This window comes from Piliocolobus tephrosceles, chromosome 16 (genome assembly GCF_002776525.5).
Source record: "Piliocolobus tephrosceles isolate RC106 chromosome 16, ASM277652v3, whole genome shotgun sequence".
Taxonomy (NCBI): domain Eukaryota; kingdom Metazoa; phylum Chordata; class Mammalia; order Primates; family Cercopithecidae; genus Piliocolobus; species Piliocolobus tephrosceles.
The window spans coordinates 53,783,085-53,845,025 of record NC_045449.1 but is presented as its reverse complement, the minus strand read 5'-3'; the positions used below and the strand labels follow the sequence as shown (position 1 = coordinate 53,845,025).

The 61,941-nt window shown below is 53.4% G+C and overlaps 2 protein-coding genes across 7 annotated transcripts; one reads left to right on the top strand and one right to left on the bottom strand.

The window, feature by feature from the left end:
* The first annotated feature begins 2,558 nt into the window (after positions 1-2,558).
* Positions 2,559-5,235, top strand: SPATA32 (spermatogenesis associated 32). The gene is made up of 4 exons (XM_023191380.1): positions 2,559-2,563; positions 3,317-3,356; positions 3,656-4,608; positions 5,208-5,235. The coding sequence occupies exons 1-4, from the start codon at positions 2,559-2,561 to the stop codon at positions 5,233-5,235; spliced, it is 1,026 nt and encodes a 341-aa protein (XP_023047148.1).
* Positions 5,236-12,329: 7,094 nt separating this feature from the next.
* Positions 12,330-39,513, bottom strand: FMNL1 (formin like 1). 6 transcript variants are annotated; one of them, XM_026447626.2, is made up of 27 exons: positions 37,368-39,513; positions 28,921-29,004; positions 27,279-27,392; positions 26,488-26,561; positions 26,066-26,149; positions 25,598-25,726; positions 24,948-24,965; positions 23,499-23,607; positions 22,349-22,425; positions 22,071-22,164; positions 20,983-21,057; positions 20,542-20,652; positions 18,971-19,120; positions 18,385-18,486; positions 17,981-18,233; positions 17,469-17,756; positions 17,153-17,277; positions 16,288-16,490; positions 15,607-15,841; positions 15,388-15,456; positions 14,735-14,815; positions 14,526-14,655; positions 14,218-14,381; positions 13,901-14,002; positions 13,661-13,756; positions 13,304-13,424; positions 12,330-12,761 (listed from the first exon to the last, which is right to left on the bottom strand). In XM_026447626.2, exons 1-27 carry the CDS (start codon positions 37,494-37,496, stop codon positions 12,658-12,660), a joined length of 3,321 nt encoding a protein of 1,106 aa, XP_026303411.1. In that variant the 5' UTR covers positions 37,497-39,513; the 3' UTR covers positions 12,330-12,657. The 6 variants fall into 6 exon arrangements, 5 of the variants coding, with proteins under 5 accessions (XP_026303411.1, XP_026303407.1, XP_026303409.1 ...); XM_026447622.2 differs by lacking the exon at positions 12,330-12,761 and having other exon boundaries at positions 12,813-13,424; XM_026447624.2 differs by lacking the exon at positions 12,330-12,761 and having other exon boundaries at positions 12,813-13,424; positions 27,309-27,392.
* Positions 39,514-61,941: the final 22,428 nt, after the last annotated feature.

Sequence of the window (61,941 nt, the reverse complement as noted above, 5' to 3'; positions counted from 1 at the left end):
AAAAAAAAAAAAAAAAAAAAAAAAAATCAATGTATTTTACCATAAGCAGAATATAAAAATATAAAAGAATTATCACCCAAATAATATAACATTACTCATGTTAATGTATTATAATGTATGTTATGTATACATATATAATATTAAAGAAAAACCATATGATCATCTCAATAAATGCAGAAAAAGCATTAGGCAAAATTCTCAAAAAATGCAGAAAAAGCATTAGGCAAAATCCAGCATCCATTCCTAATTAAAACTAAGCAAACTAGGAGAGGAAACTTCATGAAGATGCCCAAGCTAATAAAAGGCATCATGAAGAAACCTACAGCTAGCATCATCCTCAATGGTGAAAGGCTAAACACTTTCCCCTAAGCTCAGAACGAAGTGAGGACGTACACACACACTCCTACTCAACATTGTATGGAGATTGTCTCCTGTGCAATTAGGCAAGAAAAGGAAATAAGAGGAACCAGACTGGGAAGGAAGAAGTAAAAAAGTCTTGACTCACACACATTATTGTCTATGTAGAAAATCCAACAGAATCTAAAAGGAAAAAAAAAAAAGCTATGAGAACGCATGAGATTTTAGTATGGTTGCAGGATACAAAAGATGGATCTATTTCTGTCTGCTAGCAACAAACCACTGGAAATAGAAATTCTTTCGGCCAGGCACGGTGGCTCACGCCTATAATCCCAGCACTTTAGGAGGCCGAGGCGGGCAGATCATTTGAGGCCAGGAGTTTGAGACTGCCTGGCCAAAATGGTGAAACCCCATCTCTACTAAAAATACAAAAAGTGAGCCGGGGCCAGGCGCGGTGGCTCAGGGAAATTTTGTAAAGGTAGCAAAAATCCCAGCAATTTGGGAGGCCGAGGCAGGCGGATCACAAGGTCAGGAGATCGAGACCCTCCTGGCTAACATGGTGAAACCCCATCTCTACTAAAAATACAAAAAAAATTAGCCAGGCGTGGTGGCGGGTGCCTGCAGTCCCAGCTACTCTGGAGGCTGAGGCGGGAGAATGGCGTGAACCCAGGAGGCGGAGCTTGCAGTGAGCCGAGATCGCACCACTGCACTCCAGCCTGGGGGTCAGAGCGAGACTCCCATCTCAAAAAAAAAAAAAAAAAAATTATTTCAATTATTTCATATACTGTAGAATATCATTTGAATCCCTAATAGAACATTCTCAAGTTAGGCACAGAAGTCCCAAGCTGAGTCAACATCTGACTTTTTCTCCCAGCCCTCAGTGCTATTAAGAGGCTCACACAACAGTAATTTCTTCTCCTGTCCATACCCAGCTGCCATTTATGGAGGGGTTGAGGCTGTAGGTGTTGATTAAACTGCCCAGGGAAATTTTGTAAAGGTAGCAAAAGTCCTGAGGTCAGAAGCCTGGGGAACAGCAGGACCTGGGGTAGGGGGAGTTGGAGAGGGAGAAGAGAGACACGTGAGGAAGCCAGGGAAGCACAGTGATCAAGGAGGTGGAGGGATGGGGGATACATCCCCCAAGACCAGGCTAAAGCAGATGGTCCCAATCCCAGGACCAGCCATGCAAGTACCCCTCCCTCCAGCCGCTACATCTCTAGGAAGAGACGGCAGTACATTCTCATCCTTCCAATCGCTTCCTGGGAGCGATTCTTCCCAGCCAGAGTCAGGGCTGTCACTTCCTGCCACACCCCAGGCTGATGGGGACCCACCTTGCATAATGGCAGGGTCGTCATGATGGCCCCACCATCAACCCCTCTGCATGGCCCTGCGTAGCAGAGAACAGGGCAGCCTGGTGCTTCCCACCCCCACAGGGTGAAGAAACAGCTTCTGCAGTAAAAGATACAAGCTTCCAGGGAGGGGTGTGGGGTTGGGGACATTCCCAAGGAGTCAAGAGATCTGAGCTCATAAATCATCGCCTAGGTGCTAGCACCACCTCAGATCACACACCCCGGGTGCAGGCCTTGGCCTGGAGTCAGTGATGGATGATCCAGAGAGAGTAAAGGAAGCCGGCAGAGGAGCAGGAATGGGGAGATGGGGAAGGTTCGCGTGGGGCGTGATGGAGACTCCATGCAGTTACAGGCTCCTGGGAGTAGCCGGGGGCCAGGGAGTTAAGAATTTCCTGAGTCAAAACTGCATTCAAGTCACCACTTCCGCTATGATCAGCTGGGGGGCCTTGGGCAAATGGACCTGTCCTCATTTTTTGTGTTGAATCAAAGAGATAAAGCAGGTAAAGTGCCCAGGCTATGGAAGCGCCCCGTCATGGTCGGGGTACTGTTAGCAGTCACGGTTTTGGGGGAAGGAGATGGAACAGGGAGCCTCCGAGGAGGCAAGGCACAGACAGAGTGGAGGGAGCAGAACTGGAGGATAGGAATGGCTACCGGCTAGGGAACAAGGAGGGCAGGGCAGGTCGGTGAGGGAATGCAGCCGGGAACAGAGAAAAAGAAGGGCAGGAGGAGGTGGCTGGCTCCGGAATCCCTCCGGGACTGTCCTCTACCCTGCAGCTCCCTGCCCTCACCTCCTTTCCCCTGCCAGGTACCCATGGATTTCCATGCTGCAGCAAAGGGTCAGTGGAGGTTGCAGAGATGCGGTGAGAACCATCCCCGATCATCACAGGCCTCCTCCGAGCCCTCCAGGACCTCCAGCCTCGCCCCCGACACCACCAATCCCCCAGCCTAGGATCTCCCTCCCTTCTGCCATTTTCAAAACCTCCCCGGCACCAGTGTCCAGGCCAAAAGACTGGGGAGGGCATGGGGTATCTACCCTCCCACTTCTGTGTGTGCCCTCAGCCCCTGGCAGAGGAAGACTGAGGGGTGGTGAGGCACACCCAGGGACAGGATAGGACCTGACCCCTCAGAGCTACCTGGCTTGCTGAGGACAGAGCTGCTCAAGGCGGGGGTGGGCAGGCACTTGAAGAAGGAGTGGGCAGGTGGGTGGGAGGACATTGCTCCGGGGCTCCCCTGCTGGGGACTAGTGTTCTGGGCACTAAGTCGCGAAGTGAGTTGCCCCAGCTCACCTGCAATGATTGATAAAAATGAGATTCCTGGGCCTTACCTCCAACCAACTGGATTCCTCTTTTGCGGGGGCAGGGGGGGCATGAGTTGACAAGGAGTTTCCTAAACTCACTAAAGTTTCAGAATACAACTCCAGACTTCCTGGTGGCAGTGGAGTGGGACAGCCAGGGGAGTGGATGAGCTGGTGGCGGGGTGGTCGGGGGGAGGTGCATCTTGCCAGCCTCTGTTACAAGGCAGAGGGCTTTGAGGGCCCCGGAAACCCCCTACCCGCTGAAGCCACCACCCACCCCACAGATCCCTATCACCCACTCTGTCTCCTTCTGTCTTAGAGATGACTTAAGTCAACACCAGATACAAGAGGAACAGGAGGTAAAAATGGGGGTGTCCTCTTATGGGGAGGTGGTAGGCAAGTGGCAGGGCTCTTCCCTAAGTCCCCACCAGCCCCTACCCTTGACAATCCTGGGACCCTAGTACCAGCCAGTGTGGGTACACTCACACACACACCCTCACCAGGCAGGTCTCTGAGAGGAGGCAGGCATGGGGTTGGGGGGCGGGGGGAAGAGAGCAGGACCCGGGGCAGGGGTGGGGCAGGGACTCGGGGCCAGGGAGGGCCTCAGGGGCAGGACCTCCCGCTCCTGCCTCCTCAGCCTTGAGTTGAAACATTTCAGCTGGAGGCAGACATACTAGAGCAGAAGCCCCAACTCAAAGTGGACCTGGCCCCAGACCCAGACCCAGACCCAGAACTGGAGATCGGACAGGTGCCAGCTTTACTGGAGTCAGAGCTGTACCCAGCCCTCAAGGTTGAAACTGAGCTGGACACAAAAGCCAACTGGAATGAGGAGTCTGACCTCGAAGAGCCCCTGCAGCTGGTGTGCCAGATAGAGTCCGTCCACTCCAACATGGCGCCGCCCACGCCGCAGACCTTCAGACCATGGAATCTGAACTCAAACTACGGGAGTTTCACGGAGGAGAACCACGTGTCCGCCTGCCATCACTCCATCAGTGTACAGACCTCCAAGCACCTCTTCTGGGCAAACAAGCTCATCCAGGCCTCAGAGCACAGCCTGCAGCGGGCCATCAATATGCAGCTCAACAATGGCAGCGCAGGCCAGCCCATCAGTTCCCGGCTCCGGGAGGCCATCCCCACTGATGCCCTGTGCTCCAAGGAGCAGCTCCAGAGCCCCGATGCCCGCTCAGCTCCTCTGGCCACAAGCTCCCAGGAGCCAAGCCCCCTCCTGTCCTCAGATCTCCCGCCACCCACTGGCCTGGCAGAGCTAATCACCTTTGCATCTTCCCTGACCATGGCCTCCTCCAGCAGGATGGATATGCCCAGTTTGGAACACATGATGAAAGCTCCACCCCAGGAGGCTCTGGAGCCTTCCACAGAGCCCCTCCTGATCACTGCGGAGGAGCAAGAGCCAGAAAAGCACGCAGAGACCCTGCCAGAGAAACCACGTGAAGCCAGAGCACCACTGAAATCTTGGAGTCAGCAAGACAAGAACTTCACTCAATTTTACTTTGACTTCAGCAAGCCAGGGATCAAGAGGGCCATCATCGAAAGGCAAATGCAGCTTCTCCAGCCACCAGCCACGTCCCCTGTGCTGCCGGGAGGCAAGGAAGAGTGAGTGAGGCCAGCCCCACAGCTCCCATAGAGGGGCTGTGCTAGAACATGGGGGGTCCTCACACAGCTGGGTAGGGGTGGGGAACACTGGAATGAGGACCTGGGAGCAGGATGCAGTGGGCTGTGACGCCTCCACCTCAGTGACCTCGTAAAGGCTGTTAGAACAAGGTTCCAGTGGACCGAGGTGCAGAGCCAAGGCGAGGGCTGGAGGAGGCCTGGGGACCAAGGAGGGTGGGCACAGGGGCCTGGGTTCAAACTGGGAAGGACCACGCTGGCATTAGGCGGCTTCCCACCCTGGGGTTCGGGCCTCACCAAGGTCGGAAATGCTCAGGCTGGGGTCTGCCCTGTTGAGAGTCGTTTGGCCCCAACCCTGGGGTCCAGGACACTTTTCTTGAGGGGAGAATGAGGATGCAGGGCACTCCAGTACACCTTGCTTTCTCGTGGTGAATGGACATAGAACATAACCTCAGCTGCCCAGACACAGGCAGCAGCAGAAGACCCCTTACCCCCAGTGACCTCTTCAGAGGGGCCTCTGGGCTCAACCCTCTCCTTCGACCAACCTCTGGGGCCCAAGTGACACTCTCTCTTTTGTGTTGCAGCTCAGTGCCGCCAGGAAAAGAGAAATAGAATCCATTATTGGTGAAAATCCATTTTAAGCTGTCAGCCCCCACAACCCCAGAGAAATGACTAGACAGAACCAATAAAGCCTCCAGTGCTGGCCGTCGGCTCAGACTTTTGTGCAAATGCCCCTGGGCCAGGGAGCTCACCTGGCTGCTGTGTCCTGGTCTGCCACCCCATTTTTTAGCTGCCCCAGCTCCACCTGCCCCCAGAGGGCAACGCCACCCTTGTCCTGGCCACCCATCTCTCACCTGTCCACTCCCCAGGGTCAGTTCCTTTCACTCCCTCCTGGCCAGCCCTCTAGGCCAGCAGAAAAATTTGTGGCTGGTCTTGGGGCGACCTCGGTGTCCTCTGAGGCTTCCATTTCTTAAACTGTGAAATGAGGCTTCCTCTTGGCCTGAGGCCAGGGAAGTGTTGGGATCATCTGAGGAGATGGCCTCCTGGGCATGGACTGGTGAGAAAGTGGGTCTGAGGGGGATCTTCCTGCACTCTTCATGGGGAAGGCCTGGCATGGGGAAGGGATTGTGTCCAGGAGTTTGAAGGGGAGGAAAATGAGGCTGAAAGACTGGTCCTCCACGGGTAACAGGCCGGAGCTAGAAGTACCTTCAAATGTAGGAGAGAGCCATACATCACCCAGACGCGTGCACACAGACATCACCAGCTGCCCAGCACATCACACATACAGCACCCACACACAGAGGAAGCAGCATACGACACCCATCCCCATGTACACATGTGCCTGTGACAGTCACATGTACCAAATATGCACACAAGGCCGGGTGTGGTGTCTCACGCCTATAATTCCAGCACTTTGGGAGGCAGAAGCCAGCAGATCACTTGAGGTCAGGAGTGCAAGACCAGTCTGGCTAACACGGTGAAACTCCATCTCTACTAAAAATACAAAAATTAGCTGGGCGTGGTGACATGCGCCTGTAGTCCCAGCTACTGGGGAGGCTGAGGCCGGAGGATCTCTCGAGTCCAGGAGGCAGAGGTTGCAGTGAGCTGAGATTGCACCACTGCACTCCAGCCTGGGCAACAGAGCGAGACTCCAACTCAAAGAAGAAGAAGAAAAAAACGCACACAAATGCACACACCTCCCACCCAGGGTTTGGCCTTGGTGGCCGAGAGGGCAGGCAGTATAGACTGACTCCTGGCAGAGTAGAGATGGCAGCAAAGGAAGGAAGGGGATTCGGAGTGCATGGACGGACAGGGATGTGGACAGGGAAGCCTGGGGGAGGGAGAAGGGGAGGCTGCGCCATGGCCTGGCCTCAGGTTCCCTGCTAAGTGAAAGCCCAGCCTTGTGGATCTTCAAGAGCCTGCCCAGCTTTCGGAGGGTCCTAGGAGACAGATGCCTAGGGCCTGGAGGGTGTGAGTAGGAAGGGATGAGCAGTTCAGAATGGGTCAGGGCCAGGAGGAGAAGCGGGCGGGAGACTGGAAGGACAAGGAGGAGCTGCAGAGGTGGGTGTCTTGGGGGCGGTGGGGGACTGAGCCAGAATCACTGGGCTCTCAGGACTAATCTTTCCATAGGTTTTTTTAAATTAATAGACTTTATTTTTTAGAGCAGTTTTAGGTTTGCAGCAAAACTGAGTGGAAAGTACAGAGAGTTCCCATGTACCCCTGTCCCCACCCACATACAACCTCCCTGCTTCTGGACATCCTGCAGTGGTACATTTGTTACAACTGATAAACCTACACTGACTCATCATCATCACCAAAAGTCCACAGTTCGCATTGGGGTTCACTATTGGTGTTCTACATTCTATGGGGGTTTGTTGTTTTTGAGACAGAGTTGTGCCCTGTCACCCAGGCTGGAGTGCAATGGGGTGATCTCAGCTCACTGCAACCTCTGTTCACCTCCTGGGTTTAAGCGATTCTCCTGCCTCAGCCTCCCAAGTAGCTGGGACTACAGGCACCCGCCACCATGCCCATCTAATTTTTGTATTTTTGTAGAGACTGGGTTTCACCACGTTGGCCAGGCTGGTCTTGAACTCCTGACTCTAGGTGATCCACCCACCTCGGCCTCCCAAAGTGCTGGGATTACAGACGTGAGCCACCGCGCCCGGCCCGTTCTATGGGTTTTGATTGTAGTGTGATACAGAGTCGTTTCATTGCCCTAAAAGTTCTGTGCTCTACCTGGCCCCTCCAACTCCTGTCAACAACTGGTCCTTTTACTATCGCCAAAGTTTTGCCTTTTCCAGAATGATTTGGAATCAAACGGTATGCAGTTTGTTTCAGTTGGCTTCTTTCACCTGGTAATACACGTTTAAGGTTCCTCCTCCACGTCTTTTCCTGGCTTGATAGCTCATTTATTTTTAGTGGTGAATACTATTCCATTGTCTGGGTGTATCACTGTTTATTTATCCATTCACCTACTGAAAGACATCTGAGTTGTTGCCAAGTTTTGGCAATTATGAATAAAGCTGCCATAAACATCAATGTGCAGGTTTTTGTGTGGATATGAGTTTTCAAAACATTTGGATAAATATCAAGGAGCACAATTGCTGGATCATGTGATAAGGGTGTGTTTCGTTTTGTAAGAAACTGCCAAATTTGTCTTCCAGATTGGCTGCACCATTTTGCATTCCCACCAGCATTCATCAGTTCCTATTATTCCACATCCTCACCAGCATTTGGTGGTGGTAGTGTTTTGGATTTTGGTATCTGAATAGGTGCATAATAGTATCTCATTGTTTTAATTTGCAATTTGCTGATAACATATGATTTTGAACATTTTTTCATATGCTTACTTTCATTTGTATGTATTCTTTGGCGAGGTGCCTGTTTAGATTTTTTTTTTTTTTTTTTTTTTTTTTTTTTTTTTGAGACAAGGCCTCTTTCTGTCACCCAGGCAAAGTGCAGTGGCTCAATCATGGCTAATTGCAGCCTTGAACTCCTGGGCTCAAGTGATCCTCCCGTCTCAGGTTCCCAAAAAGCTGGGATTAAAGGTGTGCACCACCATGCCTGGCTAAGCTTTTTATTTTTTGTAGAGATGGGATCTTGCTGTGTTGCCCAGGCTGATCTCAAACTCCTGGCCTCAAGTGATCCTCCCACCTCAGCTTCCCAAAGTGCTGGGATTAAAGATGTAAGCCACCACACTTGGCTTTTGCCCTTCTTTATTTTTTTTTAAATCAGGCTGTTCATTTTCTTACTGTTGAGGGGTTTTGTTTTTTGGTTTTTGAGACAAGTTCTCTCTCCATCACCCAGGCTGGAGTACAATGGTTTGCCATCACGGCTCACTGCAGCCTTGAACTTCTAGGCTCAAGCAATCCTCCCTCCTCGGCCATCCAAAGTGCCGGGATTACAGTCCTGAGCACCATGCCTGGCCTTACTGTTGAGTTTTAGGAGTAATTTGCAGAGGGCAGAAGACCAAGAGATCGAGTCATCACTGAGAACAAACAGGTGACCAGGTCTGGAGGAGGGTCCTTTTCCCTCACCTGGGGTGGGGGGAATCACTGCCCTAGCCCTTTCCCCAGAATCCCCTGCATAGAGGACTGCGGTACGGTCTCATGTGGAGAATCCTGGGAGGAGGTGGAACTGTATACCCACAGGCCTGGTCCCAGGTCTGAGTACCTGAGTGGGCTGGACCCCTCTGCCTCTCTCCTTCCTGCCTCTAAGGCCTCCACAGCAGCCTCAAAGGCTGCTCATATGAGATCCAGCAGAGGAGCAGGCAGGCAGGATGCAGAAAGGGAGGCTGCAGCTGCACACTGCCCAGCTGACCCAGATGGAGCTAGCAGTAGCCACGGCCACAAAGGCTGAACACACCATGAGGAGGGCAACAGAAATCCAGGGCCTTGTGGCTGCCCATCCAGCAGAGTCAGGTCCAGATGCTGGGTCTGAGAGGTAAAGGCAGGGACCAGGGGCCAGGCCTTGGGGGCTGGGTTTGGGGTAAGGCCTGGCTGGCCCTGGCATTTCTATGCAACAGGTGCAAAGACCTTTCCAACCTCTTTCTTTCTCCTGGGGCAGCTTGACAGGCGAGACACCCCAGCAGCTGGCAGGTGAGGGCCCCAGGACTGGGAGTAAGGAAGAAAATTAGGGGGTGCTCAGGGAGGAACTACAAGGGATTGCCTGCCCTGAAGCTGGGGTCACTGCAAGAAGTCAGTGTTTGCAACCATCCCTCCATGCTTGTCTGATTTGCTCATCTCTACAACCCTAGAGCTCAGAGTTTGTGTGTGTGTGTGCATGTGTGTGTGAAGGAGGGAGGAAAGGAAAAGAAAACTCAATGGATTGGTAGATAGGTGAATGCAGGTATTTAGATGATGGATAGATAGATGATGAACAGGATGGAAAAGAAGGGAGAAAGTAAAGGAGGAGAAAAAATGAGAGGAAAAATCTGAGTTCCCCTGCCTCATGGGGTCTAGGACCACAGGGGTAAAGGCAAAAGACACCACAGCCCCATGCTCCCCCAAACAACATGTCCTGATATTGGCAAGGGCCCCTCAAAGCAGAATCACTTTATTCATCATCAACAATGTTCGGTGCCTACGACATGCCAGGCACCAGCAGGGCTCCAAGGCCACTGTAGCTTCAGAGCCAGACTGCCAGATGTGACCTTGGACATGAATTTTGAATGTTTTTCAAATATGAGTTTTGGACATGAGGACTGAATGGGCACATAACATGTACCAATACACAACAGCCACTGCTACTCTTTATATTAAAAGTTACAGGCCAGGTGTGGAAGTTGACATCTGTAATCCCAACAGTTTGGGAGGCCAAGGCGGGAGGATTACTTGAGCCCAGGACTTCAAGACCAGCCTGAGCAACACGGTGAAACCCCATCTCTACAACGAATTAAACAATTAGCCAGGTGTGGTGGCACATACCTGTGATGCCACCTACTCAGGAGGCTGAGGTGAGAGGATCATTTGAGGCTTGGGAGGTTGAGGCTGCAGTGAGCCAAGATCTCACCACTGCACTCCAGCCTGGGCAAAGAGTGAGACTCTGTCTCAAAAATAAATAAATAAATAAAAATTTAAAACACCCGGGAGGAAGTTGGAATGAGCCAAGTCGTCAGTTCCACCTGAGTTCGAGTGGACGGCTCTCAGGGTTCCTGTGTGGGTGGTTCATCTTGCCACCTGTCCCCCTCTACCCTCAGCCTTCCAGGATATCTTCAAACTCTTCAGCTGCAGCCCAACAGGTACCGTGGACATGCGCAGCATGAAAGGTGCCCTAGGCAATGTGGGTATCCAACTGAGTCCACAGGAGACGTTCGAGGCTCTGCGGCAGGCAGACTTGGATGGTGGGTGCCCCATCCCTGTCCTCTTGTCCCCTCCCACTTCCAGGCATTCTTCTAAAGAATACCTCCCCTTCCCACAAAATCCTGGCCTGTTCCTATTTTAAAGTTCCCTCTTACAGGAAGCCTGCCCTGACCAACACATCTATCTCATGGCCTGTAAACGTTGCTACTGTGTTAATCCTAATCCTGATTTGGGAACCCCCAAGGCACGGGTCATTTCTCGCCCATTCAAACTAGGGTCAGCCCTTGGCTAGAGGCAGGACTAGATTCTCTAACACCTGGAACTGCCAGCAGGCATCTGTAAGGCAGGCCTTCTGCAGGGGCAGGCACCCACAGCGCCCCCACTCCTCTCTCCCCAGGTGTTGGAATCGTAAGCTTCAGTGACTTCCTGGGTGTCTTCAGTGACAACCACCGCTTGGCTCGGTGCATGGGTGAGGGGCAAGGCTGGTGGAGGAGGGGTGGGCCTGGCCTAGGGGGAGCCCCCTCCTCACGCTCCTTCACCTTTTTTGCCCCCAAGCCGGGTGACGAACAGCCAGGTCTGTGACCCCCAGGGACTGCAGACCCTCTTCTTGGAAATGCTGTTCAAGCTGCTGGGCCAGGGCTTTGTGCCCTCCAAGTTGGCAGAGGAGGTGATGAGGTGGGCACAACCATACCAGCTCCACGGGACCCCTGATGTTCCCGCCCTAGAGACGGGAGCCTTGAATTCTGGGTCTGTTTCCTGGGCCCCAAGTCGCCCCAGGACAAAGCAGTGGCTCCCAGCCCTGCTTTGGCTTCCGCACCTGTGAGACAGAGAGGGCTGGGGCTGGGAGTGTCTGAGGCGGCCGCCCCGCCTCTCTTCTCCAAGCTACTACTACAAGAAGCAGTGGGCTCTGAGGCTCAGCCCAGGCTGCGGGGGTTGGGGGGCGCTCCACGCGGACCTCACCTTCTGCCACGCGGCGCGCATCAGCGGCCTCTCCAACTAGGAGCTGGCGCGCTCGCTGCACAGACTGCACGAAGTAGGTGAGTCTCCGACGGGGCGGGGTGCGCGGGGACCCGCGGGAGGGACTTCTCCCAGCCACTCACAACCCCCGCCCTCGTCTCCTACCCCCAGGACCCGCTCTGAGAACCGTCTCCTCCTCTACCTCCTCCCGGGTACCCACCCCAGGTGCGCGCAGCCCCTACTCTCAGATTCCTAACCTGGAGGGGTCGGCGCTCCCGGAACGCAGGACACGAAGCCCAGCCGCGGGCCCCGGCTTCCGCCTGACCCAGCCCTACTAGCCCGGCCGCCCCAAGTTCCCGCCCAACCCGGGGCGTGGCTCGGCCTAGGTGAGAGCCGGCGGGCGGGGGAGGGATACGCAGTGAGGGGCGGGACAGGTGCGCGGAGGCGGGACGGACAGATGGGGCAATACTGGCTGGCGGAGGGGAGGGGCAGGCGAGGAGCGTGGGCAGGCCCGGAAGAAATGGGGCCCCGGCAGGGGGAGACGGAGGCGGCACACGCGGAGAGGTAAGGCGAGGTCATTCATGGCGTCACTACGTACTGGGTAAGGCGAAAGGAAAAGGGACCAGATGCCCAGGTAGGCGGTAGGACTGGCGCAAATGGGGCGGGGCAGCCGGAAGAACTGCTGCGGGGCTGGCCGGGCGGGTCTGACCCCAGCTGCCCGCTCGCCCTTGCGCTGGCCCCCTCCGGCCTCCCGCAGGGATCCCGGGCCAGCCACGAGAGCCTCCGTCCCCTCAAACCGGGCTCCCTCGCCGCCAACTCTATCTAGTAAAGAAGCAATCTTTCTCCCAGGCGCCCGCTGGTTTGCAGAGGCCTGCTATGAAGAGCTTGTACAAGTAAAGCGTTTGCTGAGCCAAACAGGCTGCGGCGGGCACTGAGCCGACGCGTATCTTTTGCAAACATCTTTATTAATCTCGTATAAAAATAAGGTCCATGGACGGTCCTCGGGGCTGGGGCTTGCGGGGACGAGGTGCACTTTATAAGTTACAGGCCAGGCTCCTGCTGAGGCTAAGTATGGCTATTTGGAGGGGGCTTTGGGGTGGGTGCTGCAAGCAGCATTTGCCCTCTGTGGCAAGAGGAGGATGCACCAGCCCGTTTGAGGCGGGCCACAGCGGAGGAGGGGCTGCCCGGCCAGCCGAGCTGAGGACCACCTTCCTTGAGCCTCAGCCTGTCCACGGCCCCACACCCTTGCAGAAGAATCCACCTGCAGAAATAGCGGCTACAGCGAGAGGTCGGAGGTGACCTGCAGTGGGGGGCCTGGGGGACGCCGGCGGGCACTGCGGCGGCCTGTGTCTGCACGGATGTAGGGCTGGTTCCGCAGATCTGGCAGCCGAAGGAGACACATTTACCCTTCAGGAGTCTGCCCAGAGCTGGGAGCATGGCTCCAGGGCACAACATAGCCTCCTAAGGACTCAGATTGCGTGCACATGGCAAGGGTACCGTTTATGTATGCCAGACCCGCCTCCCCCCCCCACGGCCAAATCACATCCCAGCCATCCACTGGCCCAGGAGAAGGCAGCATGCCTCAGTTCCCCCAAGGGTCCCGGGGGCTGTGGGCAGCGTGGGATCGGAGGCCAGGTCATCTGGGTACCTGAGGGGCTAGAGGGGCATCTCTTCTCCCAGGCTGGCCTCACAGAGGAGCCGGGATGTCCGCTTGCCGGTACGGGCCGTGAAGGGCACCGTCTTGATCACTGAGTGGGGGTGGGGCGGGTGAAGGAGAGTAGAGAAAGGAAAAAGGAAAGAAAAACAGAAAAGGTAGCAAGAAGCAGTGTGGCAGCCAGTCCCCCAGAGGGTAGGGGATTGGGTCAGAAGACAGCATAGAAGGACAGACTGAGAATAAGACCAAGGCCTGCCCAAGCCCTTACCTGTGATGATGTCTTCAATGGCCCCGTCACGGTCGCTCTCATAAATGAGTGGCTCCTTCTGCTGCTTCCGTTTCAGCTCAGAGATTAGATCCATCTGTGGCCGCCGGGCCTTTGGCGGTGACTAGGGGGAATTTATAGCTCCAGCTCCAGGAGGCCTCCCCACCACCAAAACCCTGGAATATCTGCCTGGTCCCCCACAGCAAGGACAGCTGGCTTGAGCAGAAAGAACCCTTTCCCATCCCAGGCTCCTGGGGCAGGGTCTCTCTGTAACAGTGAGGGTGTGGGGGTGACACCAGAAGGTGATGAGATGCCATGCATCCCTGCAGCCCAGTACCAAGCCCAGGAGCAGCTGCCTACCTTGTGTGCTGGGGGCTCCCCTTTGCCCAGGGTATCAACGCCTGCCTCCTGGGCAGCGGCTTCTTTTTTCCACTGTTCCACCTCTTGCTCAGCTTTCTGCGGGCCAAGGCAGTCTCCATGAGGGTGGCCCTCCCTACTGCCCTACCCACCCCCTAAACAGAAGCAGTCCCACCCCTCCGCTGCCCAGTGGAAAGGCTTCAGTGCCCTACAGGGTTCCCAGCCTGCCCCAGTCCCAAATACCTTGTAGGCCTTAACGAAGCGGCTAAAGAGGGAGAAGAACAGGCCTGGGGATGTGGTCTTGGGGTTCTCTCCGAAGTATTCCACCACGGACTCAAAGGCCTCCTGCGGGCACAGCCTGTCAGCCCCCCAGCTTAGACCTCTCACAGCCTGTGCCCCTCAGGACACTGGCCACCTGATCTCAGCTTCTCCCAGGCAGGGTGGCCCCTCGTTCCTGCTGCATCCCCCCAAGGGATCCCAGCTACAGCCACACCCCTCCAGGCTGGGCTACCTAGTGCTCCTACATCCGCCACCTCCAGGTGAGGCCAGCCCTGGCACACCTGAGCCGTCTTGCTGTCTGCCAGCAGCTTGTCCATGGTGGGTGAGTTGGCCCTCAGGAACTCCTTGAGCACCACACAGTCATCCTGTCGCACAAACTCCCTCTGTGTCAACTCCAGGCCTCGCTGCAGGGAGCGCACGTCTGCCAGGACACTGTCCAGGGACACTGGGCCAGGGATGGGGCAGTATCAGGTCAGTGAATCGGAGAGGTAGTCCTCCCACCAGTTATATCCTATGGCCACCTAGCTTTCTCCCAACCTACCCCAGCCCACGGCCCCTCCCCACACCCAAGGACCTGTGTACCCCCTACCTGAGCCTGCCTTGTCCAGGAAGTGCAGGTCGCTGTGGAAGCCTGTGAGTTGCGGGTACTTCTCAGCAATGACCTTCACCAGGTAGTGCAGCAGCGTCTGCTTGCGGTCAGTCGACTTCATCTCCAACAGCTGCGCAAGGACCTGTTGTAAGTCACAGGCCACCAGCCAGTCCCCAGCCCCAGCCCCTAAGCCAGGGTCCCCTCCTTACCGCATCCAGGCTCTGGAGCCTGAAGCCATAAGCTGCCCCACGCTTGCTACTGTTCATGTAGTTGCCGAAGGCCAGGACGATCTGGGAGAGGCAGGGGAAAGGCTCAGCAGAATGCCAGGGCTGAGGACACTGCTTAAATATATTGCACAAGGAGGAGAAGAGGTGGCAAGGAGCAGGCCCCACACACTCAGCCCCTAATGTACTCCTGCACAGGCCCCTCAGATTCACAGCACATGTACATGTGTACACACAGGTCTCACACATGTGCACAGTTAACACCATGGGCACACCCAATTTTGTCCTCTGCTTGTCCAACCCAAAACTTGTTGCCAGCATCCCCTCCGAGACTGTGTGGTCACTGCCTTTCCACCAGCCATTTCTACTGGTTCCTGGGCCCTCCACTGAGCAGGTGACATTGCTCACAGAGCAACGCTACAGGAGACTGAGCCCTCCGGCGGGGTCCCAGGTGAGCTGCTACAGACACAGCTGCTGTACCCCTTCCCATTCACCACCCCCCTTAGATCTGTCCTTCTCAGCATGTACATGAGAAGTGGGAACATTATCTTTGTTGCATTGCAGGTGGCCAGGGCCTGGGTCTCCCTCTCACACTATCCGGAACAGGCAAGGGTGGGCCCCACCTCCTGGCCCCTCACCTCCAGGATCTGGCGGAGTTTGTCAGAGGACTTGATGGACATTGAGGCTGCAATGATGGCATTCAGTTGCTAGGGGTGGGATGGGGGAGGTAAGATAAGCTGGGGTCTCCTCCATCTGGAGACTCAAGTACTCCCAGATTCCCTGCTGCAGCCCAGGCTGGGAGGTGCCTTCTGCCCATCCCCACCCAAGCCACACCGCCCTGCCCGCTCCGCCCACACCGGCATGAGCAGCTGGGCCGTGTCTGGGAAGTTGCCCAGGAAGGTGAGTGTGGTCATGCGCTCTGGCAGGCGCGGGATGCGGCTGAAGTGTAGCATGAAGCGGTCCTCCTCCGACAGCTCCTCCATCGGCCGCTGCTCCCGCTCAAAGCGGGCGATGAGGCTGCGCTCATACTCTGTGGGCAGGAAGCGCATCAGCAGCTCCAGGAAGTCCAGGCCCAGAGCCTGAAGGTCGTACCTGTGGGAGGGAGGAGAGGGGAGAGTGGGCATCATCCATACCCACCAGTCCCTGGGAGCAGGGCTACCCCTGCCTTGATTGAATAAATGAATTTCAGGATTTTCTATTTGCCAACAGCTTCAGAGAGCAAGAGGTAGGAATCCAGAGAAACTGGGAACTGGAGAGCTGGGGTCCCCATCATACATCAGTGGAAGACGCCCAGCTGTAAATCCCACAGCCTGGGTGCTCACAGCTAGGCAAACAGGCAGGGAGGAAGTGGGACATCCTAATTTAGCCATGGACTCAGTTTTCTCCACCTTAAAATGGGGACAAGGTTACTGGACCAGGGTTGGTATGGAGCTTGATGAAAGAGCTCACCACTGAGGCTCTTTTACTAGGATCTGCCTGACAACCCCAGCCTAGCAGAGGGGCCGGACTGCCCACAAGTCCAGGCCAGGGACACTCACGCCTCAATGGCCTGGCAGATGCGCTCGGCCCCCAGGTTGCCCTTCCGCAAGGTGATGGCCAAGTTCTTGGCCCGGTTGGCCTCAATGAGTGTTGCCTTGCTGGGGGCCTTCTGGGCTGCCTTACTCTTGAGAGTGCTGAGGTCCAGGCTGGGGCCTTGGGACTTGGTCTTGAACTGTTCCTCAAAGTCACTCATGTCCAGCTCCTGAGGGTACAGGGTGAGGAGGTGGGGCTGGGTGGGGCCAGGGTCTGGCACTCTCCTGGCTGAGTACAGTGCTGGAGCCACCCATCTGGCCCTGATCAGGCCACCAGCGAAGAACCAGTAACCCAGCCTGACCACAGGCCCTGATGGGAGGCACAGGGGAAGCACAGGGAGCCTGGAGGAGGAGGGCCGCCTAACCCGGGGGACCCAGACTTGGGGCCAGGACAGCTAAAGGAAGAGCTGAACTGGCCAGTGGTAAAAAGGAGAAAGGAAAGGACATTCCAGGCAGAGGGAACAGAATGGAACAATGGCAACAATGGCCTACAGGCAAAAGAACACATCCTTTTGGAAAACTGGAAGTGGAATCAAGAGGGCTGAAGCCTTGGCTGCCTGTGGGAAAGTGGGAGGAAAGAGGCCTGGAGGCAGAAGGAGTGGGATGGGGGCATGCACCCCTCTGCAGGGATGGAGGGGAAGGCGTTTGGGAAGGCAGGATTCTGCCTGTTAGAGGCACTGGTCCAGCCTGGCTTAATGCCCATCCCTGGGCCTCCCCCTGCTCACCTGTGAAATGACTTGGAGAAAATGACTACCCCCAGTGCCCAGCCTGATCCAGGCAACTCCCCCTCTGACTCCAGTGCCCATACGCGGAGCCAGGCAGGGCCCCTCACCTGCAGCACCTTCTCATCATTGAGCTCTGTGAAGACAGTGCCGGTGATCTGGCTGGGTTTCAGTGCCACCCAGTTCAACAGTGGCATTCGGAACTTGGTCTGGATGGGCTTCTTGGCCTTCACTCCTGGGACGGGGGTTTGGGAGGAGTGGTGAGCACTGGGGGTACTGGAGGGAACCTGGGCCCAGGGAGGGCTGATGGGGCAGCCAGGAGGCAGTAGGAGGCCCCTAGGCAGAAGCCTCTGGAGGACACTGAGGCCCAGGTCCCTCCCTCCATCTCCCCCAAGTCCCGGGCCCAAGGTGGTCCACTCCACTTACCTGGGCCCAATTCTGAGTCGCGTCTTCCTAAAGCATCAGGAGGACCTCCCGGAGGCGGCGGCGGCGGAGGCACCGGCCCGTCAGTGCCCGGAGGTGGTGGCGGTGGCGGGGGTGGGGGCGGAAGGTCTCCAGGCAGCGGCGGCGCCGGCGGGGGCTCCGGACTGCCAGGGAGAGGCGGGGCCTGTGGGGGCGCCGAGGGCGGGGCTTCCTGCGGGGAGGGGAGGCCGGGCAGTGGGGGCGGCGGCGGCGGCGCTGCTCCGGGAGCCGGCTCCGCTGCAGGTGCGAGATCTGAGCCAGCGAGGGCGGGGCGGGGCGGGGCGGGGGGGGAAGGCGCGAGTCAGCTCCTTGGCTTGGGTGGGCTCCTCCGCGCCTCCCCGCTCTACGCATGCGCTCCTACCTGAGCCGAGCCCACAATCCAAACCTCCCTCGCCCAACTCTGCCCGCCACAGATGCCCCTGGGCTCCCCTCCAGACCGTGCCCCGCATGCCCGCCAGCCTGAAGCTCCTGCGCACCTGGGCTGGGGGAGCCGGTCGGCACCCCCGGAGTCGGAGCATCACCGCCGCTCGGAGTTGCCACAGCGACGGGGAGGATCTCGATGGAGACAGCATCCCCCGGCCCCCGCAGGATACGGATTAACCCCTTCTCCTCCAGCTCTTCCACCTTCAGCTCCAGGGCCGAGGGCCGCGTCGGGGCAGCGGGAGGCGCTTTCTCAGGCTCGGGGGGACGCCTGGAGGCGCCCATGGCGGTCGATTCGCTGAAGCGCTCCTGCGAACCCCACGGGAGGGGTCAGTGCCCACCAGCAGGCTCCTTGGCACCAAATCCCCATCCTCTTCCCGGGGTGGAGGGAGGTGTCAAGCCTAGAAGCCGCAGCTGGCCTGTTCTTGGGTACCCGGCCCACCACCCGCCCCAGCCTCACCCGCAGGGTCTCCAACTCCTTGCGCGCCTGGCTTAGCTGTTTTTCCAGTTCTGCAATCTTGGCCATGGATTCGTTCTCCGCGTCCCGAAGCCGCTCTGTCAGCTGTAGCACCGGCACATGGTGAGCCCCGACCCGCAGCCCGGCACTGGCACCGCCGGTGAGGGGGCGGCATCAGGCATGCCTGCCTGGAAGACTGGGGGAGGCTCCCAGATCCGCTCAGCCCAGGTGCCAAGGGTGGGCCGAGCCTGGCACTCGAACCCAAGCAAATAAGGAGAGGAAACCAAGGTACCAGTGATGCGGGAGGTGGAGGGAGAGGAGGAGACTGAGCTGGGAGGGGCCCCAGGCACTCAGTTCAGTTCATCTGGGGTCTGAGCCTGGGTAGAGGAGGGGCCTATCAGTGAGGGCACTCACCCACACTCATTGAGAAAGACACCCAACAGATTCAGGCTTTGGATTCAGGCCAGGCTCTGGGGCCAGGCAGGCAGCACGTCCAATGCACAACTAGAACACTGCTGCCCAGTGCCCATGCCTGCGTGTGCCCTGTGGGCCTATGATGTGCCAGGCTGGGGTCAGGACCCACTCTCACCAGTGCCACCTGCTCCTGCAGTTCCTCCATGTGCTCCAGCACAGCATTCTTGGTCTCTGTGTCCTCCAGTAGCGCCCCCACATCAAAAACATTGTCCAGGTACGCCTGGATCTGCACCTGCAGCTTGTCACTCTCGGTAAGCCGAAGCCTCTGTCCCCCAGATGGAAGGAGCAGGGTGAGGCCTGGTATGCGTGTGGAGGGAGTCTTTCCAAACCCCCCACCACCACTGCCACCCAGAGGAAGGGGCCTGAGCCCTAGCCTACTTTTTCTTTATTTTTTAAGATATAATTCACATATCATAAAATCCATTTTAAAGTATACAATTCAGTCATTCTTAGTATAGCCACAAGGTTGTGCAACCATCACCATTATCTAACTCCAGAACATTGTCATCAGCCCAAAAAGAAACGCCATAGGCGTCAGCAGTAACTTGCCATTCTCTCCTCCCCCAGTCCCTGGCAACCACTAATCTACTTTCCATCTTTATGGATTTACCCATTCTGGACATTTCATATAAAGCAATCATAGAAAGCCGGGCGAGGTGGCTCACACCTGTAATCCCAGCACTGTGGGAGTCTGAGGCAGGCAGATCACCTAAGGTCAGGAGTTCAAGACCAACTTGGCCAACATGGTGAAACCCCGCCTCTACCAAAAATACAAAAATTAACCGGGTATGGTGGCAGGCGCCTGTAATCCCAGCTACTCGGGAGACTGAAAAATCACTTGAACCCGGGAGGTGGAGATTGCAGTGAGCCAAGATCGTGTCACTGCACTCTAGCCTGGGCGACAGAGCAAGACTCCGTCTCAAAAAAAAAAAAAAAAAAAAAGCAGCAGCAATCATAGAGTGTGTGACCTTTTGTGTCTGGCTTCTTTCACCTAGCATGTTTGCAAGGCTCACCCATGTTGTAGCATGTGTCAATACTTCATTCCTTCTTGTGGCTGAATAATATTCCATTGTACAGATAGACCCCCCGCCAGTCTGCTCTCTACTTTTTCTTAATCCTGGCTTTCAAAAATCCAACCCCGAAAGCCCCGCTCCTCCAGGAAACCTCCTAAAAGAAGCAGAGAAGGAGCTGCAGCTTCTCTGCTCAGGCTGGGCCAGGAAGCACCAAGCTGCTCTGCCCACCTTCCCCAGGGCAAGCAACTCCTCCATATCCTGGGCCCATCCGGCGTGAGCCAACTCCTGCTTCCACCCTGTATCTCTGGGTTCCCCGTTATGAGCTGGAGTCAGAGCACCTGTCTGAGGCTGGTGCTCCCAGAGCCAGACCCTGGGCCACCTTGACCTATTCTGGTGCCTGCAAAAATAATTCCATAGACTGGGGGCCTGGCATGTGCCAGGCACTGGCCTATGCATTTAGAGTCAAGATTATCTTCTATGATTCTCCTGTTTGACAGATGGCAAAACTGACACTCAGAAAGAGGAAGAGACCTATCCAAGGTCACACGGCAGGAAATGGCAGGGCCAGGATTTAAACCCAGGTCTGCCTGACCCCAGCACCCATGCCGCTAACCACTCAGCCATACTCTGCAGTGGGCAGGCAGTTAAGTCTGGGGGGCAGTACAGGGCTTACCTCCAAGTACAGGTCCAGGCCCAAGTGGGTGAACTCATATTGCAGGAAGACACGGAAGTTCATGTTCTCCACCGAGTGTACCACAATGTTGATGAACTGCATGCAGGCCACCTGGGAGCCAGGGACATGGGCAGATCTGTGATCCTCTAGGTGGCGTTGCTCAGTGCCTTCCACCTCCACTTAACCCAATCCTCGCTCCTTCTCCCTAGTTCTCACTCCACTAACTCCCAGCCTTGGCCTGCCCAACATTTCACCTCCATGTGAACTAACTCACTCCACTAACTCCCAGCCCCCTGCCAACATCCACCCTTCCCCTACTGACCACTCAGTCTTTATGCTTTGCTGGGGCAGAGCCCATTGCCCAGCACCCAGGACCCTACCTGCTCCCTGCACCCAAGAGGGCCTGGCCCAGGCCTCAGGCTGCTGGGCTCCTGAGCTCACCATGAAGTCAATGTTGCTGTCCTCATTCCGGAAATATTCCATCAGCTTTTCAAAGCGGTGCTGCTCCCCACACACCTGGGTAAAGGGAATGGCTCTCACTGAGGCCCAGTGACACACGTCCTAAGCCACCTTCTGGCTGCCACACCTGTGCTTCAACAGGCTCCTTTCCAGTTAATTCGAGGTTGAGCCACATCACTCTTCTGCTCAAAACCTCCACTCCTTCTCAATCTCCCACTCCCCCTCACTTTTTCCACTCCAGCCACACTGGCATCCTGGTACATTCCCACCCCAGGGCCTTTCCACTTACTGTTCCAACTCCCTGGAGAGCCCTCATTTCCACACCAATTACCTTGCTTCCTTCACAGCTTTGCTCAAATCTCACTTCTCAGTGAGGCCTTCCCTGACCACCCTGCAACCAGGGTGCTGGGATTACAGCCATGAGCCACCACACCTGGCCTCTCTTTATTTATTTTTTATTTTTTTATTTTCATAGAGATGGGGTTTCGGTATGTTGTCCCCATCCCTCTGCAACATTGCTGGCTTTTTTCTCACAGCATTTATCATTTCCTAACATACTATGTAATTTGCTCGTTTATTATATCGTTTCTGTCCTTTCCTGTCTGGTTTCCTTTGTTCACTGATGTGCCCCAGGTGCCCTGTTCCTGACACATACTAGTCACTCAATAAATATTCATTAAAGGAATGAATGAATGAAGATATCTTATGCATCTTATGCATCCCCACACATCTACTTCTTGCACGCCTGTTAGCCAGAGTCCACAACTCCTGGAGGTATGAACCAAGGCTAGTTTGGATCTGGCAAGGCTGAGTCAGAGGTTCAGCAGGTCCCTGTAGTTGTCCCTACCCCCACCCAGGTGGTGCCTTTACCTGATCCTGCACCTTCCATTCAGAACTTCCCCATCCCAGATTGTTAAGCCAGTGATGTGGCTCAACTTCAACTTTTTGGCGTTCCCCAAATGCCCACCCAATGTCCCCAGCTGCCTCCACCAAAGGCCACAGCTGCCAACAACAAGACTCCAAGCAACACCATAGGGGGAAGTGCATGTTTGGGTGAGGGACTCTGGTACCTCCTTGAAGTTGTCAAAGGCTGAAAGGATGATGTCATGTCCTCCCCGTACCAAGCACACGGCCGCCAGCAGCTCCAGCACCAGAGCCTTGGTTCTGGAGAGAGAAGGGGCAGGTTGTCCCTTGAGAGCAGGCAGGACCCGCAGCAAGGGTGGGCACAGGCCTGGCTAGGAGGAGCCTAGCAGGTGCGAAATGAGCTTCTGCCTGGAGGACAGAGTAAGCAAGGGGCTGAGTAGGAGAAGATTCTAGATATGGGAAAGGTTTGGGGCCTGGACCTCACCTGGGGTTCTTGTTGTTGAGGCTCAGAGCAATCTCATTGACACAGGCTGGGTGGTTCATGACAAGGCTGAAGCCAGACTGGGGAGAGAGGAGAAGTCAGTGTCTCCAGGAAGGGCCCCCCAGGACTTCAGGCACCCCAGCAGAGTCAGCGCCATGCCACGCTGATCTTTAACCGCCCCTCGAGTTTAGGAAGTTCTTCATATCCAACTGCAACTTCTTCTGTGGCCACCAAAACCTGGCCTTGTTTCTCTCTCTCTCTCTTTTTTTTTTTGTCAAGATGGAGTTTCCCTCTGTCACCCAGGCTGGAGTGCAGTGGTGCCATCTCAGCTCACCACAACCTCTGCCTCCCAGGTTTAAGTGATTCTCCTGCCTCAGCTTCCCGTGTAGCTGGGATTACAGGCACCTGCCACCACCCCCAGCTAATTTTTTTAATATTTTTTTCAGTAGAGACGGGGTTTCGCCATATTGGCCAGGCTGTTCTCAAACTCCTGACCTCAGGTGATCTGCCCGCCTCGGCCTCCCGAAGTGCTGGGATTACAGACATGAGCCACCACATCTGGCCTCTCTTTATTTATTTTTTATTTTTTTATTTTCATAGAGATGGGATTTCGGTATGTTGCCCAGGCTGATCTCGAATTCCTGGGTTCAAGCAATCCTCCCACTTCGGCCTCCCAAAGTGCTGGGATTACAGACATGAGCCACTGCACCTGGCCTCTTTTTAAAATACCTTTGTGTTTCCAAAAGCCAGCATCAGGCACTTTGAACACCGTGAAGCTGTCTTAAAGGCTGGCTAAGTAAAAGAGGGCCCGGCTTCACCCATCGGGCCTCCAAATGAATCGACCTGAGACTGTTCTCCCCCGGCCCTCTGTCCAGCCCTTCTTGGTAGGTGTGCCCTGTCCCTATGTGAGGCTCCTCCGTGTCCCAGCCATGGGCAGGGGTACTCAGAGAACCTGACAGAGGCAGCAAAAACATGGGCTTCCCCTCAAGACCCATCAGCCTTAAAAGTCCGGGCCAACAGCCCAGATGTGCAAGTTCCCCAGCACAGCACAGGGTAAAGGGACAGTGGATCCCAGAGCCTCAGCAGCTTGTGTAGCCCCCAGTGAGGACAGGCTGGGCTCCCTAGTCCCCCAGTCCCACAACCCCCGGCTGACCTGGTAGTTCATGATGGCACGCAGGCACATAATGCAGACGTGGACATCATCCTTCTGGCTAACGATGCGGGAATTCCGCAGGGCCTTCCTGCTGTGGGCGGGCGTCAGCCTGGGCGGGGTGTGGAGGAGGCAGCAGGGGTCAGAGTGAGCCCCAGCTTCCTGTTCCCCCACCATTCAGATGGCCTCTGGGGTAAGAGGAGGTACATATGGAACCCGACGGCACCACATCCCATCTACCCAACCAAAGAGGCTGGCTGAGGGGAGGCAGGCTTCCTGAGCCCTTAGACCTTGGGGTCTGGCATGCTTGGAGGAGCAGGGACACGGAAGCTAGACCTGGGGTCTGGCGTGCTTGGAGGATGGGGGACACGGGAAGCAAAGACGCTTCCCAGGGGCTTGGTAGGGCAAGAGCCTACAGAAGGAAGAAACATGGGAAGGATCACCACAAGGTGGCGCTCACGGCGACTTGGGCTCATCTTCCAATGTGAGAGGCGGATCTGAATTCACGCCGCCAGGGTTCAGGAGCATCCCAGCTCACCATTTACTAGACGAGTCACTTAATCTCCCTGTCCCTCACTTTCCTCGCTTCTAGAATAGGAATGCTAATAATAGTAGCTTCCTGTCAGAGTTGTTGGGACTATGAAATGGGCTTAGAACAGTGCCTGGCACATAGTAAGTGCTATATGACTGTACTCCCTTATTCTTCGCCAACAAATGTGTGATGTTTTCATTGTTGCAGAACTGCCGACCCGGACTTCCACATATCAGTCTCCCTGACGATTCTATCACATTCCCACTAACAGTGGGAGGCCCCGCCTTCACCCCCTCCTGCCACATCACCCTTTCCCGTCATTGTGCTAATATGTCAGAGTTTTTGTTCATGCTGTTCCTTCTGCCTGGAACGCCCTTCCCTGTTCCCATGGCTGCCTATAAAGCCTGTATCTGTCTGTGAGACATAGTGCCAGTGTCACCTTTTCTGGGAAGCCTTCCTGATGCCCCAAGTGGTGGCCACCTCCCTTCTCAGAGCTCCCAGGCATACTTCCATGACAGCCTGTCACACTAAATTGTCCCCCACTTAGACTGTGGGTCCCTGAGGGCAGAGTAACCTGTCTCCTGGGCACCTGCCACACACCTCATACATACAAAGTGCTAAAAAATAAATGTTTGTTGAATGCATAATTGCATGAATGGACAAATAACATATTGTGAAAGTTTGAGGCTTAATATGCAATCAATCCCCTAGACCCAAAGTAGGAAGCTGGGGATCCACAAGATGCTCTAGGGTCAATCTACTGCCTGCTTCCTACCTCCCAGCAAGATGCTCGTGTTAGGATGGAGGGACCCAGCCACAGTACTGAACCCAGGGACATCAGTTGAATACCTCATCCTACCCTGCCACCACCCTGGGAGGGAGTCAGCCAGGCATGCACCTGCCCCTAGGTGGCTACGTACCGGGGAGAAGGGGGACACCTGGAGGCCGCATGGGAGAAAACAGGGGATTAGATGCATACAAGAGGGGTCCCACCAACCCAGAAACTCCCTTCTTATCCCAGACCCATCCAGACTCCAACTTCTAGGTGCCCACCCCTGATGGCTTCGTTTTTCTTTTCCTTTCCTTTTTTTTTTTTTTTTTTTTTTTAAGACAGGGTCTCACTGTGTCACCCAGGCTGGAGTGCAGTGACGCGATCTCGGCTCACTGCGTCCTCCATCCCCTGGGCTTCAGCGATTCTCCCACCTCAGCCTCCTGAGTAGCTGGGATTACAGGCGTGCGCCACCACACCCGGCTAATTTTTGTATTTGAGTAGAGATGGGGTTTCATCATGTTAGCCAGGCTGGTCTCAAACTCCTGTCCTCAAATGATCTGCCCACCTCAGCCTCCGAAAGCGCTGGGATTATAGGCCTGAGCCACGGCACCCAGCCCCACCCCTGATGGCTTCTTAACATACTGGTGTCCCAAACTCTGTATGAGTCCCTTACTCTGACCCCTAATGCTTGGCTACCCCTCTCACCAACCCCAAGGGCCCTGGGTGGGCTGGCTAGATGCAGCAGTGTGGGGGCTGAATTCTCTGTTCTCCCACGACCCCACCTTGTGGCCCACATACTTGATGGTCAGGTGGCGGCTTTTGGGCACAGAGGAGGACGGGGCCTTGCTGAGGTCTTCCACCGACTGCTCCAGGGGCTTGTTTTTCTCTGAGTTGGAAGCCCCATTGTCTGTGCTCTCCATGTCATACCTGGGGACAGGATGCAATGGGGCTGGAGGCCAACACTGCAAGGACCACTTAAGAGGGGGCAGAAGAAACGCAAGGAGAGACAGACCTGCAGGTGAGACTAAGGAGCAGGAGGAGGAGGCTGTGTTCTTGGCACTGTGCTGAACATAGTGGTGGAAGAGAGGCCACCCCTCCCTGTCGGGGACAGGCTTCTGGAAGGAGCATCGCTCAAGGCCAAATGCAGGGTTCTAGGGTAGACTCGGGCTGCCCAGCTTGGAACTGGCCAGGGGAGTGGGTGAGACGCAGGGAGACGGGGGTCAAAGCTCTGAGGAGTGGCATGAGGCCTGGGGGCAGGAGGCTTACGTGACAGAGCACTGGGCAAAGGCCAGGTACTCGAGGAGCACGTCCAGGCCGCGGTTCTCTTCGTTGAGGAACTCTTGCACCCACCTGTGGGCACAGGGCTCCCTGAGCTCCAGCAAGGAAGGAGGTCCTGCCCCAGATGGGCACAGAACAGGGACAGCAAGGGCCCCTGGCGTTCCCTTTCAATCCCCAAAGACCCAATGATACCAGAGGATTCTGGGAGACTTAGGTGGGTCCCACAGCCCAGCCATGCCTCAAGGTGCCAGTCAGATCATGGGCAGGAGGGGGAGGGGAAGCTGTCCTGGACACCCCCAGGAGGTGGTCCCCAAGCACAGCCCTGTGTGGGGGGCAGGGGGAGTAGGAAGGGGCAGCTTCGAAGCAGAGCCTTCCTAGTCCCAGAGACGAAGATCTGAGCCCTCACTCACCCAATGTGGTTTGTCCTCAGGGAGGTCTCCAGCTCCCGTAGCACCTGCGTGGACTCCTGAACTCGCCTCTTAAACTGGGGACCGAGAACAGGGAAGGCTGGTGGGTGGAGCCCAGCCTCCTTCAGGCCCACCAAGTCCTGAGGCAGCAGGCAGCAGCGCCCACCCTCCTCCGACTGGCACAAGTGGCCTTTCATGCTCGGCCTCCCCCACCACCTCCACACACCTGCCTAGCAGAGTAAGAACTCACAGGCTGCGTGTGCTCCCCCATACACAGACACACAGGGTGCACACACCCCAATACATGCACACACTCAAAGAGGCAGGGTGTGTGTGCACACACACAGCACATGAACATCCCTATACATGCACTCTAAATACAGACATAGGATATCCACACATCCATACATGGGCACACACATTCTCTCTCTCTCTCCTGTATACGGACTCAAGGGTGCACACACACACACACATCCATAAGTGGACAAAGTACACAGAGTATACACACACACCTACGTATGGACATATGGGCTGCACATGTGTATACACACAGTATAAGTACACAAAATGTGTCCATGTAAGCACACACAGGATGCACAGGGGAATGTCTAAAGGGCACGCCCAGGGCACTCTTAGTCGCCTATAAATACACAGACACACACGAACACACACACACATACTCATACATGCACCCACACATGCACATAGAAAAGTCTGTACACACAGTTACTCCAGCTGTCCAGAGCTTGGAAAAGGTGGGGGAGAGGGACAGAGTAAAGAGGGGAGACATGTACCCCCAGGTTGGACATCCAATCAGCTGCTACCTTTCGGCTGACCCCCCCAGTATCCACATAGCTCTTCAGTTTCTGGATGTAGGCTGCGGGGGGGTTCTTGACCTGAAACCGCTCCTGGGGAGATGGAATGGGGTGTACAGAAAACCAACCAGAGCTACCCCAGGGCAAATGACCAGTTCTCGTCCCAATGTTCCATTCTCAGCTCTGATCTGAGGTCCCAGGCTTTCTTAAGACGCCTCTGTAATACCAACGGTATAAACTCAAACAGTCCACCAAGCCACTTTCTTTGCTTTTATGTTATCTTTCTCTTTTCTCGCCCTGTGGTCCAGGCTGGAGTGCTGTGGCACCACCATAGTTCACTGCAGCCTCCTACTCCCCGGCTCAAGCAATCCTCCTACCTCAGCCTCCCAGATAGCTGGGACTACAGGTGTGCACCACCACGCCCAGCTAGCATCAGGTCACTTTAAAGACCCCCAGCCTAGGCCTAGTCTGCCCTTCCCGTATGGACTCCCAGGCCACAGCCCTGACACAGCTTTGGGGTGGACTATGCAGGCGTTAGTCCTGCGTTGGCAGGAACCTGTGTGCTCCTCTCCTGTGCTCAGTGATGCAGTTCCTAACTCCCCCACCCCACTGCAGGCTCCAGCGGCCACTGACACAAAGAGGCAGGGACCATGGCAAAGACCCCCTCCCCAGAGGGGTCCCCACCCTTCCAACCCAAACCCCTCAGCTTCGCCAAGCCACCCCTCAGACTTTCACTTCTTCCAGCCTTTTGAGCCCCCAACCTTTGAGATGCCAGGCCGAGCTGCTCCGAGGGGACCCCTACCACAGCCCCAGAGCCTCCAGGGGCAGCTCCCCACCCTCTTCCCACTGCCCAGCCCTTACCCCTGGACTGCTGCCCAGCCAGCTCAGGCCATCTGCTTCATTAGCAGCAGGCGAAGGCCCAGCCTTGGCTCCCAGGGGAGGCTCTCAGCTCCCAACTCCCCAGCCCCAGCCTCTGCAGCTCCCTCCTTCACAGAATCCCTGCAGTGGCCGAGCCCCACCCAGCCTGGCGCTGGGAGAGGGTCTGCCCATGGCTGACCACAGCCCTTGAAGCTGGAGGGGTGGGGGCAGCTGAGTGACCCGTGAGCCCAGGCGCCTGGACGGAGCACCAAAGCAGGGGTCCAAAGTGGCTGGCCTTGGGGAGTTGCTGGTGGACGGCAGCTCCTCTGGACCCAAGGTAAAAGGGCAGGAATTCCCGCCCCTTCCCCCTCCCTCCCATGGGGTCAGGTGAAGATGTCCAACCCCAGGGTTGCCCCCTTCCTTCCTCAGTCCAGAGAGGTTTCTCAGGAAGCTCAGAAGGAGGACAGTGACAGTGACAAGGCCCCAGCTGCCCCGGCCAGTGCCCCTGAACCAGCCCTGCCAGCTCCTCTGAAGCTGACCGAGCCCTGCTCATGACTCACAAGTTCTTTTGGGGAGTTCAAGAGAAGGGGATTCGGGAGTCCTACAGACCCCAGCACCCTCCCCAGGTGCTACATTGGCCACTGAGCAGAGTCTTGGTCCTATGGGCAGTATGGCGGTGCCCCTCTCCCCATAGCCCCAGCCTGGTCAGGGCTGAGTGCTGACAGTGGGAGGGAGGGGGTGGCTGGGCAGTGCTGGCACCTACCTGATCACAGATGAGCTCCCACTTCTTCTCGTTGTCATACTGGCTCAGCAGCTGGACCTTGTCCGGGGGCAAGTTCATGCAGTTCTGGGGAGAGGGAGGACAAAGTAAGACCCCTGAGCCTGGGGCCCCAACAAGGGGGGAGGGGAGAATGGGCATTTGGGGGAACCCACTTGGCTCCCCAGGAGGTACATCACCCCCCGAATCCTCTGACCCTAGGAGATAAGTAGCGTTATCCAATGAGAAAGCCAAGGCCAAGACAGAGCACCTTTCCTGGGGCACACGAGCTAGAAGGGACAGCAGGATTTGAATTTGAGTCTGCCTGCGCTGTGTCACCCCCCACACCGCCTCCCTGGCCTGCCTGGTGTGGAGACAGGTGCGTGGGTTGTCAGCCTACCTCTCTGGGGACCTGAGACACTTCTGGGCTCCAGTTTCCCTGTCGGGACATCATCTCTTCCCCTATTCTGGTGGGAAACTAACGGGAGCCATCACCAGTCAGGCCGAAGTGTGGCCAGTGGCCAGTGTCCCACCTCCACGTGCCACCAGATCCCACGTGTATACAGACCAGGCCTAGGGCACCAGTGCCTCACGAATGCCAGAAAACCTCCTGCAAGGAGGGTGGACAGCAGCCTTCTCCTCATCCCTCTCCAGCCCCCTCCCATCTCAGGGAGAAAGCTGAGAAAGGAGGGAGAGGGCTGGGGGAGCTGATGGCGGCCATGTCAGCAGGCAGGGAGTTCCAGATCACAGCTTCAGGGGTGGGGAGATTTGGGGGGAAGGTCACTCTGCCACAGCACTGGGGAGAAGAGTCAATGCCCTGGGTCTGTGGTGTGGGCCGCCCAGCTGGGACTCCCCCAGGATCTGAGAAAGGTCAACAGAGCTCCGCCTGGGTCCTCCTCCTCCCCTGGCCACAGACGACAAGGGTGTGGTGCCTCTGCCACCACAGAGAAGGTTACAGCCAGCCCAGGGCTGCAGAATCAACCAGGTGTCAATAGCACCAGGGGCTTTCTGGACCCCCAGACTTGGCTTGTCTCCCTGACAGACCCAAAAGATGAGGCCAGTTCCCTTCAATTTAGTAAACCTCAGGTTATTGAGAGCCTTTTATATGTCTGGCCCAAACAGACAATTCCTGCCCTCAAGGAGCTCTGAGTTGAATAAGGGTCTCCATCAGGGATGTGGGAGCCCCCGAGGGGCTCCTGTTGCCAGCCATGGTGGTTCATGCTCCACACCCTCAGTCATGTGGCTCTGAGGAGAGGCCACAGCTGGAGCACTCAGGGAGCCACACCCACCTGAGGCTCCCCAGCCAGCTTCCTCTCCAGGGTGCCGGGCTTAGTTCTGGGGATCCAGCCAGACCTTACCCCCAAAATCACTGTCTCGGGTCAGGCCCAGACAACAGGAAGCTGGGTGCGCTCAGCCTCCATTGCTTAAGCTTTCCGGCCAGGCCCCACTGGAGAGGTGAAACTGCCCCTCCACCAGGCCCCCCGCCCCCAGCGACTGGGGGGGTGGGAGTACGTCATCCCTCTCCCCCATTGCGAAAGTGAGCCTGGATTGAGGAAACCACCGCTGTCTCATCGGTCGCCCTCCCCCAGCCCTCCAAGGGCCAGGACAGCTCCGGGTACCACAGGGGCGGGGCGGTTGGGCGGGGGCAGGGGAAGACCGCCCAGGAGTACCAAGGAGATGGGGTCATTCTCTGTCTCTCTGTCTCTGTCCATCTGTCTGTCTCTCTCTCTGATCCATCTAGCTGATGATCTCTCTCTGTCACCCCCACCCCACAGGGACAAAGGGTGGGGCAGGGCCAAGGTGGGAGCAAGGTGGAAGAAAGGGACAAAGAGGGGAGACAGGGCCAGCAGTGCCAGGGAAACTGGAGCTGTGGCCGGCACAAAAGACGGAGACGGCGGCCAGGGAGTGAGGGGACAGCTGAGCCTAGCACGGAGTCACAGAGGGGAGAGCCGCTTCCCGACAGGAATCCTCCCAGGCCCTCACCCACCCAGGGACCTTTTTGGTTCTGGAATGGCCCCAGCAGCACTTCTAGAGGCAGTAACTAGTCATAATGACATCCCCAACAGTCAGGTGGCCAGCTCCGCCAGAATGCCTACTGTGCAAGGCACTGCTCCGAGCCCTGCGTGCCGACAACCGCCTTCCACCCTCACTGCCATCACTGGCACCGTTAACATTCCCATCTCACAGGTGTAGGCACAGATTAGTTTAGTGACCTGCCCAAGGTTATGAAGCCAGTAAGAGGAGAGCTGGGCTGGCTTTGAGCCTGGAGCTGACTCTGAGCCACCACCCGGGTCCACTCCCCCAGGAGAGCCCCCGGTTGTTACTGTGGAGGGGAAGCCTCTGCTGGGGCCTGGAGCACCTGTCTGAACAGTGCTGGAGGGCAGGGCGCCCATGCCCCTTCCCCACCTGGGCCTTCTCAGGCCCCCAGGCCCACATGCCAGCCTGCCAGACGGGCTAAATTTAGCCTCAGAAATCAAAAATAGCTCTGATAGCGCCGAACACTAATTAGCAGCTGCTCCTCAGCTGTGGCTGTGCCCACCGAGGAGCTGGGCACTCCAGGGAGTAGGAGAGGGGCCATCAGATGCCACTCACTCGGGGTGGGGTGAGGCCATCCTGAAAACAGGAACAGACCCCCAGACCAGGGTCTTCAGCAAGGCAGCTGGGATGGGGGCTGGAGGACACACAGAGAGTTGGCTAACAGTGCTCAAGTAGGAGGGGAGGGGCTGGCAGTCCAGGTGGGCAGGATACCTGCCTCCTGAGGGGGGCGGGGAGGGACAGCTATGAGCTGCCACATGGAGGACCCAGAGCTGGCTTCAAAAGACCCAGGCTCTGGGCCCAGCTAGCCCGACAGCTTCTTTGCCCCTTTGGACCTCAGCTTCCTCCTCCATAAAATGGGCGCACTCCCTCCCCGGAGCCTCACACTCACGGAGCCCCTGGAACACTCAGTGAGAAGCTGAGTTTGGATTTAACAAAGCTCCTCGGTGGTCTAACAATATGAAGAAGCACTTCACAGAGGCAGGAGTGGGGGAGGGGCAGGGGTCCATGGAAGACCCCGGGGTGGGGGATGGTAGAGTGAGCAGAAGTTTGTGAAAACATCCAGAAACACGGGCTTGTCTCCAAGGCTTTGGCCAAACCTTAACTAGCCTTCAGCCTACTTTCCCTGCTGCCTTTAGTGCTCTGGGTCAGATGAGGAAAGAGACAGGATTCATCTTTTAGGGTTGGCCGAGAAAAGGAACTGATTCCCCACATCTTTCTATTAGAATGTGTGGGGACCATTCTCCTCCCTCCCTGCCCTGGGTGTGAGAGGGGACCCCCAGCATCTGCTCACCTAAGGCCAGCCCCCAAAAGACTCTGCTGAGAGCCCTTCCCCCACCTCCCCCACACCAGTGCTGACTTCTGAGACAGTGTCCCAGGAGGCTGAAGGGGCTGCGTCCACATCTGGATGCAGCCACACCCCAGGGTTTCACTTTCAGTTTGAGTGGAGCCTATGTCCCAGTCCACCCACCCATCTCTCCCTATGGCCTAGCCCTTCAAGCCCTAGGGTACCCCTGAACTTGGACATCAGGCCCATCTCAGGCCAGCCCCACAGGCGTTCCTCAGCCCGATGGGCCCAGAAGCTGAGCCTGTCCCCCAGCCCCCACTCCATCTCCCTGCCCCCTGCCTACCTCTATATGGTCTCAGCCTTAGCTGCAGCGCTCTCAGCGCATCTCCAAACACAACTGATTTTACCCACTTTTTTGAACTTTGGCATATAGATTTTCTGGAGCTCTCATAAGCAATTCCAGGCTTACAGGAGAGCTATGAGGAGACCCAGCCCTAGGATCAGGTGCTGAGGACCCAAAGAGCTAACAGTTTCTCCCATCAGAGTTCAAGGGTCCCCACAGCTGGGACAAGGGCAAGCAGGGTGGAAGCCACTACCTCTATCATCCGGGCTGGTAGGAGAAAAACAACACCGACAATAGTAACAGTAACAAGTGTTCCCCAGACACTTTTCTTCAATTCAGAATTAATCTCTCAATCCCCAAACATTCGGTGCTAAGTGCCGTTCCAGGCGCTTTACATCAAAACTCATTTAAACCTCAACAAGCCTACAAAATAGATACTGTCATAATCCCTATCTCACAAATGGGAAACTGAGGCTCGAGGAGGTTAAGGTGCTTGCCCAGGGTGGCCTTAGTGGCAAGCTAGCAAGGAAGACCCAGCTTCCTCCAAAGAAGGAGCACCCGGAGAATGGGAAATGTGGGTCCTGGCCCCCAGGGGTCTTCTGCAGACAGCCTGGCCCACGTCCCCCATCTGAGGAACCAGGAACAGCCAGCCCCACTTCCTGCCACCCAGTGCCCCACGCTTCCTGTTGTTGCCCACACCGAGCTCTTACTCACTGGGGAACCCCCCCCAGCACACCCTCTCTCAGGGGGAAGTGGAGGCCTCCCCTCCCCCTCCCATGTGCACACTGCTACCGTTAGCACCACCGCTGCCCCACCCTCCAGGAGAGGTGGGCCCTCCCTCTGGCGGTTTCCGGCCACCAGGCAGTTTTCGGTCTGGGCCCCACTGCTGGTGACCTGCATAACGGTGGGGAGGTTGCCTGGCCCTCACTAGCTAAGGATCTGGGACTCCTGGGAATGCACAGCAACCTTGGGTGCTCTTGGTAGTGGAGGTGGAGGGAGGGGAGAGGCAGGGTCTGGGCTCCCTCCGCTGAATGGGCCCTGAGACAGAGAAGACCAGACCAGCTCCAGCTTTATCCCCTTCCTCACAGTGGAGGGCGGCTACTGAGCATCTGCTCTGTGCCAGACACTGTGCGAAGCCCTCTGTTTCACCCTCTCGACAATCCTAGGAGGCCAGCAGACGCCACTGTTATTCTCTTTTTACAGATGAGGAAAACTACAGCTCAAAGAGGTTAAGTAACTTGTCCATGGTCATGCAGGTAATGACAAAAATGAATCTCAACCCCCAAACATCACGACCCCAAAGCTCAGGAAACGTCCCTGCCTTTCCCATAAGTAACCCTTGCCCCCTCAAAGGCCACCCCAGCCACCTTCCAGGGCTCCGTGTTCCCAGGAAAAAGGCAGAGATGGCCCCGAGAGCACCTGCTCCTGCCCGTCTCACCCAGCTCTCTGCCTGTCAGCCCCAGATGTCACTGTGAATCATGCCCACCACATCCGTGGCTTTCCAGGGTTAATGTGTGCCAGCCCTGCCTGCTGGGATTGTCACCCCTCTCCTCTGACGAGCCCAACATCAGACTACATGGCCGCAGCCCCCCTGACATCCTCTGCCCTGCAAATGGGAGGCATAAGGCCTGAGCGACCCCATGGCTCCATATCCCCATACTTCATCTGCCCCATCCCGGAGGTGGGAGTGGCCGGGGGGCAGTGCCTTAGTTGCAGTCCCTCCTGCCCTTTACTGCCAGCCCCAGAAGGGAAAGGCCCCAGCTGCAAGCAGGACTCCAGGCCCAAACCCAACATGGGGCCATCCTGACCTGCCCACACAGCCTGGCCAGGCACCCAGGCCCCTGGGCACAAGCTCAACACCCATCAGGCAAATGCCTCTCCACTGCTACTGTGCCAGCATGGCTCTTGGCCTCACGCACACCACCCCTGACACCTTCCCTTGATCCCTCTGCCCCAAGGTTATGGGATTCTCCCTGCCCTGCAGATCAGGGATGTCCCAGGCCCAGGTGGAAGCGTGGCTCTTCTGGCACGCCTGGAAAGGTCGCCTTGTCATCCCAGTCCCTGACCCTGCGTGCCTCCCAGGGGAAGGCATGAAGGGGCTGGAAGACACCCAGCCTTGGGCATGGGCGTGGGAGAGGCGAGAGCTTGGCGCCCCGCCGGCTGGTGTTCCCACCATCGCAGCAGGCCTGTGGGGCTGGGCAGCCATCGCTCCTCTGCTGTTGCTAAGGCAGCAGCCGGAAACCCTGGCTCAACCTGCTCTTTCTCTCCACCCCCATTTTAAGCAGGGGGCACCCCTTTCTTTCACAGCTTTCTTGGAAAGGTAGCCCCCCACCACCCACCCTTGCATGGGAGAGGGGCTCCCTGCACCTCCTGTCTGGCTGTAAGTGGGGATCCCTCACCCACAAGAGAGGTCCCACAGCCAGGAGAGGAAGGAGAGTTTAGGGTGTCAGGATCCTACACCCCACTAGGGACAAAATGGGAAGGAAGAGCTGGGGCTGCTGGACCAAATCCCTGAGAGCAGGACTGTGCTTCTCCCATCGAGACTGGGGGCCACTGATGGCGGTGGGCCCATTCCCTCAGCAATCTAAGGTTCTTCTCCTCTTAGACACCGACTGAGGACAGGGCTCAGCTCTGGCCATGGCGGTTAGGGTGGGGGTTCAGATAGTGACCCACTCTGAGATACCCACTGCCAGACCTGAGGGTTGAACCAACTCTTTAGCCCTGGGCAGCCTCAGGCAGAGGTCAAGGCTGTTACCCTGGGGCAAGCCTCATGCCCCTGCTGGTAGGGAATGAAAGGAACCAGGGTCTTAGCAAGTGTCCTTAGATTGGGTTTAACCTCCCCACACAAGATATAAGACAGGCTGAGCCACCTCAGGAAGACGGTATAAACACACTGGGGTTCCTGGGCACCCGGTAGGGAGTAAGCCCTGGTGGGTGCTGCTACCCTAAATTTCTGCTAGTCACCTCCACTTTCTCCACCAGCACACCCTCTCTGACCCACCTGTGGGTGTCCCCCCTCCACATCCTGGTACTCAGGGACTCCCAGTGGCATTTAGTGTCAGACTCTGCCAATCAGTTACAGCCACAAATCCAAGCAGGGCAAACAAGTCTTACATACACATCAGAACCTCACCATTTGACTTGTGGATTTTCCCCTGGTCTGAATTATTCACAGGGCTCCTCCCCATCAGCGTGCTAAACAGAAGATTGGGGTCAGGACCTCACCCCAAGAGGTCCATAGACACACACTTGGGGGAAAGACAGACCCATGTCCCTCCAACCAGGTTGGCAGGAGTCCAAGGACCCACCACCAACACAGGCTCCCCAGATGGCCCCCAGAGACTGTGTCTCCTCATTCTCCCCCCTCCCCCATCTGCTCACACAGCTTTGTGAAGTACTGTGCTTGGGGAGCAGGGAGCAGGGCAGGTGGAGGGATGGAGAAGTCAGCCACTCCAGCTTCCTGGTGTGAAGCGTCCCTCAGTGTCCCTGCCCTCCTCTAATTAAGCAAGGTGTCTTCACAAGGATGGATCCCTCGCCACCCCACAGCTCCTCCAAACTCTCCCCAGCCTTCTCTTGGGAGGAGAGAGAAGCCAACATTTTCAGAAACTGTTAGGAGGCGACCCTTTGGGGCCAAGCTGAGGATCTAGACAGCCTAATGACTGGCCAGGAGAGGGGAAATGATGTCAAGGAGATGGAGGGCTACCAACTGAGCCAGCACCCTCTGCGGCCTGTGCCTCCATTGAACCCCCACCCTCAGACCTGCAGGGCTGTCTGCACAGACTGGGAAATGCATCTGGGAGAAGGCACAGCCTCATTTGCCTGTCACCCAGCGTCCAGCAAGGGAAGGCTGACAGCAGGCAGGCCACCAGGCAATTAGTTAGAGGAGGGAGCCAGGGCCAGGGCATGGGGGCAGGGGTGGGGGGAGGGAGAGTGAGCAGCTCTTCCCCTCGGTACTTCTGCCTCATGCAGGGTCTTGGGGACCCCTGAGTCTGCTCTGGAGCCCCCAACCCACTGAACATGTTGGCTGTTTCCAGGCTCGGCCTGAGCTGACGGTTCCCTCCCCAGAGGCCTATTCCCCAGCGCCCCTCTCCAATTCCCCAGGTAGGCGAGGGTGGGGAGTGGTTCCAGATTTTGCTCCACCCCTCGCCTGGGCGACCCACCCGTCCTGACCCTACCCTCACTCATCTTACTCCCTTCAGTGGCTTGGAAGGGATGCCCCAAGATAAGAGCCACAGGCACCCTGGCTCTGACATATGGCGGGGGAGAAACACAGATAGCTCCGGGCCATGAGCCGACAACCGGACAACCCGATTCCCCGCAGCCCAGGCGCCCAACAAATCAGGACCCAACACCTCCAGCAGGTCTCCCGCTCCCGGGAGGTTGTAACCCTTTCATCTTTGACCCCAGACACAGAAAGGCAGATGCCCCAGACCGGCGCCCGGGCGGTGGGCCTGCGTGCAGTGGGGAAGGGGGCGACTCGGGACCCCTGTGCGTGCCCCGCTCCCAACTTCCTCACAGGACATACTTGTTTAGACCTTTAAACCCAGCTGGGGTGGAGGTGTCTTAAGGAGGGAGATCGGGCGATTACTGAAGAAAGTTTTGGGGGGAGAGTGCTAAGTCACTCTGAAAAAAAGGCCCCTGTCGCTCCCACCCCCTGGAGGGGGCAGCTGCCGGACCAGGGATCTCCAAGCGGCACCTGAGTCCCCGGGGGCGGGGACGCGCGCCCAGCCCCTGCCGCGCCCCTGCCGCCCCCCGCCCGCGCCCGACGCGCCTCCGGGTCGCACTCACCAGGGCGCGGTTGAACCTCTCCTCCAGCTCTCCGGCCGCGGGCATCGGCTGCTTGGGAGGCGCGGGCTGCTTGGGGGGCGGCGCGGCGGGGCCCGCGGGCTGCTCGGTGCTGCCGGCCGCGTTGCCCATGGTGGTCCCCACCCAGCCAGCCAGGCGCCTCCAGCCTCGGAAATCCAGCTTTCCGGGGGACGGGGACAAGGCTCCCGGCCCAGGCGGGGGCGAGGGGACAGCGCCTGGCGGTGGCGGCGGCGGGGTCTCGGCGGCGAGGGGCGCTCGGCTCAGCGGCGCGCAGGAGCCGGGGCGCGGCGTCCCATCGGGGCGGCCCCGTCCGAGGGACCGGGCGGCGAGCTGCAGGGTTGGGGGAGGAAGTCAGGCTGCAGGCCGCCGGGGCCAGAGGGCTGGGCCGGGGGCAGGAAGCTGCGGCGCTGGCTCCCCCCTCGGCGATTTTCGAACTTCTGCTGTCGCTCCCGGTGCGCGCAAACCGCAGTTCGCCGCCGCCGCCGCGCACCCAGCCCCAGGGGGGCGGGCTGGAGGGAGGGGGCGAGCGCCGGGCGCCGGCCTGGGGACCCCCGCAGCCATGGTGGGCGGGGAGGGGGCTGCCGAGCCGCTTCACCTGCTGCAGAGGGGGCGGCCGGCGCCGCTTCACCTGCCGGAGCGGGAGGCCACCGAGGCGAGGCCGAGGCGGCGGCGCGCTCGGCTGCGCCTCCGGGTCCTAGAACCGCATTCTCCCGCTCGCCTGGGGCGAGGGATTGGCCGGGTCTGGGTGAAAGGGGTCACGGCCTGGGGATCGGAGGGGCACATCTTCTCCGCACCGAGGATCTCAACGACTGCGAGCACGGCTCGGAGACCCATGGTGGTGCAGCGTTGGCGCGCCAGGGCTGCGTCCCCCTCTCGGGTCCCCGACTGAGAAGGTGGGAACCCCCTTCCAGGCCCCCCACCTTTTATTTCTCTCCTCCCCTGCTTAGCCCAGAGACGAGATGAGGACCAGGGGGAGCCATCTCCAAACAGGAACTCCTAAACAGGGTGGGGGGCGCGGACGCAGGCCAGTGGAGACCCCCGCCACCTGTCCCACCTCTACCAACCGTGCGCCTGTGCAGGGCACCCCTACAGGTTTTAGAATGCGGGCACCTATGGAATAGGGCAGGTTGCAAGAAGCTGGGCCAGCCAAGGTGGTCCCAAGGAGTACTAGGGGGTTGCGGAAAGGAGGATGAGAGCCAGCCGCAAGACTGGAAAAGGAGCGGGCACTGCAGAGGAGGGAAAAAGAATCTTGACACTGTCACCGCCAGGGATCTAGGCTGGCCTCTCACCTTGGAGAATAACAATCTCTGATGTCTGCTAATTACAGAAATACTTCCAGAGCTCTTTCATTCATCCTGACAATGGCCAGAGAAGGTAGGTATTGATAGCCTATTTTAGAGATGGAGAAACTGAGGCCGAGAGTAGGTAAATGAGCTGTCCAAGGGCACTCAACTAACAAAGGACAAAAGCAAGCCTCCTCGCTGTCTACCTCCAAAACCTACACTGGCTTGGAGTTGCTGTCCTGGCCTCCACTGCCCATCTCATGTAGGATGGGAGAGTATGGGGGAGCAACCTGAGGGCTGGGGTCCCATCTATAGCCTGAATTTGAGACTTTCAGTTGCTCCTCTCATTCCCCATTTAATTTGTGGGGATCCCCAACTGGCCCCTCCCTACACTTCCAGGGCACTGAGGAGGGAGGGCTGGCTGAAGGAGCCCTGGATTATCTCTAGGCCAGGTCAGGAGCCATTAGTGTCCGCTCCCCTGACAGCATCCTCCTCCTTCTGCCCTCACATTCAGAGCCACTGAGACTTTAAGCAAGAGATGGAAAGTTAACATCTAATCTGGAGGAAGACCCTGGAAGGAGCCAGCCCCTTCCCCCAGGCTGACCTGGTTTAAGCCTTTCTTCTGCCAAGGTCACCAGCACCCCAGATGGGTGAGAGATGTGATCACTGGTTTCGTGGCCTGACCAGGGACCTCCAAGGTGAGTCAAAGCAGGATTCTCCTTGGGCATGCAGGGAAAATGACCCATTCCCTGAACACTGCCGTATTCTCCCTCCCAGACAGACCAGAACCTTGCCCTTGGGTCCTTGCCCTTGAGATTAGCTAGGACCTCTTCCTCTTCTTCTCTTTCTTTCTTCCTTCTTTCTCCTTCTCCTTCTCCTTCTCCTTCTTCTTCTTCTTCTTCTTCTTCTTCTTCTTCTTCTTCTTCTTCTCTCTATAAGATAACCATTGCGGAAGATTTTTTTTTTCTTTTAAGATGGAGTCTCTTGCTGTCTCCCAGGCTGGAGTGCAGTGGCTCAGTCTCAGCTCACTGCAACCTCCACCTCACAGGTTCAAGCAATTATCCTGCCTCAGCCTCCTCAGTAGCTGGGACCACAGGCGCGTGCTACCACACTCAGCTCATTTTTGTACTTTTAGTAGAGATGAGGTTTAACTATGTTGACCAAGCTGGTCTCAAACTCCTGACCTCAAGTGATCCACCTGCCTCAGCCTCCCAAAGTGCTGGGATTACAGGCATGAGGCACCCCGCCCAGTCTGGAAGACTTTTTTTTAATGAAAACCAACCAAACAAACAAACAAACATTTTTTTAAAGAATGGATTCCCTGATTCCTCAATGGCTGTCTCTTTCAATTGAACAATAAACCTTTACTTAGCACCAGCTATGTGCCCATCACCGTGCTCGGTCCTGCAGATTCTGTGGCAGATGAGAAATGCCTCAGTCCTTGGGCTGCTTGCAGCCTAGCGAGGGACAGACTTTTTTTTTTTTTTTTTTTTTTTGAGACAGAGTCTCGCTTTGTCACCCAGGCTGGAGTGCAGGGGCTGGATCTCAGCTCACTGCAAGCTCCGCTTCCCGGGTTTACGCCATTCTCCTGCCTCAGCCTCCCCAGTAACTGGGACTACAGGCGCCCGCCACCTCGCCCGGCTAGTTTTTTGTATTTTTTAGTAGAGACAGGGTTTCACCATGTTAGCCAGGATGGTCTCGATCTCCTGACCTCGTGATCCTCCCATCTCGGCCTCCCAAAGTGCTGGGATTACAGGCTTGAGCCACCGCGCCTGGCGAGGGACAGACGTTTAACCCCTCTAGGAGAGTGGCTGCTTCAAGTCATCCTATGGGACCAGCTGTTCATGCTTCGTCTTGCCCAGAACTACTTCTGTGAGAGGAAAAGAGAAGGGTAGGAGCATGCCCTGCAGCTGGAAACCCAAGCCAGGCGGGGAGCCACTAATGCAGTAGTTACCACACTGTATCCTCAATCCTTGGGGCTTCTCAAGCCATTGCCAGCCACTCTTCACCCAAGGCCTGGTGGAAATAAAGCTGGGCTAAGTAACACCTCTTGTGTGGAAAATTGTTTCTGCAAGCCTACATTCTCTCTCTCTCTCTCTCTCTCTCTCTCTCTCATGCTGATCAGAACTGTAAGTTACAAAAAAAATGAGAAGATGGAATCAATTATTACGTAGTAAATTTCATTGGCTTGGCAGGAGGTATCTTTCCCATCTTGGCCCACTGAGGAAATCCTAGAAGGGATGACTGAAGCTTGGGACTAACACGTTGGTGGATCTGTGCTACCCTCTGCTGGCCACAGACGGTATGACAGCCAAGACAGGGCAAGGCTTCCAGCGGCGATGGATGGATTCACCGCAGAAGCGACATTTCTGGACTGTTGTCACCTTCAGTGGAGGTATTGTGCAGTCACTGGGGATATTCAGAACCCAGGTAATTGAGAAGGTTTCCCCAGGGGTCTCTTCTCTCCCCTTCATCATTACTCCGTAGGAGCCTCCTTAAAAACGGAAAACGAGGAGCCGAGGAGCCAGGCGAGGTGGCTCATGCCTGTAATCCCAGCACTTTGGGAGGCCAAGGCGGGCAGATCACGAGGTCAGGAGATCGAGACCATCCTGTCTAACACGGTGAAACCCCGTCTCTACCAAAAATACAAAAAAAATTAGCCAGGCGTGGTGGCACGCGCCTGTAGTCTCAGCTACTCAGGAGGCTGAAGCAGGAGAATCGCTTCAACCCGGGAGGCGGAGGAGGTTGCAGTGAGCTGAGATGGCGCCACTGCGCTCCAGCCTGGGCGACCAGAGCGAGACTCTGTCTCAAAAAAAAAAAAAAAAAAAAAGTGGGGGGAAAAAGGGGCCGGGCGCGGTGACTCACGCCTATAATCCTAGCACTTTGGGAGGCCAAGGCGGGCAGATCATGAGGTCAGGAGTTTGAGACCAGCGTGGCCAATATGGTGAAACCCCATCTGTACTAAAAATACAAAAAATTAGCCGGGTGTGGTGACGCGTGCCTGTAATCCTAGCTACTCAGGAGGCTGAGGCAGGAGAATCGCTTGAACCTAGGAAGCGGAGGTTGCAGTGAGCCGAGATGGCGCCATTGCACTCGCACCTGGGCGACAGAGCAAGACTCCCTCTCCAGGGGGGGAAAAAAAAAGGAAAAAGGGGCCAGGCACGGTGGCTCACACCTGTAATCCCAGCATTTTGGGAGGCTGAGGAGGGAAGATTGCTAAAACCCAGGAGTTCAAGACCAGCCTGAGCAACTTGGTGAGACCCCATCTCCACAAAAAATACAAAAAATTAAAAAAACAGCTGAGCATGATGGTGCGCACCTGTAGTCCCAGCTACTCAGGAGGCTAAGGTGGGGGGATTGTTTGAGCCTGGGAGGTCAAGGCTGGAGTAAGCCAAGATCTCATCACTGCACTCCACTCCAGCCTGGGCAACAGAGCGAGACCCTGCCTCAAAAAAAAAAAAAAAAAAAAAAAAAGGAAAAAGGTTATTACACAGTTCAAAAGAGAAACAAAGTGCAAAAGCAGGTGCAAAGAAAGTCAAGTCTCTCCTGGCCAAGTGCGATGGCTCACCCCTGTAATCTCAACACTCTGGGTGGGTGGATCATTTGAGGTCAGGAGTTTGAGACCAGCCTGGCCAACATGGTGAAACCCCATCTCTAATAAAAATACAAAAAATTAGCTGGGCGTAGTGGCAGGTGCCTGTAATCCCAGGTACTTGGGAGGTTGAGGCAGGAGAATCACTTGAACTTGGGAGGCAGAGGTTGCCGTGAGCCAAGATCTCGCCACTGCACTCTAGCCTGGGCAACAGAGCAAGACTCTGTAAGAAAGAAAGAGAGAAAGGATGAGAGAAAGGAATAGAAAGGAAGGAAAACAAAGGAAAAGAAAAGTCTCTTGCCAGTCAGCCTCCTTATTGCCCATTCCCTCCCCAGAGGCAACCACTCTTAACAGTTTGTCTTTTTTTTTTTTTTTTTTGAAATGAATTCTCACTCTGTTGCCCAGGCTGGAGTGCAGTGGCATGATCTCAGTTCACTGCGACCTCTGCCTCCTGGGTTCAAACAATTCTCCTGCCTCAGCCTCCTGAGTAGCTGGGACTACGGGTGCGCGCGCCACCGTGTCCAGCTAATTTTTGTATTTTTAGTAGAGACGGGTTTCACCATGTTGGCCAGGCTGGTATTGAACTCCTGACCTCAAGTGATCCACCTGCCTCAGCCTCTCAAAGTGCTGGGATTACAGGTGTGAGCCACTGCACCCAGCCTCTTAACAGTTCTAATGTATCTTTGCAGAGATATTTGGAGCATATGCTGTGTGTGTGTGCGTGTGTGTGTGACACAAATGATAGCACACACTCTACATTGTTGAGCACCTGCTATTTTCATGTAATAATATACCTGCCTGTAGATAGTCAACATAGTTTTCCATCATATGGTGTGTCACAATTTACTCACCATTCCCCTCCTAGTGGATATTTATGTGTGTCCGCCTTTTATTACTACAAACAATGCTAATTGCAGGAAATATCTTAGTACATATATTCGTAGACATACGTGTGTGTGTAAAATACATTTATAAGTATGACAATTCTGGGTCAAAGATTATGTGCTCTTAAATGTTTTATAGGTTTTCACAGAATTTCCCTCCAAAAATTTTGTACCAATTTACAACCCCCAACAACGAATGAGATCACCTGTTTCCCCAAATCCTCACAAACAGGTTATTATCAGGTCTTTTTTTTTTTTTTTTTTTTTGAGACAGAGTCTCGCTGTGTCGCCCAGGCTGTATTGCAGTGGTGTGATCTCAGCTCAATGCAAGCTCTGCCTCCCGGGTTCATGCCATTCTCCTGCCTCAGCCTCCTGAGTAGCTAGGACTACAGGCACCCGCCACCACGCCTGGCTAATTTTTTTTTTTTTGTATTTTTAGTAGACACGGGGTTTCACCATGTTAGCCAGGATGGTCTTGATCTCCTGACCTCATGATCCTCCTGCCTCAGCCTCCCAAAGTGCTGGGCTTACAGGCATGAGCCACCATACCCGGCCTATCAGGCCTTTTGATCTTAGGTGATGACTCTAAAATTCCTGGTCACAGAACAGGTGATTATCTGTCTTTTTCTTTGGGCCACAGGTTTCTCCAAGTCAGGGACTGTGTCTTTCTCATACCTACATCCCCAGTGAAGGACTTGACAACATCCTTGGGAGTTACTCAAGGAGTATCTGCTAAACATTGAGTGAAAGAAACAGAGCTGCATTTTGGCAGGCCCGGAGGGAGGGGTTAGGTTTGAGGTTTGAGCAGGAGGCCTGCTCTTTTTTCTTTCTTTCTTTCTTTCTTTCTTTTTCTTTTTTCTTTTTCTTTTTTTTTTTTTTTTGAGACAGAGTCTCGCTCTTCCACCCAGGCTGGAGTGCAGTGGCGTGATCTCGGGTCACTGCAACCTCTGAGGAGGCCTGCTCTTTAGGGCCACTCTCTCTTCCAGACCCTGGTCAAGTCTCTGCCCCAAATCCAAAAGCCTTCCTCTTTCAGGAGCCTCCCAGGTTGCAAGGTCTGAGGTTGAAGGCCCAGAAATCCCAGTGCAGCTTTCACCCAGCTCTGCTGTATTCCAGGAATGAGCCCATCATCCCCAAGTTGCCTGAGAACTGGAGACAAACTAGGTGTCCAGCTTTAGGGAATCAGTTAAACCACTGTCCAGTAGAACTTTCTGCAATAATGAAAATGGTCTCTATCTGCCCTGTCCAATATGGCAGCCACTGGCCACTCATAGCTACTGAGTATTCAAGCTATAGCTAGTTCAACTGAGGAAATAAATAAATTTTACTTAATTTTAATTAATTTCCATTTAAGTGGCCATGTGTGGCTACTATATTGGACAGTGAAGGGAATATATCAATAAATTTTGATATAGCCCCACAATGGAAAACTATGCAGTTGTAAAAAATAAAATAAAATAAGGATGCCAAGAAAAATGGAAAGATCTTCAGGATATATTTTGAAACAAAAATGTGGTATAGGCTGAGTGCAGTGGCTCACTCCAATAATATCAGCACTTTGGGAGCTAAGATGAGAGGCCGAGGCAGGAGGATCACTTGAGTCCAGGGGTTCAAGACCAGTCTGGTCAACATAATGAGACTTCTGTCTCTACAGCAAGTAAAAAAAAGACAGCACGGTGGTATATGAACGTAGTCCCAGCTATTCAGGAAGCTGAGGTGGGAGGATTGCTTGAGCCAGGGAAGTTGAGGCTACAGTAAGCTGTGATTGTACCACCACACTCAGCCTGTGTGACAGAGCAAGACCCCATCTTAAAAAAAAAAAAAAAAAAGTCCAGGCATGGTGGCTCACACCCTAATTCCAGCACTTTGGGAGGCCAAGGACGGTGGATCACCTGAGGTTGGGAGTTCAGGACCAGCCTGACCAACATAGAAAAATCCTGTCTCTACTAAAAATACAAAATTAGCCAGGTGTGGTGGCGCATGCCCATAATCCCAGCTACTCAGGAGGCTGAGGCAGAAGAATCACTTGAACCCGGGAGGCGGAGGTTGTAGTGAGCCAAGATCTTGCCATTGCACTTCAGCCTGGGCAACAAGAGTGAAACTCCATCTAAAAAAAATAAAAATAAAAATAAATAGCACAAAATGTGGTTCAGAACAGTATACATAGTATGTCGTCTTTTTTGAAAGAAAGGCAGGTAGAGGAGGCTGGGCATGGTGGCTCATGCCTGTAATACCAGAACTTTGGGAGGCCGAGGAGGCCGAGGTGGGTGGATTAACTGAGGTCAGGAGTTTGAGATGAGCCTGGCCATCATGGGAAACCTTGTCTCTACTAAAACTACTTTGGGAGGCCAAGGGGGACAGATCACTTGCAGAAATTTGAGACCGGCCTGAACAACTTGGTGAAACCACACCTCTACACAAAATACAAAAATTAGGTGGATGTGGTAGTGCACTCCTGTGGTCCCAGCTACTCAGGAGGCTAAGGTTGGAGGGCTCTTGAGCTGGGGAAGTCGAGGCTGCAGTGAGCCATGATCACGCCACTGCACTTCAGCAGGGATGACAGAGTGAGAGAGCAGGAGTGACAGAGTGAGACCCTGTCTCAAAAAAATAAAAGAAAGAAAAGAAAAGAGCTTTGCACAGTGTAGCCAATGAATGAAAGGGAGGTGGAAATAAAAATAGATATTTATATTTGCTTGAATTTGCATAGGGAAAGTAATAACAGTGGTGACCTATAGGGAGCTGGGGGAAACCTGTTGCTGGGGGGCGGAGGTAGGCAAGGACAGGGGTGGGAACAGAACTTTCCAGTGAATTTCTTTATATTTCATTTTGATTATTGAAACATGTACATATATTACCTATTCAAAAAGTTAAAGTCAGGTGCAGTGGCTCATGCCCATAATCCCAGTACTTTGGGAGGTTGAGGTAGGAGGATCACTTTACCCCAGGAGTTAGAGACCAGCCTGGGCAATATAGTGACCTCATTTCTATAAAATTTTACAAATTAGCCATAAGCCGGGTGCGGTGGCTCACACCTGTAATCCCAGCACTTTGGGAGGCTGAGGCAGGCAGATCACCTGAGGTCAGGGGTCCAAGACCAACCTATCCAACATGGTGAAACCCCATCTCTACTGAAAATACAAAAATTAACTGGGCATGGTGGTGGGTGCCTGTAATCCCATCTACTTGGGAGGCTGAGACAGGAGAATCGCTTGAGCCCAGGAGGCGGAGGCTACAGTGAGCCAAGATCACGCCACTACACTCCAGCCTGGGCGCTACTTGGGAGGCTGACATGGGAAAGTCGCTTGAGCCAGGGAAGTCAAGGCTGCAGAGAGCCAAGATCGCGCCACTGCACTCCTGCCTCTGCAACACAGTGAGACTCTGTCTCAAAAATGAAAAGGTGGCTGGGCACAAGGCTCACACCTGTAATCCCAGCACTTAGGGAGCCTGAGGAGGGCAGGTCACTTGAGGCCATGAGTTTTGAGACAAGCCTGGCCAACATGGTGAAACCCCGTCTCTACTAAAAATACAAAAATTATCTGGATGTGGCGGTGTGTGCCTGTAGTCCCAGCTACTAGAAAGGCTGAGGCAGAAGAATCACTTGAACCCGGGAGGCAAATGTTGCATGAGCCGAAATTGCACCACTGCACTCCAGCCGGGGTGGCAGAGCGAGACTCCCTCTCAAAAAAAAAAAAAAAGTAAATTAAAATAAAAGCAAATTGCTTGCTATCTAACCATGAGGGCTTCCTCCCTCTTCTTGGCAACTCATGATAGTCACTACGTTATCATTTCTTTTTTGTTTTTTTGGAGATGAAGCCTGCTCTGTCCCCAGGTTGGAGTGCAGCGGCACATTCTCGGCTCACTGCAACCTCTGCCTCCCGGGTTAAGGCAATTCTCCTGCCTCAACCTCCCGAGTAGCTGGGATTACAGGCGCCGAGTAGCTGGGATTACAGTCACTATGCCCGGCTCATTTTTTTATTTTTTTAGTAGAGACGGGGTTTCACCATATGGGCCAAAATGGTCTCCAACTCCTGACCTGTGATCCGCCCACCTCGGCCTCCCAAAGTGCTGGGATTATAGGTGTGAGCCACTGCACCCTGCCCAAAGCTATCCTGTCTATGTAACTCACTAGAGGACGGCCCCAGAGAGTGGACCACTGAAGACCACATGAGCCTCACCCCAGTGACACAGGCTCCCAAAGCCGGCCATGCATTACAATCAGAATTTGGGGGGAGTACGGCCAGGGATCTGTGTCTTTTACAGTCCTCCAGGTAATTCAGTCAGTTACTGACCCGTCCTTGTCAATGCTTCCCCGTGAAGAGAGTACAGGCTACATGTCCCAGATACATACACCTTCCCTTTAGACAGCAGTCATCACTGACGTCCTCTGAGTACCAATGATGCGCCAGACACTGAGGCATTCTATGTGTTACTTTAAGGCAAACAGCATCCCGGCAGGGCAGGGCTTGCCACTGTGCTCACTGAGCTCAGCGTCCTCTGGAGTGACTGACTTATTCAAGGTCATATCGCTGGTAAGTGTCAGAACTAGGATCTGAATCCAGTCATAAACTAACTCCCTGAGCTTCCGTTTTCTTCTTTGAAAAAAAAAAAAAAAAAAATGGTGACAGGATTTAATTGAATTGTTTTGAATATTAAATAAAATGTTATGTAAAGCACTTAGCAGAGACTTTTATTTCCAGCAATAAGGTGGACTATATATGTTCAGAAAAACTCTGGTGGTACAAAACAGCTAGAAATGCTAGATAAAAAATAAAATGTATGTGGGTCTCTTTCCTTCTTTCCTTCCTTTCTTTCCTTCTTTCCTTCCTTCCCTCCCGCCCTCTCCTTCTTTCCCTCCCTCTCCTTCCTTCCTTCCCTCCCTCCTCTCTCTCTCTCTTTCTTTCTCTCTCTCTTTCTCTCTCTCTCTCTTTCTTTTTCTTTCTTTCTGTCATTCATTCTTTTGCTGTGTTGCCCAGGCTGGAGTGCAGTGTTGTGATCTTGGCTCACTACAACCTCCACCTCCCAGGTTCAAGGAATTCTCTGGCTTCAGCCTCCTGAGACTTGAGTAGCTGGGACTACATTAATTTTTTTTTAATTTTTTTTAATTTTTATATTTTTAATACAGACGGGGTTTCACCATGTTGGCCAGGCTGGTCTCGAACTCCTGACCTCAACCGATCCACCCACCTTGGCCTCCCAAAGTGCTGGGATTACAGGCATGAGCCCCTGCGCCCAGATGTGTGTGTTGTTTTCAATGCAAGGCTGAGCTGGCAAGAAAACAAGACTCCTCTAAGGCACAAATCCAGAAAGCAATAAGACAAAGGCTGGGGCCTCATAAAGAGGAGGAGATTAAATCAGAGATAATGCGCCCTTCAAAAAAGTCAAGAGTGATCCAGGCATGGTAGATTAAGCCTGTAATTCCAGCACTTTGAGAGGCTGAGGCAGAAGGATCGCTTGAGTCCAAGAGTTCAAGAACAGCCTGGGCAACATGGTGAGACACCATCTCTATAAAAAATACTTAAAATTAGCCGGGCATGATGGTACACACCCGTAGTCCCACCTACTCAGGAGACTGAGGTGGGAGGATCACATAAGCCCAGAAGGCAGAGGCTGCAGTGAGCCAAGATCATGCCACCACACTCCAGCCTGGGTGACAGAGCAAGACACTGTCTCAAAAACAAAAAGTTTTTTAAAGAAAGAAAGAAAAAGTCAAGGGTGCCCAAAAGGTGATATTCTGTGACAGTAATGGAAAAAACATCCACCCAGCAGAGAGAGATGGTAAGGATACTTGCTTACCTCAATCTATCAATAAGCTATATATATGTACCTAATAACATAGCTTCAAAAATCATAAAACAGAAATACTGGGAAAAATAGACAAATCCACCAATGGAAGAGTTAAATCACCTCCCTCTGGAATTGGTACATCAAGCAGACAAAAAATTCAGTAAGGATTTAAAAGATTTGAGCAATGCAATCAGCAAGCATAATCTAATAGAGTATTTTAAATACTCCAGTTCAAACAATTGGTGAACACACTTTTACTTTCAGACACAGATGGACCATTTACAAAAATGACCACATATCAGATCATAAAGCAGTCTCCATCAGCTCAAAATATCATATAGACCACATTCTCTAACAGCAATAGAATTAAATTAGAAATTAATAATTTTTAAAAATAAACAATCCCATGCATTTTTAAATGCCAAAATGCACCAGGCTCAGTGGCTCACACCTGTAATCCCAGCACTTTAGGAGGCCAAGGAGGGTGGATCATGAGGTCAGGAGTTCGAGACCAGCCTGACCAACATAGTGAAACCTCATTGCTGCTAAAAATACAAAAATTAGCCGGGCGTGACAGCAGGTGCCTGTAATCCTAGCTACTCGTGAGGCTGAGGCAGGAGAGTCGCTTGAACCCGAGAGGCGGAGGTTGCAGAGAGCCAAGATCGCGCCGCTACACACCAACCCGGGTGACAGTGCGAGACTCTGTCTCAAAAAAAAAGTCAAAATGCAATTCTAAATAATTCATGGGGCTGCACCCAGTGGCTAATGCCTGTAATCCCAGCACTTTCAGAGGCTGAGGCAGGAGACTCACTTGAGCGCAGGAGTTTGAGACCAGCCTGGGCAACATAGTGAGACCCTGTCTCTATAAAAAAATTAAAAATAAAAATAGCCTGGCATGGTGGCGAATACCTGTAGTCCCAGCTACTCGGGAAACAGAGGTGGGAGGATTGCTTGAGCCCAGGAGTTAAAGGCTGCAGTGATTCATGATCAAACCACTACACTCCAGCCTGGACCACAGAGACCCTGTCTCAAAATAAATAAATAAATTAATTAATTAATTAAAAATTTGTGGCTTGAAGAACTCCTAACAGAAATTAGAAAGTATCTACAACAGAAGATCAAAAATACCTTATATATCCCGAGTGCTATGGCTCACGCCTGTAATCCCAGCACTTGGGGAGCCTGAGACGGGGAGATCACCGGAGGTCAGGAGTTCGAAACCAGCCTGGCCAACATGGTGAAACCCTGTCTCTAGTAAAAATACAAAAATTAGCCAGGCATGTTGGCGGGCACCTGTGGTCCCAGCTACTCAGGAGGCCGAGGAAGGAGAATCGCTTGAACCCAGGAGGTGGAGGTTGCAGTGAACTGAGATCGCGCCACTACACTCCAGTCTGGGCTACAGAACAAGACTCCATCTCAGAAACAAACAAAAAAAGCCATGTATAAAGTCCTTAGCACATAGTGCCCTAAAAATGGAAGTGCAGATGAGGATGATGAAGATGCAGCAATAGCTTGGAGGGAAGTTATCTGTAGGACAAACTTGGCAATAGTCAGTTCTGAGGTCAAAGGAGAAGGGGTGAAGACTAAAGGACTGGCCAGTTGTGGTGGCTCACACCTGTAATCCCAACACTTTGGGAGGCTGAGGTGGGAGGATGGCTTGAGTCCAGGAGTTAGAGACCAGCCCGAGCAACATAGCAAGACCTTGTCTCTACTAAAATAAAATAAAAAAAAAAAAAATAGCTGGGCATGATAGCACAAACCCAAAATCCCAGCTACTCAGAATTACTTGAGCCTACGAGTATAAGGACAGCCTAAGCAACACAGTGAGACCCTGTCTCTATAAAAAATTAAAATAGGCCGGGCGCAGTGGCTCAAGCCTGTAATCCCAGCACTTTGGGAGGCCGAGATGGGTGGATCGCGAGGTCAGGAGATCGAGACCATCCTGGCCTACACGGTGAAACCCCATCTCTATTAAAAACTACAAAAAACTAGCCAGGCGAGGTGGCGGGCGCCTGTAGTCCCAGCTACTCGGGAGGCTGAGGCAGGAGAATGGCGTAAACCCGGGAGGCGGAGCTTGCAGTGAGCCAAGATCGCACCACTGCACTTCAGCCTGGGCGACAGAGCGAGACTCCGTCTCAAAAAAATAAATAAATAAATAAAAATAAAAATAAAAATAGACTGGCATGGTGGTAAACACATAGTGAAACCCTGTCTCTACAAAAAATGTTTAAAAAGGCCGGGCACAGTGGCTCACACCTGTAATCCCAACACTTTGGAAAGCCGAGGCAGGCAGATCATGAGGTCAGGAGTTCAAGACCAGCCCAACCAATATGGTGAAACCGCATCTCTACTAAAAATACAAAAATTAGCCAGGAGTGGTGCCGTCTCCCTATAGTCCCAGCTACTCAGGAGGCTGAGGCAGGAGAATTGCTTGAATCGGGGAGGCGGAGGTTGTAGTGAGCCAAGATCGCATAAATGCACTCCAGCCTGGGCGACAGAGTGACGCTCCATCTCAAAAAAAAAAAAAAAAGTTTAAAAATTAGCCGAGTGTAGTGGTGCACACCTGTAGTCCCAGCTACCGAGGAGGCTAAGGCAGGAGGATTGCTTGAGCCAGGCAGGTAGGGGCTGAAGTGAGCCATGATTGTGCCACTGCACTGCCTGGCCAACAGAGCCAGACCCTGTCTCAAAAAAACAAAACATGCAAGGGCTGAGTTTGAGGGTGATCACTGAGTCTGGGAAGAGAGAATCTAAAGGATGAGATACAAACAGCAACCCTGTGAACTAGAGATTATTCTAGTTTCATTTTACATTAGTGGCCACTGAGGCTGCTAATGATGAAGTAACTCAAGTCACCCACTTAGAAAGTGGCAGAGCCAGGATTCAAACCCAGGCTGGCCCTCTTACTTTTCATGGTGTCTCTGAGGGGACAGCTGAGGGAGGCCAGGAGGAGCTTCTTGGTTAACAACAAATCTTTATATTTTTACTTATTTATTTATTTATTCATTTATTTTTGAGACGGAGTCTCACTCTGTCACCCAGGCTGGAGTGCAGTGGCGTGATCTCAGCTCACTGCAAGCTCCGCCTCCCAGGTTCATGTCATTCTCCTGCCTCAGCCTCCCAAGTAGCTGGGACTACAGGTGCCCGCCACCAAGCCCAGCTAAATTTTTTTGTATTTTTAGTAGAGACAGGGTTTCACCGTGTTAGCCAGGATGGTCTTGATCTCCTGACCTCGTGATCCACCCGCCTCGGCCTCCCAAAGTGCTGGGATTACAGGTGTGAGCCACTGTGCCTGGCCTATTTATTTATTTATTTTAAGGCAGAGTCTTGCTCCATTGCCCAGGTTGGAGTGCAGTGACAAAATCATGGCTCACTACACGCTTCACCTCCTGGGCTTAGGTAATCCTCCTGCCACAGCCTCCTGAGGTGTTGGGACTACAGGCATGCACCACCATGCCCAGCTAATTTTTTTTTTAATTGTTTGTAGAAACAGATTCTCCCTATGTTGCCCAGGCTGGTCTCCAACTCCTGGGCTCAAGTGATCCTCCCGCCTCAGCCTCCAAAGTGCTAGGATTACAGGCATGAGCCACCACACCTAGCCTCCAAATCTTAATCTTAGATTAAGTGTCTTAATCTTTGAAACAGTCTGCCAAGGAGATATTTGGTCACTTCTCACACTTTGACTGTGTCTGGCTGAGCTGAGAGGCTACAAACCATAGCTGTCACCTTTACTGGTCTGTCAGTCTGTCCGAACCAGCTCTGATAACCCAGCCAGAAAAAGAAAATGTAGTCATTTCTTTCAAGGCCCTAAGTCTCACAAAAAGTAGTGCAGATGGGGACTGGCTGCAATGGCTCCTGCCTGTAATCTTAGTGCTTTGGAAGCCCAAGGCGGAAGAATCACTTGAGCCCAGGAGTTCAAGATGAGCCTGGGCAACATAGTGAGACCCTGTCTCTATAGAAACTAAAAAATTAGCAAGGCATGGTGGTGTGTGCCTGTGCCTGTTGTCCCAGCTACTCAAGAGGCTGAGGTAGGAAGATCGCTTGAGCCTAGTAGCTCAAGGCTGCAGTGAGCCACGATCGTGATCACACCACTGCACTCCAGCCTGGGTGACAGAGATATTGTCTCAAAAAAGAAACAGGCCGGGTGCAGTGACTCATTCCTGTAATCCCAGCACTTTGGGAGGCCAAGGCAGGTGGATCATTTGAGGTCAGTAGTTCAAGACCAGCCTGGCCAAAATGGTGAAACCCCGTCTCTACTAAAAATAAAAAATTAGCCAGAAGTGGTAGCAGGCGCCTGTAATCCCAGCTACTTGAGAGGCTGAGGCAGGTGACTCACTGGAACCTGGGAGGCAGAGGTTGCAGTGAACCAAGATCATGCTGCTGCGCTTCGGTCTGAGCGACAGAGCGAGACTCCATCTCAAAAAAACAAATAAACAAACAAAGTAGGGCAGGTGAGGCCCCATCCAACCTGCAGCCAAATAGACTGGGACTCACAGCTGCCCAGAGCTGCTGAGCTGAGAGGAGAGAGTGGACTAAGGGGGCCCCCTAGAAAACCTAGGTACATTCTTGGGGCTAGGGGAGCACAGCCTGGCATCTGGTACACAGTAGGTGTTTAATGAATGCTAACAGAAGGAGCAATTATCGAAGACCCGCTGAACACCAGGCGCTGGGCCTGTGAAAGGGTCTCGTTAGTTTCATCCTCATGGCAATACATCTAGGTTGGTGTTACTAGTTCCATTATTTCATTAAGACGCAGAGACTGGGGTGCTGAGAGGCTTAGTGACATATCCAAGGTCAAGAAAATGGCAGTCCCACCCAGAGCAATCAGACAAGAGAAAGAAAGAAAGGGCATCCAAATTGGTAAAGAGGAAGTCAAACTGCCACTGTTCACCAATCATATGATCATATACCTAGAAAACTCTAAAGGTTCATCCAGGGCCGGGCGCGGTGGCTCAAGCCTGTAATCCTAGCACTTTGGGAGGCCGAGACGGGAGGATCACGAGGTCAGGAGATCGAGACCATCCTGGCTAACACACTGAAACCCCGTTTCTACTAAAAAATACAAAAAGCTAGCCGGGCGAGGTGGCGGGCGCCTGTGGTCCCAGCTACTCAGGAGGCTGAGGCAGAAGAATGGCGTAAACCCGGGAGGCGGAGCTTGCAGTGAGCTGAGATCCAGCCACTGCACTCCAGCCTGGGCGACAGAGCAAGACTCTGTCTCAAAAAAAAACAGATTCATCCAAAAAGCTCCTAGATTTGATAAACAAATTCAGTAAACTTTCAGGATACAAAATTAATCTGCACAAATCAGTAGCATTGCTATATACCAACAATGACCAAACTGAGAATCAAATCAAGAATCTAACCTTTTTTACAATAGGTGCAAAAAATAATAATAAAATACTTAGGAATATACCTAACCAAAGAGGTGAAACACCTCCATAAGGAAAACTACAAAACACTGCTGAAAGAAATCACAGACAACACAAACAAATGGAAACACATCCCATGCTCATGGATGGGTAGAATCAATATTGTGAAAATGACCACACTGCCAAAAGGAATCCAAAACTCCAAGGCAATTCCCATCAAAATACCGTCATCATTATTCACAGAACTAGAAAAGACAATCCTAAAATTCATGTGGGGCCTGGTGCAGTGGCTCACACCTGTAATCCTAGCACTTCGGGAGGTGGAGGCAGGCAGATCACAAGGTGAATAGATTGAGACAATCCTGGCCAACATGGTGAAACCCTGTCTCTACTAAAAATGCAAAAATTAGCCGGGCATGGTGGTGCGTGCCTGTAGTCACAGCTACTCAGGAGGCTGAGGTAGGAGAATCACTTGAACCCGGGAGGCGGAGGTTGCAGTGAGCCGAGATCATGCCACTGCACTCCACCTGGCAACAGAATGAGACTCCATCTCAAAAAAAAAAATCACATGGAACCAAAAAAGAGCCTGCATAGCCAAAGCAATGCTAAGCAAAAAGAACCAATCTGGAGGCATCACATTACCTAACTTCAAACTATATTATAAGGCCATAGTCACCAAAACAGCATGGTACTGGTATAAAAACAGGTACATAGACCAATGGAACAGAATAGAAAATCCAGAAATAAATCCAAATACTTACAGCCAACTGATTTTTAACAACTCAAACAAAAACATAAAGTGGGGAAAGGCCACCCTATTCAACAAATGGTGGTTGGGATAATTGACGACATATGTATAAGAATGAAACTGGATTCTTATCTCTCACCTTATACAAAAATCAACTCAAGATGGATCAAACGCTTACATCTAAGACCTGAAGCCACAAAAATTCTAGAATATAACATTTGAAAAACCCTTCTAAACATTGGCTTCAGCAAAGATATCATGACCAAGAACCCAAAGGAAAATGCAACAAAAACAAAGAAAAATAGACGGGACTTAATTAAACTAAAAAGCTTCTGCACAGCAAAAGAAATAATCAGCAGAGTAAATGGATAACCCACAGCGTGGGAGAAATTCTTCTCAAACTATTCATCTGACAAAGGACTAATATCCAACATCTGCAAGGAACTCAAACAAAACGGCAAGAATAAAAACAAACAGTCCCATCAAAAAGTGGGCTAAGGACATGAATAGATAGACAATTCTCAAAAGAAGATATACAAATAGCCGACAAACATATGAAAAAATGTTCAGCATCACTAGTTATCAGGGAAATGCAAATCAAAACCACAATGCGATACCACCTTCCTCCTGCAAGAATGGCCATAATTTAAAAATCAAAAAATAATAGATGTAGGCATGTATGTAGTAAAAAGGGAGCACTTTTATACTGCTGGTAGGAATGTAAACTAGTATAACCACTATGGAAAGCAGTATGGAGATTCCTTTTTTTTTTTTTTTTTTTTTGAGATGGAGTCTTGCGCTGTCGCCCAGGCTGGAGTGCAGTGGCGCGATCTTGGCTCCCTGGAAGCTCCACCTCCTGGGTTCACGTCATTCTCCTGCCTCAGCCTCCTGAGTAGCTGGGACTACAGGTGCCTGCCACCACACCCAGCTAATTTTTTGTATTTTTAGCAGAGATGGGGTTTCACCATGTTAGCCAGGATGGTCTCGATCTCCTGACCTCGTGATCTGCCCACCTCGGGCTCCCAAAGTGCTGGGATTACAGGCATGAGCCACTGCGCCTGGCCAGGAGATTCCTTAAAAAACTAAAAGTAGATCTACCATTTGATCCAGCAATCCCCCTACTGGGTATCTACCCAGAGGAAAATAAGTCATTATATGAAAAAGAGACTTGCACACACATGTTTATAGCAGCACAATTTGCAACTGCAAAAATAATGGAACTAGCCCAAATGCCTATGAATGAGTGGCTAAAGAAAATGTTGTACACACACACACACACACGCACCCTGGAATACTACTTAGCCATAAAAAGGAACATAATCCTGCCAGGTGTGGTGGCTCAAGCCTGTAATCCCAGAACTTTCAGAGGTTGAGGAGGGTGGATCACCTGAGGTCAGGAGTTCGAGATCAGCCTGACAAACATGGAGAAACCCCATCTCTACTAAAAACACAAAATTATCTGGGCATGGTGGCACATGCTTGTAATGCCAGCTACTCGGGAGGCTGAGGCAGAAGAATCGCTTGAACTCGGGAGGCAGATGTTGCTGTGAGCCGAGATCGCACCATTGCCCTCCAGCCTGGGCAACAAGAGTGAAATTCTGTCTCAAAAAAAAAAGAGAGAGAGAGAGAGAAACAAAATCATGGCCTTTGCAACAACCTGGATAGGATTGGAGACCATTATTCTAAGTGAAGTAACTCAGGAATGGAAAATCAAACATATGTTCTCACTTATAAGAGAACACAAAGGCATAAGAATGAACAATGGACCTTGGGGACTCTAGGGGAAGACTGGAAGGGGGCGAGGGATAAAATACTACACAATGGGTACAGTGTACAACCTTGGGTGGTGGGTGCACCAAAATCTCAGAAATCACCACTAAAGAATGTATCCATGTAACCAAACACCACCTGCTCCCCAAAAATCTATTGAAATGATTTTTAAAAGGAACAGAGGCTGGGCACAGTGGCTCATGCCTATAATCCCAGCACTTTGGGAGGCCGAGGCAGATGGATCAACTGAGGTCAGGAGTTTGAGATGAGCCTGGCTAACATGGTAAAACCTCGTCTCTACTAAAACTACAAAAATTAGCTGGGTACGGTGGGGGGTGTCTGTAATCCCAGCTACTCACGAGGCTTAGGCAGGGGAATCACTTGAACCCAGGTTGCAGTGAGCGGGGATTGTGCCACTGCACTTCAGCCTGGGTAACAGAGTAAGACTCTGTCTAAAAAAACAAAAACAAAACAAAACAGACTGGGCGCCATGGCTTACTCCTGTAATCCCAACACTTTGGGAGGCCGAGGCAGGAGGATCACGAGGTCAGGACATCAAGACCATCCTGGCTAATATGGTGAAACCCCGTCTATACTAAAAATACAAAAACAAAATTAGCCAGGCGAGGTGGCAGGCCCCTGTAGTCCCAGCTACTCGGGAGGCTGAGGCAGAAGAATGGCGTGAACCCAGGAGGCGGAGCTTGCAGTGAGCCAAGATTGCGCCACTGCACTCCAGCCTGGGCGACAGAGCGAAACTGCATCTCAAAAACAAAACAAAACAAACAAACAAAACAGGAAACAATAACTGGGGGAAAAAAGAAGAAGAAAATGGCAGAGCCAAGACAATAACCCAGAAATTGGGACCCAACTTTCTCCACTGTTTTCCCTGTACTAGGGACAGCCAGTTTCCAAAGGTCTCCCTCCCGACAGACAGCCAACCCATAGGTCCCTATGACGAAAGCCAAGAGCAAGGCCAGGCCTTAGGCAAGCACTGAACTTCTTTGCTCATTATTCCATAACTTTTTTTTTTTTTTTTTTTTGAGACAGAGTCTCACTCTGTCACAGGCTGGAATGCAATGGCCCAATCTCGGCTCACTGCAACTTCCGCCTCCTAGGTTCAAGGGATTCTCCCGCCTCAGCTCCCGCGTAGCTGGAATTACAGGCATGCGCCACCACGCCCAGCTAATTTTTGTATTTTTAGTAGAGACTGGGTTTTGCCATGTTGACCAGGCTGGTCTTGAATTCCTGACCTCAAGTAATCCTCCCGCCTCAGCCTCCCAAAGTGCTGGGATTACAGGCATGAGCCACTACACTTGGCCATTATTCCACAAATATTGATGGAGGGCCAACTGCATGCCCAGCACCAAGGGATAGAGAAGAATTAGGCCCCAGCCCGCCTAAAAAGAGCTCACAGCCTGGGAAAGGAGTATGAGGGGAGGTCTGTTTGCCCTAGGGGCCACTGAGGAAGAAACACTAAGCCCAGACCCACTCCTGACATAATTCTGCCTGGACATCCACTGGGTCAGGGTCAGAGACTCAGGGCTGCCCTCCTGGGTTGTTGAAGGAGAGGCAAAGTTGAAATCACTGGAAGGTAAGGCTCTCCAGGGGAAAGAACAATTCCAGGCACTCCATCTGAGGACAGGAGCTGGGAGAACATCTTAGCTGGGGTGTGAGGAGTATACAAGAAAGAGCAGGACCAGGCCCGGTGCGGTGGTTCACATCTGTAATCCCAGCACTTTGGATGGCCAAGGCGGCTAGATCAGCTGAGGTCAGGAGTTCTGGAGACCAGCCTGGCCAACGTGGTGAAACTCCGTCTCTACTAAAAATACAATAATAAGCCGGGCATGGTGGTGGGCACCTGTAATCCCAGCTACCTAGGAGGCTCAGGCAAGAGAATCACTTGAACCCAGGAGGCGAAGGTCGCAGTGAGCTGAGATCATGCCACTGCACTTCAGCCTGGGCAATAGAAAGAAAAGAAAAAAAGACCAGGACCTGCAGAATTTGCCATACAAGCCACCACCTGCAAAGCTGGCTCCACAGTGGATCCACCTCTGTACCTCCCAGAGCAACCGGCATTCTGTCATTTTTGATGAAGGAGATGGGTGGAAACTGCGGCAGCCAAGCGCAGCCTTCTGTGGTTTTAGGGAGAAGGGCGGATGGGTCCGTTGCCCTGAGAAGAGGTCAAGAGGATGAAGACTATGAAAGCGACTGAGTTGGGCAATTAGGGTGTCCCTAGTGGCCTTCAAAAAGAATGCTTTCAACAGCAGCTGCTGAAATTTCAAGGGCAAGTTTGGTCGTCAGAGGGGAAAAGGGAGAGAGAGAAGGCAGAGCCTAGCCAGCCATCAGCAGAGATAACACATGCATAATTAATAATGTCCTTCTTAACTTGTTTCAAAAATCTGATTTTTTTTGACAGACAACTCAGGGCTTAATCAACTTCAGAGGTTCAGAAGTTCCATGAATCCCTTAAAGTGGAGAACTCCACTCAAACAATATAATATTGCTTATATTTGCACCAGGGAGACATAGCTTGAATCTATCCATAAGGAAATACCAGACAAACCGCAAATAAGGTACATTCGATTAAAAGGAAAAATGTGGCCGGGCGCGGTGGCTCAAGCCTGTAATCCCAGCACTTTGGGAGGCCGAGACGGCGGATCACGAGGTCAGGAGATCGAGACCATCCTGGCTAAACGGTGAAACCCTGTCTCTACTAAAAATACAAAAACTAGCTGGGCGAGGTGGCGGGCGCCTGTAGTCTCAGCTACTCGGGAGGCTGAGGCAGGAGAATGGCGTAAACCCGGGAGGCGGAGCTTGCGGTGAGCTGAGATCCGGCCACTGCACTCCAGTCCGGGCGACAGAGCAAGACTCCGCCTCAAAAAAAAAAAAAACAATAAAAGGAAAAATGTTGGGGGGAGTCCTACTCTGAAAAAAATGTCATGAAAGATGAAAAAGATGAGGAACTGCCCCAGATTAAAGAAGCCTAGGCCGGCGCGGTGGCTCACGCCTGTAATCCCAACACTTTGGGAGGCTGAGACAGCCAGATGGCCTGAAGCCAGAAGTTCAAGACCAACCTGGTCAATATGGCGAAACCCTGTCTCTACTAAAAGTACAAAAATTAGCTGGGTGTGGTGGCATGAGCCTGTAATCCCAGCTACTTGGGTGGCTGAGGCAGGAGAATCACTTGAACCCAGCTGAATCAAGATCGCACCACTGCACTCCAGCCTGGGCAACAAGAGCAAAACTTGGTCTCAAAAAATAAAAAAATAAAAATAAAGAAGCCTAAATATCTGGGTGTGGTGGCTCACGCCTGAAATCCCAGCACTTTGGGGGCTGAGGCAAGAGGATTGCTTGAGCCCAGGAGTTCAAGACCAGCATAGGGAGACCCCCGTCTCTACGAAAAATAGAAAAATGGCCGGGCATGGTGGCTCATGCCTATAATTTCAGCACTTTGGGAGGCTGAGGAGGGCAGATCATGAGGTCAGGAGATTGAGACTATCCTGGCCAACACGATGAAACCCCATCTCTACTAAAAATACAAAAATTAGCTGGGCATGGGGGCAAGTGCCTGTAATCCCAGCTACTCAGGAGGCTGAGGCAGGAGAATTGCTTGAACCCAAGAGGCAGAGGTTGCAGTGAGCCAAGATCAGGCCACTGCACTCCTGCCTGGTGACAGAGTGAGACTGCGTCTCAAAAAAAAAAAAGAAAGAAAGAAAGAAAAATGGCCGGACACAGTGGTTCACGCCTGTAATCCCAGCACTTTGGGAGGCAGAGGTGGGTGGATCAGCCTGGGCAACATAGTGAGACCTCATTTCTTTTTTTTTTTTTTTTTTGAGATGGACTCACCCTCTGTCACCCAGGCTGGAGTTCAGCGGCATGATCTCAGCTTACTGCAAGCTCCGTCTTCCGGGTCCACGCCATTCCTTTGCCACGGCCTCCCGAGTAGCTGGGACTACAGGCGCCCACCACCACGCCCGGCTAATTTTTTATATTTTTAGTGGAGACAGGGTTTCACCATGTTAGCCAGGATGGTCTCGATCATCTGACCTCGTGATCTGCCTGCCTTGGCCTCCCAAAGTGCTGGGATTACAGGCGTGAGCCATCGCGCTTGGCCGAGACCTCATTTCTAAAAGAAGAAAAGAAAAATTAGCCAGGTGTGGTGGCGCGTGGCTGTAGTCCCAGCTACTCAGGAGGCTGAGGTGAGAGGATCTCTTGAGCCCAGGAATTAGAGGCTGCAGTGAGCCAATATCATGAAACTGCACTCCAGCCTGGGTGACACAGTGAGACATTGTCTCAAAAAAAAAAAAAAAAGAAAAGGAGAAGAGGAAGCCAATTAAATGCAATGTGTGATCCTGATCTGGATCTTATACTAGAGGGAAAAAATACTCTAAAGGATCCTTATTGATAAAAATTGGAATATAGACAGTAAATTATTGTATTGATGTTAAATTTCACTGAACTGTGGTGATGCAAGAAAATATCCTTGTTTTTAGGTAATACCCACTGAAGTATTTGGGGGCAAAGGGGCACGATGGCTGCCACTTTCGGTTCAGTTAATATACAAAAAAAAAAAAACCCTATGTTTTTATGGTTTTACTGTTTTTTGTTTTTTGAGACAAGGCCACACTTTGTCACCGAGGCTGCAGTGCAGTGGCGCAATCACGGCTCACTGTAGCCTCAATCTCCCTGGCTCAAGCGACCCTCCCACCTCAGCCTCTTGAGTAGTTGGGACTACAGGTACACATCACCACAGCTGGCTAATTTTGTTTATTTTTTTGTAGAGATGGGGTCTCACTATGTTGCTCAGGCTGGTCTCAAACTTCTGGGTTTAAGTGATTCTCCTGCCTTGGCTTCCCAAAGTGCCAGGATTACAGGCGTGGGCCACTGCTGCTGGCCTAAAACTATGTTGTTTTGTTAATTTTTTATTTTTCATTTTCTTGTCCCCCACGTTCAACTAACTAAAACTACGTTTTTATCTACTGCATATACAAAGAGAGAAAGAAAGCAAATGGGGCAAAATTTTATCAGCTGATAAATCTAGGTAAGGGATGAAGAATCTTTGTATCATTCTTGAAGCTCTTTTGTAAGCTTTAAAGTATTTCCAAATTAAAAAAAAAAAAAAATTAACTACC

Bases quoted from the DNA above. Each gene is read 5' to 3' on its own strand.
- SPATA32 (XM_023191380.1), top strand. The intron at 3,357-3,655 runs GTAAAAATGGGG...GAAACATTTCAG, and splicing joins AGATACAAGAGGAACAGGAG to CTGGAGGCAGACATACTAGA. The intron at 4,609-5,207 runs GTGAGTGAGGCC...TTTGTGTTGCAG, and splicing joins CTGCCGGGAGGCAAGGAAGA to CTCAGTGCCGCCAGGAAAAG.
- FMNL1 (XM_026447622.2), bottom strand. From the start codon at position 37,496: ATGGGCAACGCGGCCGGCAGCACCGAGCAGCCCGCGGGCCCCGCCGCG. The intron at 22,426-23,498 runs GTCAGCCGGGGG...CTCTCTCCCCAG, and splicing joins GTGCCATCATGAACTACCAG to TCTGGCTTCAGCCTTGTCAT. The intron at 15,457-15,606 runs GTGTGGGCGGAG...TCCCACCCCTAG, and splicing joins CGGCCCAGCTGCTCATGCCG to CAACTGAATGCCATCATTGC.